Here is a 72,089-nt window from a genome sequence, read left to right on the forward strand (position 1 = left end):
ATGACAGAAACCGTGCAATTTAATTTCTTACCTAAGGCCACAACATTCAAAGTCAGATTCTCTAATTGTGCAGATATCTGTTTAGCAACCATGCAAATGGATTTGCACTACAAGGGCGAACTTGAAACGTGTGTGTGCATCAAACTGATAACATGAAACATATGAGAACAATCTCAACAGTTTGTATTCAGTTTTTACACTCTGGAAATCATTATAAGAAATGCTCCTGTGAGGTTATTCTGTGAAACTGTAAAGCGGCCTTTAGAAATACTTCATTATGTTTGTGAGGGAGTGTGTTTTACATCTTGATTTGTGTATGCAGACATAACTAGCAAAGACTTTTGAAACAGAATTTGTCTAATTCTACAGACTTTGCTTTTCTTGTGGAATGAATTCTGTAGGGAAAATCTAACTCTGTGAATCCTCTGTTTCTTTCATGGCTGTAACTAATTTTTACAGTCAATTCCATGGGAAGGGGATTTGCTTGAAAGTTTGGAGATACTGGGTATTAAGTCTTGAACCAAATACTGCCTGTATAGGCATTTTTTGTGTAGCTGCACAGCCGCTTGCCTCACTGAAAGAACCTTGATCAAAGTTTTTTAATGCTTGTTCACACTACTTTTTTGGTGCAATGCTTTGTATACTTAAACTATGGTATTCTGTCTGAAAAGAAGCAAATGACTGGGCCACATTACCATTCCAATTTGGCCAATGAGAAATAGGAAGGAGCACAGGGGGCCCCTTAAATTGTTAGGTCTTTCTTCTGCCTTTTGATAGAAACTCTGTGCAATGGTGGTACATTCTTGAATACTCATTTTATCTCTACTTTCATCTTGCTTTGATTCACCTAGCCAGCAGTAATTTAATTCAGGAGCCAATTTTGGCTTTATACAAAGAAAAATTTAAAAAATTATACGTGTTCGGTCCATAATAGAGAGCTGCTGGGCTGGATGTTGACTGTGCATTGCTGTTGCTTCAGTCTCACCAAGTCTATTGATTGCTTGCTGACTACTAATAGTCTGAAATGAAGAACGCTGAATTGCTTTTGTTTCCTTTACCGTTTCTTGGTATTGGAGCAGGAATGATTTATGAACCTCAGTCCCTAACACTCTAGAGGAAGTACGTGCAGAATAGTCTTTGTGTAGTTGTTGCTTTGGCCTCTGCTAAGGCCAAATGGCAATGTTGATGTGTAGTGGGTGACTCTATCAAGCCTCATCCTGCTAATGCATGACATGGGGTGAATCAAGCTAACAGTGGTATCACAGAAACTCTATATTTCTGGGTTTTTTTCTTTCTTAATTAAATATTTTACATAAACAACAAGCAAAATGATTAGAGGTGATAAAAATGAAGGCCTTTTGATTCAGTAAAATTTCAATGTAATTCATATCAAAAGATATGAAAATTAAGTTTCGAATGCAAACAATAAAATGCACCTTTCTTTCCAAACTTTAATAAGTTAAATAAACAGAGCAATTAGAATGAGGAGAAGATCTCAGTATCAGATTAAAAATCTGAAGTCTTAGTAAAAACAGAAGCTGTCGTTTTATCACTGTTGCCATCTTTTCAATAAGTAATTTAATATTTTAGCTTATTCCACCATCTAGTGGACGCTTGTTGAAAGATTCCAGCTCATTCTTCCAGGCATTCACTACTAAAGCTTAAAAATCTTGTAAGAAATGCCATAATGCCCGTATGATTTTCGCATAATGACAGCTTTAGACCTATGCTTTGAAAGCAGATTTTTAGAGAGACAATTTGCATTAACATAAAAGTGAAAAGAGGTTATAATGTCACTACATCACACAGATGTTTCTGAAAAACTGAGCCATTAGGATGTCCACCTGCCCCTTGGAAGCTAACGATCGACACCTGTTATTAGAAACTTTGATGGAAATGTTAAAAGTTTTAACTACCATGCTGAGAGCATATTGCATGTTCACAGTGGCACTTTGTAGGTTTATAATTCTTAGATTTACGTCATTCCTTGTCATGGATTCATGTACTGCACACACCACATCTAAAGAATGCCATTCTTCTGTTAGCAATCTATTTTACCCTTACTTTGTTTTCCAATAAGTTGAAATAGAGGAGTGACTATATATATAAATATATACATAATATAAATATTATATATATATATCACACTTATATATATTATATGTTTATATATAAATGTATAAAGTGTTTTGAAATGCCAAACCTTTGGACAGATTTCTGTGGAATTTACAATCACTTACTTCGTAGTTGTGTTTTTTGGAAAGCATTTTTACTCGCTGCAATGGGAAATTGAATGATAGAATATTGAGTTCTGCATGACTTGGGAGGGAATTAGGGAATTCTGCTGATGTATGGATGTATTTCTTGTGAGCTTACACGTGCACACTCCCCCACAAAGAAAAGATGAGTGTCTGGGATGTGATGCCTCTTCATCCTTTGGCTGGTAATCAAGAGAGGCTCCCAGCTCTGGCTGCAGTTACTGCCTTTCCTTTCCTCCTCCTTCCAGAGACAGACCTCCCTTTCCAAAAGGAAAAGTGGAATGAAACCAATAATCAGTGTTCTGGAAAATCTCTGCCACCAAAGCAGTTTGTCACTTTAGAATGTGGGCCAGTGTAGAGTAGTAACTGCTGCATGAATTTCATAGCAGAAGTTTCCCTGTGGTACCTCTTCACTGAGTCAGCCTGCTCTGAGGATGTCCTTTCCCTAGGCACCACTCTTGGCTACTATTTCTCTCTATGTGCAGCCCTTGCAGGAGTGTTATTCCCACCATCTCAGAGTATAAGCGCTAGGCTTGAGTTTGAAACAAGTCATTCACATGGGAGGAAGCAAGTCACTTTATGGCACTCATCTGTGTTCAAGAGGGGATTAAATTGTCATCGCAGACAGAGACACTTTGACTTCTGAAGACCCCTTTGAACTTAAGTCAGTAATTCATTAAAGGAAATGGAAGCCTTTATTAAATACTTTCATTTCCATTTCGCTAAACCCACAAATGAGCATGTGAGAGTCCATTCACAACTATGTGTGAGCAGCTCGTTCGCCTCTTGGCTCCATCCTTTGGCCTGTGCCCTGGCAATTTGCGCAGTGACGGTGGTGCACGAGCCTGTTATCGCTGTGGCAGGCTCCCCATAATAGTTTCTATAGTGATAACTTCAGGGCTCCATGGTAATGGACACAGGCAATTAATTTCCTGTCTATCCTTTTTCCTTGCGTAGTTTTACTAGAGCCAAACTAAATGTCGAGTAGGAAAATCTTCTGTTTTGTCCCCCTAGCCCAGAAGCAGTAGATAAGCATAAAATCTAAGCCAAACATTACATCTCTGGAGATTTCACATATGACTAATTACAATTTGGAAGTACGTATTCTTTTAATTAAGCACTATTTTTTAACAGAAAATAGTAAGGACTGCAGTTGCTGAGTACCCTTAGGATGTCAGGCTGTGAATTTCTACCCTAGAAGTTGATCTGATAAGAGGGCTTTTTTTTTTTAATTTCCTCCATGCAGTCTTTTGCAGGCTTTACTGGGGAAGAAAGTAATCTGGTGTCAGACATTTAGAAGGCTGGAGGATATTCCTGTAGTTGCACACCTCGCTAGTAATTTGTCCTATGGTGAATCATGAAGATTTGGCATGATAATGTCCTATACAGTAGCAATTTTTAGATTTTGCAGTGGGAAATCAAACCAGTCTGATGCTCAGCCAGATTTGTAGCTAAATTGTTATTCCTTGTGATAACTGCTATTGCTTCCTATTTGTCATTGCACCGGGCTTGCACATGCATCACTCTGACAGGTGCTCTTTACGGCAGTGTTTCTAGAACTAGGTCAAGGAGGTTGATGGGTAATTTGTGCCTGGAAGACCAGAAAGCATGATAATGGGAAGGGAGGTGATTTTGAGTGCTTCTGTCCAACAGTTCATTGATCTAGTGGTGTGGATTCTGATATGGTGTTTTCAGAGGCACAAGGCTGCCAGCTGCACGTACTATGCTTTTTGGAAAAAAAAATGGAAATAAAAAAACAAAAAACAAAAAACAACCTGTTTTGTGACTTGAAAATAATGAAATAATTTTCTTTTTGCTATGAATTTAAGCATTCATTATGGCTTCAATAAAACAGAGTTATCACAGAGTTCTTTGTAATAGTATTAATGAGCCTTGACAAGAAAATGCAATGTAAAGTTGGTCCGGATGGGTGGCTGATTTGCATGTAAGTGACAGTTACATGCAATAATAAGATAATCTTTCACTAGTAATTTTCAGTTAAATTACTAGCATTTATAAAATTAAAGTTTTAATTATGTAGTTGACTAAGTAGGAATCAGTCTGCAAAACCCTTCAGTTTAAAAGGATCAAATACAAAGAATGAAATTCTTTATCAGTGATTAGTTGGATCATTTGGGATGGCAGCGTATAGACTGACATTGCACTGTAAAAGCAATAAGAGCTATGGTAGCTTTAAAAGCATATCACTGCTTTTCAAAGACTGTCTTGCCTGTGGGCCTGCCCAGTGACCAGTTATGCTGGGTTTTTTTCCATAACACCTTTGTTTGCTGTCATCTTGGCCTTAATCCCACTGGAACCTCAGGTAAATATATTCGGCTTCCCTGAAACATCAGTAGTTGATCCCAAGCCCTCAGAGAACACAGTCATGGCATCCTGCAGGAAAATGATATGGACCTAAAAGAAGCTTTTATTTACGCGTTGTGCAGAAGAGTTGCCTTATTGTGCTTAGCTGTGGGAAAGTAAAAGAAGCAGAAACCCACTAAGTGTCCACTTCTCACAGGCCTGGCATCAGCACAGGCAGAGCTTAACTGTTTGCCAAAACCTCCTTTTCTGTTTGCCTCCTCAGAACATTGTATGAGCTGTGAACTAAAAATGTTACAGGTCAGAAGAGTCTCATATGTGGATCAATATCTGATGTTGTGGGATTAAAATACAGGATAATTCTTGGAGTAGAATTCACAAACTTGCACTTTGCTATCTGCAGCTGGCCTTTTGGTCTTGTTTTCTTTCATTGGCTATTACCAACATGAAGTAATTCGTTTACCAATCAAGTTGGGCAAGCTGCAGATGAATTTCTATATACAGAAATGATGTGATCAAAACCGTGCTATAAAGAAACATTTCTTTAAGATTTGTTTTGTCTTTCATACTGAATTTTTGCTCCTGGGGAAACTGTAGACAGAAGAAAAGCACAACATCCTCAGAGTCTCACAGCACATAGTAGCAGATTGCTTATTGGAGCAGAACTGTTATTTGTTCAGTTGTTGTCATGCGTTGTCCCTCTGTTGGGATCCTCAGAGTGAAGTGTGCTCCCCAGCTTCCTCACAACATGCCAGAAGGTGACAGGGTGTCTCCTGAAGTTGCATAGTCCTCTTTAGATCTCTTTGATACATGTTGCCCAAATGGCCTTTGCAAATCTTCTGCAGGCATGCCTCGTTCTACCCAGTACCTGGGTTTTAAAAACAGAAACCTGAAATCTATTAGGAAGTTCTCTTCCAGGTATTCAGGATGCCCCCTGTAACAACAGAGTGCTTTGTTGCCTGTTAGAATGATTATGCTCATTGTCATCACCTTACAGGGTTTAAGACTGAAAGTGTAGATTTATTCAAAATAGGGACTTGCAACAATATTACAGAAGATAAAATGCATTAACAGGCTAGGCTTAGACTCTCTGTGACTGCTTTCACATCTTAGTGTATCTCACTCACCTTCCTGAGGGTTAAACTTAGATTCCTCTCATATTTCTGGTGTTCAAAGTAGCTGTGCTTCCCTCTTCCAGGGAAAAGCAAAGAGGTGTCTGGAGCAAAAGTTATGATCCTTCTTCTAAGCTGCCCTGACCTGAAATGCTCCACTCTCTCTTATTTTCCACCTACAAAAGCTACCTCAGTCTTTCCTCCCTGTCTTCTCAAGAAGGAGTCATGTCCTTGCCCTGTCTTCTAAACGTCTTTGATTACTGTGTCCATTCAGGGCTGCTTAGCATATTCAGCTTTTATCAAAATAGCAGGTGTTACAGTGACAATGTCTGTCTTGTTCATGCTTCTGGTTGTGATTTTTTATTAGTGATGTACATGATTGAAAAAAAACAGTATGAAAAGCAATATCTCATATATATGTCCTGCTTTTCCCCAGAAATCTATTTTGCCAAGATTGGAGAGGGGGCAGTACCCTAAATACACTGGCATGAACTGAACTGGACCAGGTTCAGTTATTTCTGATTGCTAAATATGCAAAATTTGCAGCAGTGCCCTTCAGCAGGAGCTGTAATCACTGAAAGACAGATAGAGAATAATTGGCTAAATAATGTCATTTTTCCAGAAAATGATCTAAAGATTATTTTCTTTCACTCCTCTTTGTAAGTCAGTAATTCCTCTGTGGGAGGGAAATTCGTATTTCATAACTGGACTTATAGCAGACAGGCAAGATTTAGCATATCTGACACAGATTATATGGCCTTACCTATCATTCATTTCCAAGAAAGACATCATAAATTTGGAGAGAATCCAAAGGAAATCACGAATGATTTAAAGCCTCAAAAATATGATCTACAATATAGAAGTAATTTTGGTAATTAAAAGGGAGAAACCTGAAACAGACTTCAGAAATCTGGATAGCTGATTTTGCTTTGAATTTTAACACTAAACACTTGGACACTGCAGAGAACTTCCTCATAGAATAACTCTGGCAATAAGCTTTCCTGGGGAGATTGACTTCAATGCTGTAGAATTCTAAAAATATACTAATAGTGAGCCCAGGTAATGTGCTTTAGGGAAATGAAGTAATTAGGTGACCTCTCTAGGTCATCAAATTTTATTATTTTTTTTCCCCCTTGATTTCCTGTTTGGTATGAGCATTATTGTGGCACAGTTCATAATTTTTCACTGCACTTTCACTAAAACTATTTAGCTAAACATTTTTTTAATCTCTCTTTCAAAACTAATGATTAATATGAAGCTAAGATCTATCTCTTACAGTTTTCTTAGACTCAGCATTCTCATCTCTATGAGAACTGTCTGTCAGCTTTCTATGATTTCTGAGACTAGTTTTTGCTTTTCTCCATAATGGATGGCTTTTCTCTGGAAAAAAAAATATTTGTCCTTTCCAAATTCTGAAAGAAAAAAAAAAAAAAAATGATATCCTGAATTATTACATCTTCAGGTCAATTTTTACTGGAATGTAAAATCTTTCATGTGTTTAGAGACACTTTTGAAAAATTGAAAATTGTTATTCAAGACATTTCTTCTTCTTTCTGCAAGTATCATCTAGATGTATACACATGCATATATGTGTCAATGAAGTGTCAATACCATAAAAACATAATTTATTTGTATGCAGCTTCACTTTAGATGTTAGAATGTAATGAAACATTCAGGACTGTTGTAATTAGAAGTAATGAAGTGTTTGATTTTCAATATTAATATAAACTTTTTTTTATCTAATCACCAGGAGCTCAAGATTTATGATCATCTTACTAGCAGAGCTACTCTTCCTCCCCAGTAAAGCTTCAAGAATGAAATGAAGGGCATATTGTGAATAAGGTAAGCAAAATGAATGAATCTCTCTCAAACTCCAGTGATCAGAAACCGTTTTATTATATCAAAGACTTATAGTATAATGCGTGTCAGAACAGAACATAAATTCACTTGACATAGAATTATACTTTTTAATGAAAACAAGCTACAGATGGATGGAAATTTCTACTGAATGCTCTGTCAATCCTTTGCCATTCTGAGAACAGTTGGCAACAATAAATATGGAGAAAAAGTGAAGATCTTTCTACTCAATTTTACACATCATTTACTCTACCTGTACTGATTTCCTCTTAAAATGGACATTCTCCAATGTCACATGTGGTATTGTGGAAGGAAAAGTTACTCTGAAAGTTGCTGGAGCTGTTCAAAGTGAGCAGCTTTGTTTGTACTGGGCCCACTGAAATCACCACATTATTTTCTCTAATATGGCAAGGACATTGGTTTGGTTTGGTTTGTTATCATGAAAATCGACATTATTTAGTTTCTCCCATACTATTTATCACAGGATATGTGCAATTTCTCTGTTTGGTGATGCAACTTAAAAAGAGACTTAATTTTATTTACGTTTAATAGAGAGAGAGTTACTTCAGCAACAGAGTACTCATGACTAATATGGCCTACACTGTGCTGTGGTAGTGAAGTAGGAAGGCAAAATACATCTGCTATACTGAAAAGCCAGATCGTTTTTGATGGTATCAGGTACATTTTTTATGTCTACTAAATCTTGCTTTAGCAGGCAAAAAATCTTCAAACTCTCTCTGGCATACCTACTAATATGATAGCTACTAATATTAGTTCTGAGAGTGCTTAAGGCATGCTCCTAAATTTAATTCTCTATTAACAGTATAGCTCTTAATATTGTTCTGTAGGAAGAAAAGACAATAGTCTGGCTTTCGTATGTCAGCATTCTTTTCACAGCTGTAAAATTACGTTAAAAAAAAACAGACATTTCTGTGATTTTCGTACTGGAATTGTCTCCACTGTTTTAGAATCAGTAGTGTTATTTCTGACGATCAAAGTATTTTTGTGAAATCTATCTTTGGATACGTACTGTCTGCATTAATGATGTGTTTGAGCATGGTAGTACTTATGGAACTACTTGAAGCTTTTATAAAACGTTGTTTGTACTTCGACTCACTTAATGCAATTTTATCTTTTTAAAAGTGCCAGCGATATCAACTTCACATTTATGTCAGTATATGCTTCATGAAATTGTTGAATAGTCTTGTGACTCTGAACTTGAGATTAATCCTCTGCCATGTTTGCCTTTGTGTAAAGACAAATGGGTCAATAATTAATGAAAACAAAATAAAACTGCTACTGACAGGTTGGCTTTGAAAAGCAATCTTGGAGATAAATATAAACTTGAGTATATATCTCACCATTGATTCACATAGTTTTTGTTAATGTCAGAAGATATTTGCTTGAAGCCCTAGAGAATTTCTCAGGCCTTGGGATTTGTCAGGTTGGAAAATGAATTTACATATAACATTTGTTTAAAGCTTTGGAAATCTGAGAAAGATAATACATTCTGTTGAATCTGGTCTATTTTCTATTTGTGATTAAATTTTCATGTCTGTACTATATGCTTCGGGAGCAGGAGAAGGAAAGCAATTTTTTTTTTTTTTTTTTTTTTTGCATGTCCCTTTTTAAAATGATAATGCAATTACAATTTAGAAATAGATTAGAAAAAAAATAATTGATTGCTGAATTACTTTACCATTTAATGACCAGTGTATGCTAATAAATCATGACTTAGAATTTAATCACTTCAAAACACTTTGAACATTTTGGGAGTAGAACTGAGTTTAGATCCTCTATTTGACCAGATCAACTTTTTAGTAGCCAATGTGCCTTTTGACACAAACCTACCGTGGAGGATTTTTGCATTGTTACAATACTCAGTTATTTAATCTTTTCAGCATTTTCTTCCATTTTCCACCTCCTTTGTTTTTTGTCATCTTTTATCCATATGATTTTGCAGGTGAATAACTTTAAAAGCTGAAAATCTTACTCTTCTTGCTTTAGTAAGTTTAAAGTTATTGGTGTTGTGTTTTGGATAGTTCTGTTTTTCCTTTAAAAAAAAAGGGAGAAAATCATATGAAAATTTGATCATACAAATCTACTGAATTAATATACTGTGGATAGACTTCAATTCACAGATTATATTTACACATCATATTTACAGCATAGTGCTCCTGGGGAGAAGATACTGCATGATACCCATTAAATATTATACATCAATCTGTGTTTGTAATGTTTGTCAGCGTCAAGATTTTTTGCTTGATTCATGTTCCTAAGAAAGGAAAAATACAACTGAATTACAGTTTTCCCTTTCATATCAACTTCTACACTGGAATTTGAAGCAGCTTATTCAGTTTTATTAGTGCAGAATTCTCGATGTGCAATTCAACTGATGGAGTGAAACAGAAAATTCAAAGCGTGGTTATTTCTGTGACTTTACAAAAATCTACCATGAACTAGGAATGCATTAACCAAGCACTCAAATTTTGACTGCATTGTAATTTATGCCAATAGAAGGTCTGCATTAGCATCAGTGAGCTACTGCTAAGTGCTAAGGTCAGTTGTGCATTTCATACTTCAGCTGCAAAGGAGGAATTTTATTGCTTTTCATAGTCATGGTACAGTGGAAAAGGTGCTTTATGATGCCACAGACAATTAATTGAGGTACATTACCTAGAAACCAAAAAGGTCACACATGGAACATAATTGACACCTCATAACCCCTATTAATGATTACAGAAATGCAAATTAGTACTTTTCATTTTCCACTCAGTGGCATAACTCTTCTCTAGCTTTGAATTATGTTTCCACTTGCTTACAATCTTTACTCTATAAAATGTTCAATTTACTTTTTTAGAAAATAACTTCAGTCTACATTAAAAATTATATATTGTACAAATTGCACTATTCCTAAAAAGTCTATTAAGCTGCAATTAAATTTCTATGTAATAGGCACAAAGAACAAGAACTGATACAAATATATGAATAACACATTTCTTGATGCTTCAGTAATCCCCATTAAGGCTATGTGTACTTTGTTTCATGGGATTTCAGAGAAATGCTTGCTCTTACTTGTGAAGAGAAATTTGAAAACCCACCAGAATTTCACACATTGATGAAAAAAATATAGGTTTATTTAAAAAGCTTTTGTGACTCTGTTGTGGTTGTTCAGTACAAAAGGAAAAATCATAAAACAGAAAAATGTGAAGGCATCAGTTAAGCTTTCTGTCCAGTTTTGCACACCCACTCAAAGTTAGTCAGATCCTATTGATTTTACCGCAATGTTACAGCTTACTAGTACTTTCTGGTGCTTGTATTCTAATCTGCAGCATCATAGCATGACATCACTGAACCGTGAGTTCTCCATCCTTTGTAGTCTGTAACGTGTTTAATAATCAATATGATCAAAGGCATGTTCAGCAGAGTGTGAAAATTCTTTAAAATAGAACTATTTATTTTCTCTCTTGACAAAGATTCATCTGAAACCTCTGCAGATCCTCCGCAGCTTCCTCTGTTTGCTCAGTCAAAGACTGTGAAGGAGTAAGATAAGAGTCTTTTGTATTCACCTCTGAGCCAGGAACCATAGCTCCTTGCTATCCTGAGAAGCTTCCAGGTATGCTTGAATTTAGATGCCAGAACTTCTCAGAGTCTTAATATCTGCCATGCTTTACAAATCATGCTTTACAAATATGCACAGAAGACAGTGTTACACCAGCATTAAAAAAAAAAAAAAAAAAAAAAAAACACCAAAGGAAACAAAAAAACCTTCCAAGACCAATTAATGGAAAACCAGTTAATGGAGTCATAGGTTCTCAAGTATACCTAACTTTGAAATTAGTTCTGAATCCTTGGGAGCATGGACATGCAACACAGGTTTTTTGGTATGTATTTCAGTGAGGATGGTCATGCACTGCAGCGAGCTGCCCAGAGTGCCCATGTGGTCCCAACCCTCCTCCACAGGGAGACATCCAGAATCTGCACAGCAGCCAACTCCAGATTAACCCTTCTGTGAGCAGCACAGCAACTTCCAGAAGTCAATTTCCACCTCAGCAGATTTGTGATTCCCCTCTCCATGTTCCTGGATATCCTGAGTAGGAACACAAATACCATCTTCATTAGCATTTCTTTAATTGCTTATACAAACCCGTATCTGCCTCTAGATGATGTTAGCTAACAAGTTAAGGTTTCGTATGCCTGGGGCCATCTTTGTCTGCCTTGTGTTCTGGTGTCTTTCACAGAGAGAGTAGGTTTGGCTCCTGTTCTCTGGCATGTCTGTTCTCAGACATCATCTCACTGATGTCATCAGGCTGCAGCAGATCTTAATGTAGTCCCCAAGCACCTTCTTTATGGGCCTTGTAGGCTCTGCAGATGTAGTAAAACAAATGTAAAGACCGATGTGGCCTTTCTTGAACTTTCTCAATTTTTCCCAAGAGCATTTAAGGACTGATCATCCACATCCAGCTATCCCTGCTGATCTACACTATCAGTAATTAAAGGCTGTGCATTAGAGGCCCCCACAATTACTCAATTCAAAAAGACAAGAAGTTTTTCAGTACTGCTTATGCCAGTATCCTGAAGCACAATTTAATCTTTCCAAGCAGTGATTTGCTAGTCTCACACGTTGTATGTACTCCGTGGTCTACAGAGGCTTGTACCAAGTCTTCAGCAGTTTTGAGCTGATATGGGAACTCTGAGCCTGGGTGGTGGTGAGAACCAGCAGTGGTGATAAACTCCCTAATTGTTACTCTAAAGATAATCTTTAGCAGTATCTAACCTTTTCATTTATTTTTTTTCCATCTTGCAAAGACGGTTTATTCATTTGCTTTTTTCAGACAACTAGCATGTTAATTTATAAAGTCGTTTGATTGAAGATTTTTTACTAAGAATGTCTAAAGTGCAAGGTTGTGCTGGAATCCAAACAAGTTATTGTTTGGAATTAAAAGTTACATTTCTATTTAGCAGTTTAAGGCTGGTGGCCATCTTATAACAAAGGTTTTAGCTTTCCTTAGTAGCTTTCTGTCATCTTATAACACAATCTGAACACTGAAGATAAATGGTGAAGAGCCCTCACCTCAGTTGTTAGTAAATAGCGCAGAACACCACCATGGCTCATTTCCTATTTGATTCATTGTGATGGTTTTCTCCTTATTTAGAAGTCGTGAAAACATCTCCTTTAATCTCTTCCTTCTGTTTAAGACCATAAAGGCTGTATTGTTTCCATTGCACAATGTAATAGTGTAGTGGTGATTAAGGCAATTAAAAACTTTCCATAAAAGGATTAGAGTTGGTTGCAAAGTCCTGAAGTTCTGAATGTCTCCTGATACTCATCTTTATTTTTTTTTTCTTTTTGAAATGAAAGGCTACTGAAATGCAATGGATAATTCCCGCTCCTAATAAGCACAAAAAGAAAAAATAAATAAAAATCTAGCATGCTTAAAATCATAGCTCAGTGTCATAGTAATGCTTTTCCTATTAACGAATAAATGAAAAGTAATTTCATTACTAAATGTGCCAGAGATTTGGAGACAAAATGAATTTAGACCGTTGATATCTAGTATCAGTATCTAGTTGATATCATATCAGTATCTAGTTACTGGAAAACAGTCCTGATTAATTCATTTACACTAAAAATCGAATGTGTTAGGCATTTCAATATCCTGATTGGCATATCGTGGCTTTAATATGTTATCTTTCCAACTAAATGTCTTTCTTACCTTAGTGCTTTAAGTAAATGGTCACGCTTTTCCACCTCTGAATAGGAATCCACTGCAGAATTACCATGCACAGACAGTATTTCCCTTTTGCAAAAAGGGCCATATGCTTTTTTTTTTTTTTCAGTAATACAATTTCCTGCTGTTAAATCTGTTACTATTGAGACACGTAACAAGCTTTAAACTTCTTAAAAACATGGAAGTAATGGATGTGCTGTCAGCGATGTGATGTATCTTTGTTTCCTTCATTCGAAATTCTGTTTCAGACTTATTTTCAGGAAGTCAGTTTTCTAAATAATCCAAACCTGTTTCTCTTTTGTCCAAACGTAGTTTGTTTCTCCCTCTTTGTTTATGCTATCAAACAGTCTGCTGTTTGTGATATTTTTATCAAGTTGAAATGAAATTACCCATATTGTAATTCAATACCATATTTAAAAATTGATTTGCCTTATAAAAATAGCTTGGAGTGCTTATGCTGGCTAGACTGTGTGACTTTCTGAGATCTCACCTGTGGGAGGCTAAAAAACATTTGTCTGTACTCAATTACAAGAGTCTTGTGCTTGCCACTGAACAGAGATGGAATGCCAGGAGTTTGTAGGGAGTTTTAAAGATACAATGTTCAATGCAATACAAAATTTTCCCAAGATGAAATATGAACACATCCCAATGAGGTCATCCATTCACAAGGTTTACAGCACATATTAGATGAGTTCTTGCTTTTATTGCATAGTTCAGGTCATAGAATTCATTGTCTCAGTTTGAATGATTATTATTCTAGTATTGGTTAACTGAGGTTTAGAAGTCAAAAGGCATGTCATGCATTTGTGTTGGTTGGTTCTTCTCAAATAACTTGCTTGCTTGCTTATTCTTGTTTGATCCCTGTTTGTTTTCCACAGTAAGAGATTGCATTTTACATTCCGGTCCTTTAGTCAGTCACAATTTCAAATGCTTCTAATCTTAATTTAGGTGCTCACTTTTAAGATTTGGAGAGTCATTGTACTGGAAGATCTGATGCGAAACTGCATAAGGGGCATGTGCTGTAGTACTCAAATCCTTTCTTCCCCTACCTTTATGTTGATACAAAAAGTGGCATGATAGCTCAGTCACTCTTCAGTGTAAATATAAATTACATTACCATGAGCTGAAAGTCTGAAAGCCTTTTCTTACTCTATTTTTGAATTTGACTACGCCCACTGGTTTGGTCTATTGATACAGGTAAAAATGAGGGTAACTGGTGTTGTGAGAGGTAATGCACTTCTTTTAATTTCTAGTATGGCTGGCTGGCTTCCTGGCTGGAAACTGAAGGAAGGAACTTTCTGAAATCAAACAAAATATCAGAATACAAAGAAACTAATTAAAAAATATATATATCTGGAAAATGAGTATCTACTACATCTTTAGCATTTGAAAACTAAGAAGGAATAAATTAGTTACACACTCATGTCAATAGCTTATTTATAATTACCAAACAATATCCAAGCACATCTCTATACAATTCTGTTTATACCCCTACAACTGTCCTCCAATGAGATTTAGTGCTGAGACTCCTCTAGCACATCTTGAGTGCAACTAACACAAGCACTTTTAGAAATGGAGACAATAATTTCATTCCAGATTAACCTTTTATCTTTAAAACATCTTCTGTTGGTCAAAGTTGGATATAAGATTCTGTGGAATTCATAACGAATTCTTCACTTGCCCATCTGTTTACTTTAATGCCATTTTGTCAAACACTTTGAGATTATATGAACGTGTATTAGGTGTGGAAAGAAAAAAGGAGGTTGCCTATGACATTTCAAGGTTGTTTCCTTGGGAAGATTAAAATATATATGTCAATAAATTATGGGACTATAAACCTTTCAAGATGGTGGCAATTATTCAATCAGTTTCCAAACGATATCACTGAAATAAGTGCAGCAAAAGTTTACTTTCATCTCTAGCTACAGTGCGTTTATGACAAGAAGTAAACATGTGTAGTGAAACTCACATTATATCTGCTGCTTGAGGGCTGAACAAACTTGACAGTCCTAAGAGAATTATAAGTACTTTATGATGACAACCTAGTGAAGAAAAAAATGACTTGACTGTGAACAAAAGACAACAAATACAAGGCAGCTAGCAGACAAAGTATATGTAAAGTGAGATTCACAGAGGATGAGCCAGGTGCTTAAAAGTAAAGAGAATCTATCACTTTGGAGGTTTTGTTGAGGTTTGTTAGCTGAGTATCAGTTAAGGCCCTTAAATCTTTTGTTGCTAAATCAAGTAACAGCTTCTTAGTATTTAATAACCACAGTTTTTAACTTTCCTTATTTCTGCATGGCAAATAATTGAAATACGAATCTGTATAAATGTACAAACAATTTTTATATTTAAGATGCCAAATATAGAGGGAAACAAATTCCAAATGCCACATTGCTTTCTGTCCTCAGTCAGTTGGTAGAAAGTAAACAGGAAAAACATCTATAATGAATATTTTTGAATATTTTTCAACTGCTTCCACTCTGCTTCATCATCCTTTACTTCAGAGTAGTAAATCGTCAATTTAGATTTCATATTGTATTTTAAAGATGAAATGGATTTTGAGAGGTTCCTCGTTTTTTCTAATTTATTCCTTTGAGTTTTCTTTTTGCTTTTTTTTCCTACTCTTCAATGTCTGTTTTGGTGCCTGACCTATTCTCTCCAATCTTTCTCATTTTTGTAGAATATTGTTAATGAAGTGTGTACAATGTTTCTTGGGAAAAAATCAGGCCACAATGATTTCTCTTTATTTTTAAAGTGTGTTTGATTCCATCTACCAGCTGCAGGCCCCTTTTTCACAAAAGAATCTGATTACCAAGTGTGATTAAAATGAATTTTTCTATATATGGGGAACAATTTCTCCCAACTGTGAATCTGACAAGCACATGTTTTTCTGAGTATCAGTGTAATGCTTGAAGTTGTAAAGACACAATCATCACAAGACTTTTTGTTTACTATTGTTCAGTACAAACTGTGTAGAGTGAAAGAAACTAATGAGGTCTTTGATAATCAATTCTTATCAGAAATGTCTTGAACAGAATATGGTTTTTCAATTATCATCAGAAATTATACGCACACTCAGTGTTTTTGGGGTTTTTGTTGTTAGTGTTTAAATCTAAAAATGCTGATTTTATCTTTATTTTAAAAAAGATATAGATACATTTGAATGCCTGCAATGTAAACTATTCCCCCTTGGACGACTTTACTGACAACTGGCCTTTTATCTTGCACATTGTTATGTGAAGGTCCTATCACATAACTACTGAGCTAAATCTTTGACAGCAAGCTCAAAGGTAGGAAAGCCAGGCAGTTTGCATGTAGGGGCCCAGGGAATTTAAAGGCAGGATGTTTGTTTTTAGGTGAGAATAGAAGAGCAGATAATGGGTAGAATAGCCTAGCCATTCTCTAGAGAAATGATGCTTCCAAATTTTGGAAGAAGTTGGAAGGCTTCTGGTTGGTTGGTGATGAGAAGGAGGGAAAGACAGATCGTTGATGTAGCTGCTTGTGTATATTGGCTCTGCCTTCTATTAGGGCTGAGTTGGAGGATGTGCAGCTTGGGAAGCTAAGGCATCAAATCCACCTGGATTTGTGTCTCCTTTCATCTCTACTGTTTGTACCTCTGAAATCAAGCCTCCAAAATCAAGATCCTTTGTGTGGAGGGGAAGGGGGGGAGGTTTCTAAAAATGGACAAGCATACTTGGAAACTTTTGCAATATAATACTAGTATTTATTAGAATATTATTATGTTTATGGTGTTTTTACTTGCCTAGATAGAGTCAGAAATCCCTGAGCTCAGAATAATGCTGAGATAAGGACTGGTCAGTAATGAATAGTTATCCTTTCGATTTAAGGATGGCACAGTAAAGGGAAGTTTTTGAGTGCTGGTATACTTAAAGTTCCCAACTATAAAGAATTATATTTTCCTCATTAAAAATTTTTGTTGCATTTGGAGCTGTCTTGGGTACAATCATATGAAGCTGACTTTAAACTGAAAAACAATTCACAGGCCGCATTTTTTCATGTTCTACGTCCAGAACCTTTCTGAACTCCCATGAGCCTTCGCAACTGAAGTAGTGGTTTGCATGATTTGCGCTCAGCAAGCGAAACAAATGCAAAGCGAGCAAAACCACAGCTGTTGTCGGAATGTGCCACGCCGCGGGACAGGCACGAGAGTGGGCAGGGATCCTTCGGGAAGCTGCTTCGCTGTAACTTGGGTTTGAGAATTGCTCTTACGAGGTCAGCAGTGAGTGTGCGTGTGGTGGAAGTGCGGGGATGGAAAACAGCCTCTCTAAAAGCTGCAGCGGGCTCTCGGGAATGTGAAATAGGGAAGAGATTACTTAAATGCAACGGATAAACGCCACCACAAGGGAGCTTCGGACTCTCGGTAGGCGGCAGGGCCTGCTAAAGATTATCGCATCGCGCCATCTCCTGAGCAAGCCCTGCACTGCAGCCCAGTGAGCCGAACCGGGAGTCACGGGGCGGAGCTCCGCGCTCAGCGCGCCCTGGGCCTTCCCGTATCCGACCTGCTGGCACGGAAGGCTCGGGTTATGAGAGGGGCAGCGCTGTAAGTGCTCGTGTCTTCCTCACTGTGTGAGGAAAATGTAAGGCAACATGCAACAAGAAAACCCCTATGTAGAGAGTGAAGTGGGTGTCACCTTGTTGGGAAGATCCTACCTTACTGCACAGACTGTGGGAACGCTGCCGTGGGTCTGATGCAGTTTTGGATGTGGGCTATTTGGTCTCTATTTTCTGCATTTCTAAGGCATCTAACACCGATCAGCTGAGAATGTGGTTTAGAGATACTGTTTTATGCAGAAATTAAAAATTGTATATATTTTTTTCCCTATGATATTTTTCTTCATAATTTCTGCATTGCAAAATGCTTTCCTGGCTGCAGTATGTCACAGGGGTATTGCAATGCTTTTGTAATAATCTGTTTTGCAATTGAATAGAGAGATGTTTATGATGCTTTAAAGGTTAAAAATGATGTGGCCAGAGGGGAGCAGTTCTGTAAGTGTACATGAGGCGACCAAAACAAGAAAATATAAAAGGAATTTACCCCAGACAGTTTCAAGTACATAATAACTGCAGACAGTGCAGATAAGGGAATTGTAGAGTTCAGAAGAAAGGTAAATTTTCAGAAGAGAAGAGAAAACTTGGTTGAAGACCAGAACTTTTAGTGTGTTGTTTTGATAATATCTGTATATGTCATTCATACAGTTGTTGCGAAGGGTGCTTCATTCTCAAAGGGAGGAGCTTTAGTATTCCATCCAGCTACTGAGCTGCTTGGTTTGTTTGCTTGTTTAATTTTCTGTGTGCTTTGTACACCTGCAGTCTAACAAAGAAGAAAATATATTTACACTGAGACACATGCTTGAGGACATGTTCTTTAGTGGGTACCAGCTGTGCCTTTTGAAAAAGCTGCACGCAGCCCCCAGCCCACCAGCATTACTGGTCCCCTGTGCAGCCTGTCCCACTCCCTGGCCTCTCTCAGCAAAGGTTTCAGTCAGATTAAGCACCAGAAACTTCCTAACCTGGACCGTTTTTATGGGTTTGAGAGACTGCCTCCGCAGTAAATCAAGGAATGCTGCCTAATTGCTGCCAAGAGAAGGTCTGACCAAGGGCAAATGTAAGAAAATGGAAGAAATCTTCCTTGAAAGCCAAAATCCTTACACAGTTGATGACTTGCTTTTCTATTCAATCTCACACAGTCTTGTCAGAAATTATTCTAGTCTCCACATCCCATCCTGCAACTTTGCGATTTTCAGGATGCAGAAAAATTTGGGGCTAACTTTTATTTTCCTACCAATTCCTTTAAGTGGGGACATTTTCTGGACAGTGAGTTTGACCACAACAGATTCATTTCCTTGCAGAAACGGAAGGAATGTGGAAGTGCCTTCTGTTTAGACTTCAGGCTGAAATAAATGCAGGTATGTTTTCATATGTAGCTTTTCTACTATTATTAAAAAAAAAAAAAACAAAAAACAAAAAACAAAACTTCTGTGCTTAAAATGACTCACTCAGTAGTTCATTTCTGAATAATTCTCTGAGTTATCCTCCAGTTACTGCTTAGGTATTTTTCCTTCTTAGTCTTAAACAGCTGGCTCATGCAAATGTTGATGTTGTGAACTTAGTGCAGTCCTCCTCTCTACACTCCATAAACATGATTGTTAATGTACAAGAGGACAAAAATTTTTATTCCTCTGGCTTACATAGGACTGTGATGGAGAAAAAGAGGGCCTTGAGGATATGGCTATGAGAGAGGTGAATAATGCTTAATGACTGTGTTTGAACAATGCTGTGGAGTTGTGCTGAAAAGAGGGAAAGGTTCAATGTAGCATTTTGTTGTCAGCTTCCTTTGACAAGGGATGAAGTCAACAAAGATCTTAAAGATGAAAAGAATATAGCTTTACTGTGAAAAAAAGCAGTACTTCATCTTTGTAAGAGAAAGGGACAGTGAAAGGTTCTCTGTTCCAGTAAAATTCTCCCCTTCTCCTCTCTCCTGTAAAATGAGATAGGGAAGTAAGAGGTGAGGCTCACATACTGCCTGCAGTTATTCTTAGCATACTACCAATTAGAAATACTAAATCCACGGTGGCTATTGCAGAAGTTCAGTTTAATCCCTCCAGAAATTAATTCTAATCAATAAAATGAAATCTCCCTGTGGGAAGCTGTGCCTCAGCTGTCAGAGTAACTAGTAAGCAAAGATGTTAACAAAACTGTCACAGCTCCTCATGTTTGGAGAAGCAGAGGAAATGTGCAGGGATGACACCTCATCTCTAATGCTCCCTCTCACCTAATAATGTCTAGATGTCTCCAAATTCATTCCAGTTTGTTTTTCTTCTGTCTTCCTGTTAGGTTTCCAATTTCCTTTTGCTAGCTGTTAGCTTCCTTTCTCATGACTTTCCACTGCTGTACAAATATTGTGGAAGAAAACAAACTTTAGTACTAAAAGTGCTGCAGAACTGCTTTCTCTGGAAAGTTCATGGTCCTGTTTTATTGCCTTAATTCAAATATGTGTTCAAAGTTTATTTTTGTTTTCTACCACTTCCAATTTTAAGGTCATGATAATCCTTGTCATCATTTCTCATAAAATTGGCTATTCTACATTCACCTGTTGTGCACAAGTCTATGTGGAATCGTTAGTTACAAAATCCAAGTAGTCATACAATTTCTCAGGCTGCCTGTGGTAGTGGTGGCTAGTTTTTGACTTGGAGAAAGAAAGGAGAAAAATAACCAAAACAACAGCAATGCACAACAAAAGCCCCCAAACTTCTAACAATTAAATCTTGTGAAATTGAAGGTAAATTGTAATTTCTGTGGAGCAGATGCAGTGAGGAGAATTAAGCAAAATCATGTTCTCTTGGATCATGAAAAATGATACTTCTGTTTTCTATTATTGAGCTGTGCAATAAAAAGGCAAAGTTGTTAAAACATCATTAAATTTTCTTAGCAGAGAAAGTTAAGTTTATTTTTTTGTAGCATGCTTCATATAAACATAATTTTAATTAATATTTAAAGTTAAAAATGCTTTTGTCTTTTTATAAATATGCTTATGAGATTTCCTTTTTAGAAGGGTTCAATATGATAAATACTATATATTTGTTAAAATACCATATTGCTGAATTCTGAAAAGACATTCCATCAGGAAAGTTAGTCACGTAGTTATGTCTTCAGGGAGATTTCATGTCTGTTCTGAATTTTCTAATACTGACAAAAAGACAATATAACAAACACTAAAATAGGTACTGCCCAAATAGTGTGCTTTACAACATAGAATATCTTACATACATTCTTCTTCTAAAATACACTTACAGCATTTGAAATTATAAAAAATGAAATTACTGAAAAAAAATCAAAACTTCATTAAAAATTGGCACACAAAAAGAAAACGTCATGCATGTAAATATTTATCATCTCAAAACATGAACATGCTTGTATTAGTGGTATAGATTGTTGCACAGTGCATGTGATTTTCTACTGTACATGACAAAGCTGGTAATCTTCAGCTGAGATCAAGGATCGTCATATCAATATGATATAAAAATTTCATTTTGTAAGTTATATTCAGTGAATGCAATTATATGATATATATATATTTTTTTTTAATTTAGTGCATGGTGATTATTCCATGAATAGCCAAGTACGTTTAACATAATACTAACAGATGGTTAGTGGGCAAAGACAAATCCACCAATAACCTGACACACTGGTTGGAATTAAAATATCACATACAGATGCACTGTGAAAATGATTGGAAATTATATTAGTATTGTATTGGCAAATGAGATTTTCCAGTTGGCACGTACTTAAGAAAACAAAGATATGTTAGCCCTACTAGTTCTTCTACAATTCAGTTGAACATACTGCTAAAAATGGGTATTTTTTTCTCCTTACTATTGAATAGCAAAGATATTCTGTGCTTCTCTTTGATTTATTACAGAATTATTTTAAAGTTAATTTAGTAATCTAACTTCTGAATCTAGAATTGAAGTTTCTTCTGCAGAGAATATTGTTGCCAAATACATTTGAGGTCCACTATTTCCTTCTATACAGTTTTCTTTTGAAGCTATTTCTCTTTTATTCATTTTTGTTTACTTAAAATACAAAATCTCTTTTTATAAACATTACCACTAACATAAAAAAGAAAAAGGTTTATGAACTCTTATACATCCATTTATCACCTTACTACTGCATTTTATAAATAACAGATAAATTTCTGTAACAAACCTGAACCATTTAAACATATCATCTGATTTTTACATATTAGGCATTAAAAAATAATTCACTTTTTCAAAATTATCTGGATTTTGCAATGCAGGGAGACTCCAGTCTTGTGCTCTAGTATCATTATGGCCCAAGTTAATTATTCTCTATGATGAAGGACTTATGTTGTTTATGGGCTGTACTGCCTTCTAGAAATGTTTCTTCTCTGACTCGGTTTTCATGACACCCCACTCACAGATTGGTTTCACAGTATGCATAGACATCATGGCAACTTCACAACAACAACGCACGCTCCAGCCCTTCCAATATTGACAGGAACTTCCTTAAAAACAAAAGGAAAGTGAAAAAGACAAAACACTTTTAGTAGACTTTTATGGACAAGACTAGATACGTTACTTATAGATTAAAAGAAAAGCAATTTGTTTATTCACAGTGATGTACCACTCGAATAATAGATTTAACTAGAACTGTGAAAGCAGTCTGAGGTTTTTTAAAAAGTGTTTTTCAGCTGCTGAGGACTGTTGGGGAGTAGGTTGGTGATGTTGCTTTTAGTTAAATACTTGCGTATCCTTTTATCCAAAACCATGGACTGTGTAGCTACAAAAGAATGTTGACAGTTTTAATGCTTTCTTATGGTCTCCATGTTGATGGTGTTTAATGTGAAAAGTTGAAAGTGCCCTCCCAGTAGAGGGCATTGCCAACAAGGGCATTGCAGCTCTAATAATGTTTGGTAAAGAAGCACTCCCAGTTAAATAAATACTTTTTAATTAGCATTATTTCATCTTAACATATATCATTTTTCACAAAACCATTTTGCAATGTAATCATTTTCGCTTTTCTTATTCAGATAGGCCTTGCTGTTTTTAATTACCTCTGTCCACTCGTTATTTTGAGCATCATAAGACTCTACAGTATCCAGGTATGTGTGGCCATCATAGCCACCAACAGCATATAGTCTGTCCCCCAGAGGGCAAATTCCAACAGCATCCCGGGGTACGCTCAACGGAGCCACTGTTGTCCAAGTGTCTGTTTTAGGGTCATACCTGAAATGTTTTATGATCAAAATTAGGAAAGTACATTGCAGAAATACACTGATATTTCAGATTTTAAAAGCTGATGCTTACCTCTTTCCCCCTATATTAGAGTTTAGCTTATGTTATGAAATAGAATAGAAATCATGAGGAATAAGATTAAATTCTTTATTTAGCCACTAGAGGGATCTTCAAGCCCTTATTTTCACTTTGTGTGATAAAGCATACATTTCTAGCAGATTAACAAGCAGTGTGTTTTGAACATAGATGAAGCCTGAGGGAATGACACCACGGCAGCAATTGAGACAGAAAAGTTCATTTCAGTGCATTTTTTTCTTCCTCTGTAAAGATTTTTGTTTTCTGTTTTTTCTCATTGACATTTCCAGAAACGTTTCACTACAAAATAAATTAGTCTCACAAAGTTAATCTCATAACTCATAATCTTAAGCAAAGTTTTTATCAGGTTGGTCAATATGAGCCAAACTGTTGGAGGAAGAGACAATAGAAAAGTTTTTTTCCTAAGTTTTTTTAACTTAACTTAAAACATTTTAAGTTTTGTTCCTATGGCAAGTGAGAGATGTACCCCAAAGCTGGATTTTGGCACCTGAGAAATACAAATTCCCATGTTAAGTTCATCGTATTGTTGAGTTGTCTTAACCTCAGTCAGTTCCAATACGTATGAGAACAAGTTGAAATTTTCACGTGGTGGTTGTTTTGTTTGCACAGAATCATTGCAAATCGTTCTTATGCTCAAAAATATTATTCTACAAAGCATAATATGTTATACAAAGGTAATGTTCCAATTCTGAAGAGATTTCCCTTGCTGCATTTTTATATTTCCTGAAGTGTTTAGAAAATAAAAATGTCCTTACCTTTCTACGCAGTCGGAAAGTCGAGAACAGTGGTTGGAAGCAGGTGCATCATGACCTCCCACAGCATATAAAAACCCATTGTATGTTGCAACACCAACACCACCTCTTCTCTTTGACATCGAAGCACATAGACTCCACTTGTTTGTATGTGGATCAAAACATTCCATTGATTTTAAGCAGGAGCTCCCATCTCGTCCACCAACTGCATATAGTCTGGGATAATTACCCACAGGAAGACAAACAATTTCAGTCCTTTTAATAAGAATATTTTATTAACTTCATTCAGACCACTTTAAAATTCCCAGTATGCCTAATATTTGCTCTCTGACCACTTTGCTCTGGAACTTTCTCTGCACAATGGGGTTTTCATGTTGTATTTTCTTCATTTTATAATGTATCTTCAAGCAATCACGTAAGAAAATTAAGATTAAAAGTCTATATTATCTTCTCTAAATGTTAAACCATAGGTGAAATTTATGAGAAGTACTACTTATGTTTGTAACACAGTTGGAATATTTTCTTTGTCAGTCTTATGAAATATTTGACATTAAGCAATTTTCCTATACCATTAATATGTAGTGAAAACTTCAATGCGATCATTATGTTTAAAAAACTTATGACAAAAGTATATTAAGTATATTTTCCTCTGTGTTTGTATTTAAGAAAACGTTTAGGACAGAATTTACCTTACTGATACATCTCCTTATCTCTTCTGCATTAAAGGCACTTAGCAAACTACTGGAGATTCAAACTAGATCTTGTTGAAACAAAATATGACAACACAGAAAGGAGAATGGTGAAAATCCTCATTAAGAAGCATGTTGTGTCTCTTTGTCAATCAATTTTACAAAGTCTGAATCTCTTTTGTATTTCCAGCTAGCTTTGGTGCTGCTAGACTGTGATAGTATACAGAGTGGGTGTTCGGATGTCGACTGTGCCAGCTGTTCAGATCCTTTTCCCACTCTGGCCATTACTTACTACTATGAAAGAAAGGGTTTTTTAGTGCAACTAATTAGAGACCTAGGGAGCACCTCAGCTTGTCCAGAGCAAGTCACCCAAATCCAGTTAGTTGAATTTTGCTTAAGATGTACTTGTCTTTCTCCAGAGACTGGGATAAGTTTTAGACTGCTTTGATGTATGATTTCAAAAAGAACAATCTTGACTTCTAGAGCAATACAAAAATTTTAGTTCTATCTTCTAATGCTTGTGAGTTGAACACAGGCTTGAGTCCTGTTGTGCAGTTTGTTGCTTGGCCCATAAAAAAACTTGAGAATGGGATTTGTTTTCTTTCCATACCTTAGCCGTAGATACAGTCTACTTCTTTACACAGCTTTCACAGAGAGAGGAAATCACTGACTTTGCAAACAGATTGTTTTTTTTTTCCCTAGCATACCCAGAATCATCTAAAGATCTTTAAAAAATCTTGTCTCATTCCCTGAGGAGAAATCACATATTCCTTAATTGACTGATGTTTTCAGTAGACCTTTTATTGTTCAGAAATGTTGTCCCACTGAAACTATGTGTTTTCTGGTGGGATTGAATACAAGAAAATACAGCATGCCTTAGGGAAACAGAAAGAGGAGAAGCATTTTGCTCGGCTGGGCTGCAGCAGTAGCACTGAATGATGGATGTTTGAATTTGGCTTCCCCTGCTATGCCAGTGATTACATCACTGAGCTAACAGACGTGATTTAAGCCAGGCAGGAGACAGGGTATATCGGGAGTGATTGAGAACAGAGTCGGGATTGGGCTGGATTTCCTCTCTGAAAAAGTAGTTTCCTGCACATCTCTGTGAAATGCACCCACAGGAATTTCTAGTGAAGCTTATGTTGAGAGCATTTCCTTTGGGATAAAACAGGGACTTGGACAGACAGTTCTACTCCTCTCAGATTTTTGAATAAATGTTTAAAATCTTCTCATGTTCTATTGCAAAATCTTGGGTTTTGTATATGAAGAAGATTTATATTTGCAAATATCTGACATCTTTATTTTTACTCTATATTCTTCTCTTTCATAAATCACTGGAATTTAAGAAGTGAGCAGGAAAGCCATTGATAAGGTTTCAGGATAAACACAAATTTCTGCATGCAACTTTTCTGGGCCCCTACAAACTGCACTAATAGGCTGTCTACCTCAGATTGGAATAAAAGGGAGTATTGGCTCAATCTACACTTCTCAGTGTAACCTGATGTTTTCTGCCAGGCTTTCCTATTTCTTTGCTGAAGAGGGGGAAGTTATTTCAAATGGTGCTCCTTAGATATACTGATTTCAAAATGCAAACATAAATTTGGATTTTTTTTTTTTAAGGTATTTGATCAATAGTCCAGGTAAAATTCTGATTTTCAAATTGCCTTAAGTTGAAAAACGTTTAAAACATGTCTGCAGTTTAGAAAATAGTTTAATACATAATAGAGGAAAAGCTTTTCTTTCTTATTTTTGTGCATTACATTTTCTCTTTGTTTTCTTGTGGTGATTAATTACTATAAAATTGAAAATATAATAAACTGCATTTCCACGGAAGGAAGTAAGTGAAAAAGCAGAGAGTTTTTCCTGTTGACATACTTGCTATTTAATGCTGCAACCCCTACAGTGCTTCGGGGGGTGGACATGCTAGCAACATAATTCCATTGCCGGGCTTGAGGGTCCCATCTTTCTACGGTGTTCAGGTAACTCCAGCCATCATGGCCACCAACAGCATACATTGGTCCTTCCAGCATTGCTACTCCTTAAAGAATAGAATTAGGGACAGATTACTCTATCTAGTAATTTCAGTGACTTATAAAGTATTAACTTCTTGCTTTAATTGCTTGTATACAGATAAGCAATTTCAGCTGGTATTAAGCTATCTAAAAGCTGGCTTGTCATTAAGAAGAATAAACAATGATAAACAAAATATTTTGTACACAGTATCTTTCAGAATAAGCATTATCTTTTGCCTAAAGATCGGAAGAAAGCTGCTTTAGTTTTGATGTTTTCGTATTGGAATTTTTCTCCCAGTTCTGTTGACCTTGTTCTGAATCAAATCTGCACCCCTACATGAGAAACAATGCTATTCTTTAAAAAAAAAAAAAAAAAAAAATTGAGCCAGACAATGAAAAAATTGTCCAGAGCAACCAACTACCTGTCCCTTCTTCTGAGCCAGCTGAAGCTCTGTAGTCCCACCAGCATGAAGCCAAACTGGATGGCAGCTGGCTGGCCTCATTGCCTGTACTGTACTGTAACGTTCTGGTGCCTGGTGAGTGGAAATAAGAGCTGGCTTGTCTGTGCTGTCCTTGAGGCACAGGAGAGTGAACTTGGCTGTCTGTTCAAAGCTCTCTGTGAACACATCCTGTGTTATTTACTATCCTCAGCAAGAGATGCCTCTCCCCTTTAGGGGAGCTGTTCCTGTCAGTGATCTTTGCTCCCTTTTAGGTAAGGCAAGATGTTGGAATTTGGCTGCTTAAAAGTTTTCTAAATCCAGCTTTTCAGGTCTAAATATACATGGCCTATATTTTTTGCAAATGTGCTTAACTCTCCACAAAATCACATTGAAACTAATGGGACCTGTAAGTGTAAGGCAGTTTTGCAAATTGGGCTGATACACAGACAGAAGCCTAACTCTGGGCACTCAAGGCTTCACTACTGCAACTTATTTGTTGGCTAGAATCATGTCCCTGCATAGCGACTTCATTCTGTGTTGCCTTCTTGTCCTTTACTTCTTACTATTATTTGTTTTTAGAAGCCATATTCTCTCCCACAGTCTCAATGTTAAACTTGTTTTTTATTGTTGCAGAAGTATACTCTAGATTTTTTATTAATTCACATGAATACTAGGATTACTGTAAAAGCCACAGATGTCAGACTATGGTTGTATACTCTAAAACTTGTAATTTCAACATTAAAATTAGTGAAGTTGTACTAATTTTGTAACAACAATGTTTTCTTCAACATGAGTAACTCTCTGATCTGATTTTCAGAGGTGTTAGGTACCTATGAGCTTAAGTCATTATTTTCAAAAGCTGAAAATCATGTTGTTTCTGTATTGGAAACATACCCCTTGACAGCTATATTGGATGAGGAGTTGATTTCTGGAATTTTATAAAAACAAAATTAACCCTGGAAGACCACTATAATTTAGACAAATGCTAATAGATACCACTTTCATAAAGTTATGGCAATGGGCAAGTTTGCCTTTTAAAAATATCTTCTGCAAATATGGCTGCATTTTAGTAAAGGCTTAAAAAAATTGTCAGAATGAATCTATTTGTGATCCAAAGTATTTTCAAATGCAGCATCTCTTACCTAGGCCATGTCTGTGCGTTGACATAGGAGGCATGATAGTCCAGACTTTGGTGATAGGGTTGAAACATTCAACAATATTGGAGGTTTTCAGACCATCTCTTCCTCCCACAATGTAGAGTTTGTTGTCAATTACTGCAACTCCAAACTGTAATCGTCTGCCGTTCATGGTACCAATTTGTATCCAGCTATTAGTCCTAAGGTCATACTTCTCAATTGTAGTGGTGCCTATTAGAAACAGTAGTATGATACAATATGAGACAGCCTTGAACTGCTCACTATCCAGCAGTCAGTAGTTGATCCACTTTGATACATTATTAAATTGTAAGAGACTGAAATTCTGTACTTTGACCTTTCCTACATCTTCCTGAGAGCTTCAGTTACAAGAGTAAACGTAGTGGGACAGCTGTATTAATTGCATGCATACACAATTATCAAACAGATGGGAATAAAACATTGATAGGAAGGTGCAGTGAATTATAGCTATAAGCTATAGCTTATAAGCTTATAAGCTATAGCTATAGAATTATAGCTAATTTTTTAGCACTAAACAATTATAGATAAGTTAAATCTGTCACTCAGTTAAGTAGTATTAGGGTAGTTGGTTTATTTGTTCTTAATTCTTTCTGCATATACTTGTTAACCATGTTTTTGCCTAAATTAGTAGTGCTCCATAAAACTAAAAGTATATCTGTAAATCTGTCTGCCTTGGTTTTCTTGGTGCAGTGGAGGCTGGCAGAAGGCTGAAGTCTGAGTGCACGTTTGCCTCAGCTTCTCTGAGGTTCACCTGTGCAGCCTTGCAGTAACTGCTTGTCTGCTGTAATATGTAAGTTGCATTTTCAGTTTTTTCAGGTCACTGAACTTCTGGTCATGGTTTTAGTGAAACTATTCATAAGGCCCCAGTTCCCTGCCATTCAAAACTGACACTTTTCCATCTGCTGGCTCCTGTCAGTCACACTCAGCTGCTGTAATTGCCCCCGTGAGAGCTGATTTAGCACAGGGGGAAACGGCTGAGCACTGCTGAGGCAGGAAGAGGCAATTGCCAGTTGCACATGCAGCACGCTCTGGAGCTCAACCTCAGCTCAACTGAAGGCAACCAGATGAGAAAAACAGAGCTGATTTCCTGTCTGCTCCTTGACTGAGATTTGTAATAAGAGGACTTGTATTTTGAGAATAACAATAGGCAGTTTGTGGATAAATGGTTTGTGACTGCAAAACAAGCATGCATTAATGCAGAAAAGATAGTTTGCTTTAGAGATGTTTTCCTTAGCAAAATCTGCTGAAGTTCAGCTGCTATACTCAACAAGTATTGTGAAACAAGAGCTTAGTGATATATTTGTTTGTTTCCCTCTATGTGCCTTTCCAGATACACAGATCAGGGAAGAAGCTACCTGATCCATCTGCTGTAAAAGAAATTTAATTCTGAGGAACTCTCAGAGCAAACTCTGTTTGCTCTTCTTTGCTTTGATTCTGTCTCATTTATTTTATGCTAATATGTGAGTGCCCCAAAGTTCTCAGCTTCAAAAGAAGTATCTCACATTCTAAAAAGAAAAAAAGAAAAAAATGGGAAAAATATATTAAGGTGTACAGTGTGTTCATACCCTGTAGGCTGTAATTTTTACAGAGGCTTGAAAGTAGGCTTCAAAAGTTAATATAGTTTAGGCACATTCACATTTTTTTTAAATATTAGTCTGAAAGTGGCTCTTTGATCTTCTCTTGATCATTTGAAGTTGAGATTTGACTTCATATACCACCTGAGATAAGCACAAAGCCAAACCTGGCACTCTCTGAGAGTTCTTGTTTTCTTTATCACAGAAAGCACATTCTAGCCAGAGGTTCAGTTCTCCCCTTCTCAGAGATGTTCTTCCAGTGCCTCAGAGTCTCTTAGGTTCTGTTTCCTTTATCTTACAGTCCAGCTAAAGCTGAAGGTATGAGTCAGAGATATAGAGGACAGCAGGGAGGAGAGGAAGTGCTGTTCTTCTAACCATCAAAAGGCAAAAGTTCAAAGAGCTGGCTTTACTCCAAGGTAATAAGTAGAAGAGGCACCAACAGGAAATGAAGATGTTGACTGAAATAGCCCATTCTTTGTATAATCTTTACTGAAAAAAAACTATTATAAAATTTTATTCCAATTTTTAATAGTTTAGGGGTAATTTTGAGTTCTTGGTTATTTTATGTCATTCATAAATAACAAGTATTGCTAATTAAATTTCACTAGTTGCTATGGCTTAACTTCCTTTTTCTAAATTGTCCTGAGAATGAATGTTCTCTTCGTGTTATGATTGCAGTGAACACACAGTTTGCATTGAAATTGATTGCAGAGGGTAGTAAGGTAGCACTGCATAGGAAACCTTAGTCATCAGCAACTTTTTCCAAACCATGAAATGGATTAACTTCTCTGTGATTCTATTAATAGTGAATTTGCACAGCTAAAGGTTATGCTGTTCAGCAAGTCACTAGACTTTAAGCTAATTGCAGTTTTTTGGCACCGAGCAGTGGAGTCCTGTAGAAAGTAATTTAATATACTTCCCGCTAAATGGAATAGTGTAATTTGTAAAGCTGTAAAATGGTTGCAGTTATGAAAATCAAATAATAAAAACTGGAGTATATCTATAACATTTAGTTTTCACCTATAAAACTGAAGAAAATTCTACATGTGATCCTGAAAAAACAGCAGGGTTCTAAAATAACATTAAGTATTTCTTGAAATATTTTGAATATTAGTTTTTTCTGGTTTGTAAAGTCAAACTTTGCACAAATTCTTATAATTAAGATCGCTCTGTGAATCTTGTCTGAACTTATGGCTGTATGTATGTTATTTAGAAACAGGATTCTTGCAAGAAGGAAGAATATCTAACATACGGGATTGATTTCTGCGATTTTCTCCTGCTTTTCCATCCTTAAATTGCTGTTTTTCTAACAAACTTTTCAATAACTGTCATATATTCTCTGCATGTCTCTAATACAATTACTCAATACAAATAAATATTTCAGCTTACCTTTAGTGGCATCCATACCTCCTACAGCATAAAGTGCACCCACTGTAGACTTCCTAGGCTTTGTTCGAGGGCTCTGCATCATCGACCGTCTTTCTGGTAGGAGATGGTACTTCATAGCCTCCATGAGAAGTTTCTGGCATTCTAGGTCGTCTGCAAACATTGGACTATTTTCTAGATCGGCTAGTAACTAAGAAATGAAAAGTGATGATCTTATGTGTATCTAAATCATTAAAAGTTGGATGCACTTCAGTTAGTAAAGTCTATGTAGCTACAGAGATTGGTGAAAGTGCTATCTAGGAAAGAAATGTACTTTTGAGATACCACGAGACTGGTACATTTATAAAGATCATTGTGAGCACAATAATTACATTTATGTTTTTTTTCTATCTTACATTCTATCTTACTATTACAAATAATAATCATACCTATTATGGAGTTAGCAAAAAAAAAACCCAAAAACTTCCACATCAGGAAACAACAAATCAGAAGCAGAAAGCAGTACTTCTCTACAGGTGTTGTTTTGTTTTCACTTTATGGTTAAGGCCCCTGTTAGCCCTTCACTTCCATACCTGAGGGGGAAGTAGAGGCAGTCTGATATAAGATAGAAGCATCCCCAGATCTTGTTGCCGGTTTTGCAAATCATGTCTCACCCACATCATTAATGCCTGGAATATAACTTCCTCATCTGGAACATTGATGTCATCACTAGACAGGAGTTTTGCAATCTCATTAGCAGGAAGTAAAAGAAATTCCTGGTTTTTAATAACTTCTGTGAAATGTTCCTAAAAGGAAAAAATAGATTTCAATGCACTCATGATTTTCACACCTTGAATTAACCTTTTCTTAGGTAATATATTCTTTGCATATACTGTAGTTCTGTTTTGTTCTAGGGTGTAGGGAAATAAAATACATATTCTATAAGTCAAGGAACCCCCTTCTACCATTTGAGAGAGACTGGTTTCTCTTTGAAGCTTTGCTCTTGTAGAGCAGAAGACCAATGATCAATTTCACCACTACCATGCTTATGGCTGCAGTTGGCAGGATTCCTGTTGGTATGTCCTGGCAGGATTTGCTACTGGCAGTTTTCACCATCAGTGTGATCTTAACATGCAGCTTAATAGGGAGTCAATTTGAAGATAAATGGTGTATGTTATGAATGCTAGGTGGGTATTCAAATTAACTGTATAGCTTGCGTTACAAGCGGATTTCCAAGCTTTAAACTCTATTAGATTTGCAGTTCTTTACCATCTGGTGCTGACTGTATGTCTCTACTCTGCAGCAGAAAATGGAGGGAAATTAAACTCACTTTTCTGACAGTACTTCGGGGGCAAATGGAAACTGGGCAGATCTTGAGAAAGTGGTCTAATAGCGTAATCTAGTGCTACAATAAAACAACTAACCCCAGGCATGATCACAAATATGAAATCGTTTGAACCTTTCAAAGAATTATTTTCCATAAAAGTATTACATTGTACAGGCCAGTACAACAATACTAGAATTGATATTGAAATATTTTATGTTTGCTTATGCTAATTCCAGAGAAATGTTTTGTTAGCTGTTTTTTGAAGTTATGTGCAGAGAAATGCATGTTGCATTTTACCCATATTTGGACTACTAGTTTCCATTTATGTACCTGGAAGAAATATATTCTATGTAGAGATCAGAAATAGGACAAATGAAGAGATTTTAGTTACTGATGTTTGTATTATTTATTTTCAGTAGTCTCTTAGCTTTCTGTAACTCTTTACAAGAGAACTCTACTGAGTATGTAAGTATGGAAGTATTAGTGGTTAGAGGATATGCTAACTTTTCTGTGCTATGTGCATCCTGCTTTAATATTTTGTGACATTCAGAGAATAGGAACAGGAAGGCCAGTCCACATTTAGTTACAAATATAGTACAAGATGTTTATCAGGACAAGGTCTATCTGCATGTAAAGATACTAGGCAGGAAACTGTTAATACTTTGCATCAATGACTGAAGTAGATGAAGGGAAAAGCTTCCTTTGTGTCTGTCTTTGTTGAATGGATGTGGGTTTATAGCTTATCTTCTGTAAGTGTTTAAATGTTACTAGTTCATTTGGATGATCTCTGTATTTACAGTACATCTTTATGGTCTTTTCCCTGAGGTACGCATTTTCAAGTGGTTGAGGCTGGCCTGACACAAAACAGAATGTTTTATTTATCCTCTTCCACAATGGTTTGTGTGCATGCATTGGGACAATCTCTGTTCTCCAATGTCTTTTGAAAATCAGCTCAGAAATCTGGCCTGTGAATAAAAATGGTTACAGTTGAGGCCCATGTGGCTGGGACTTGTGAGACAAAAGAGGTAGCAGAGGGGGGAATTTCCTGTTTTCAGCTGAGGATATAATGGTATGGAGCGGCAAGGACAATGCTGTTATGTAGGGCTTGAGTGATCCTTCTAGTTTCAGTGTCCTTTTTCAAACTTTAAAATATAAAAGAAATCTAGATTGCTGCTGAACAAACCATTCATTAGTATGACAGGAAGGAGCACAACCAGTGCCCTCAATCTGCACATGCCACTCTCATTTACTTCATCATGTGGAAGTGTGTGGTCTCTTCCTGGAATGCTCTTAGCATTATGAAGCCTCTAAACTGGTTTTGACATACTGTGCTAATATTTCAAGCATAAAGCTGCCATGTGTCTCCTAACAAGGAGTTCTTTTTATATCCATTTAGCTGTAGCGGTTGCTATTCTTTTTGTGTTTAAAGATGCTATAGCACATCTTGATGCCCTGAATATTTATCCCTTGATTTGGTTTCACAGCCAGCTATCTTGCTTCTCTGTTTCCACACTGAATATTCATTTCTCACTTTCAGCCGGAGGAGGATTATGCTTCAGTCAGAGATGTGCTTCTTTTTAGCATTCCAAATCTTTCTCATACATTCTTTATTTTGGATTTTGTTGTGTACGTGCCTCACCTTAAAATCAGCTTTGGAATTTTCTTGGTGTTGAATCTACAACATGTGAATGAGCCATTACTATTTTTCCTCTTGACGTTGTCCATGTTAAGGCCCTGTTACTTTTTTTTTTTTTTTTTTTTTAAGAAATACATGCCAATCATACGAATTTAAGTTCAGTAAGTATATCCTTCTCCAAGACAAAATTCTGAAATAGGAAGCCTAACTGAATATTTGGTTTTCTATGCACACTCTTCTCTCCTTCCAATGCTTCTGTAACAGTCACAGATCTGAAATTTCACTTTGGAGTCTGAGCTAGGCAGAGATGTCCCCAGGTCAGGGACTTTGCCAGGGCAGGAAAAGCACAGCCACTGCATCAGACTCAGAAAGCTTGCTCTGCTTCACCAAAGCCCATGTGTTTTCTGGGAAGAGTATTCACACTTGATGTTAACATTCTAATTGTAAAAGAGGTAGATTCTTTAACTTACCATAGTATATGTGTGTGCCACCTTCAGGAGCTCTGTGCAGCCCTGAGCATCTCCAAAGGAGCGGATCCCCAGGCAGTTGGAAGGATGAAGCTGCTTCATGAGGAAGTTGCAGCATACCTCAATGACCTGGGATAGCTGGAGAAGACAAGCTGCAGCTAGCAAACTTTCTATAGTGTCTTCCTTTAACTCTAGAATACCTGTGCAGTTTGCATGTAGGGAAAAAATACAAGTTTTCGGTCATTTTCTTTATAACTTTATTAACTTGAAATCTTCCCACTCCCTACTTTTTTTGTTCTTGCAAAAAAAAAAATTGAAAAGTGGCCTGTGATTCACAGGTTCATTTTCCTTTAATGTTGAAGGAGTCTTTAAACACATCTTAAGAGACTTAAAGGATTTGGTGGATTTTGAATAAAATTACTGGAACATTTTTACTGACACTCTAACACTATCAGATCTGATTTTACTTGAAAAAAGAAATAAAGACAAAGAGGGGATTAGACAAAAACCTTTCCCAAAATTCACATGTGGGTTCCTGAAAAATGTATCATAAATTTGTATTACACATGAGAATTTCAGTATCAATAGCTAGGAAATGCTAACAGTAAATGCTTGCAGGAAACTTGATTTCCTCATTTATCTATGAAATGATTATGTGATTGTGGGATTTTTTTTATGTTCATAAACAGACTGGAAGGTGTTTATTTAATTAGATTTTTCATTCTTATGCTTAGTAGATACTTTGATTCCCTAGCTGATATCCAGCATTAAAATGCTATTCTGAAAGAGGTGAAATTTAATTAGGTGGTATGATTTTTAGATACACGTGGATAATAAGCAGCCCACCACCACTTCTTTGCATTCATTCTAATCTATTTCTTTGGGTGATTTATGTTTATTTAGTGCCTTATGCATGTTATGCAGCATTCCCTCCTGCCCGTGTTTATCTTCTTGTTTGTACCCACAAGCACATAAAGGGTCTATTTTGTGTATAGAAACTTCTGTTTCCAGTCTGGATTGCAGATGGCTTATCTTTCTTGAGATTTGTCTCTTTACACAACAGTCAAGATTGATGAAGTGCCTGACCTAGCAAGTGAAGTCTTCTGTTTTTGACATTTAAGATAATACCGTTATATTAATTACATTTGAGTCTTTGTTTTAATTTAATCTATTGCTATTCTAACCCATTTTTAAATTACGAGTACTATACAAATACTGATATGTACCTATAGTATGTCTTCCAGCCTCCCTGTCCTGATATGTAAATTGTGCCATTCTATTCTCATAAGCTAGCTAGAAATGTCCTGTGCGGGACATCATTTGAGAAGGAAAAACTGAATGTTACTGGTGATAGGTGCAAACTGAGGAGGTGGATCAGTTTATCAGCAAATATTCGTAAATTCAGAAAGCTGTTTTCCTGTTTGGTGTAGTGTTAGTACTTTGTGGAGAACCAGTTTTCTCCTTTCAAGAGCTGAGCATGTTTTGCCACAGAACTTCATAGGTTGGAAGAAGAAAAGGCTTTGCATTTTAGTTTTCTGGCTGGGGTGGCTGCCATCTTCCTGAGTAGCTTGCTAATCACAGAATATACAAACATCCAGAATCAACTGCACAGGTTTGAATGATGTGGATATTTCTGATTGTGATATATAGTACGCAGCAGTTACGTTCTGTGTCACTTTTTACCCTGCTTGGTATAGCGCTTGTAAAAGTGATTTCACCGTTCTCTGAGTTGGTCTTCTTGGCTGCTTGGTTCAACCCTTTGAGGTCCAACAATATAGGGTTAAATTCTAAAAACTGAGAGAAAGAAAGCAGGAGATATATATCTACATAGTATATGTGGGTGATGGAGGACTTACCTGTGTAGGCATAACGCACCAGAGCCTTCAGCGCATCCGGGTCCACTCCCTCCATCTTGATCTCCTCCTGTTTTGCTTCACGTACATCATTAGTGAACATTGCAGCAAAATAATCAGACACTGCACTGAGAACCAACCTTGAAATAGAAGCATTTTAGGAGGACTGCAAATTACTTCGTAATATACATAACAAGCATGAAGTTCAGTAATACTGTGTAGTAAATTGTGTGTGTTTTAGAAACATTCTCTTACAATAGAATTTGAATCATACAGTACTGAGCAGTAAATTTAAAAGGGTAATTAGTAACCTACTTCTGCAGTGACTGATCATTTACAGCCAGGCAGGGTAGGCATACATTTCCCTAGCATTTGAAAATGTCAGGCTCTGAAGCCATGTAAACCCAAGTGGGGCAGATACCTGTGAGCTGGAATCTTCTGGTCTCCAACTATGAGAAGAACATCGCACAGCTGTTTCTGCTGCAGATAATTTTCCATTTTGCGGAAAGTTTGCTCTGCGTGGTTTGTAGAGTGGAAGTACTCCTCAGAGCCATTGGTGTTCATACCAAGCAATGAGCTGCTGGTCGTAGACAGCCTGTGATGAAAGAGCATGAAATTAGTAGATTCTATTACCTTTACAATTTGAATGCAAATAACAGACTAATTCCTTGCCTTTTCAAGGAAATGTGTGTTATAAAAATATATTCTTCCCACTACAAAACTCTTTTAGATGTCCCACTTATAAATACTCATAAAACCTATCTATATGATTATTTTTTCCTTACTGCCTTCTAGTATGGTTCATGTTGCAGATTGAAATATTATTGATACTTTCTTAGAAAAGCTTTTTTTTCACCTGTTTCTTGTAAGATAGCAGTGCATTTCTTAATAAGCATCTTTATCACAAATGCTACAATCTGCAGCACTATTGTACTTATTCTAGACTTTTATAGATAATGGTTTCTCAGTTTATAATATCATTTTATTTACAATATCTCAGCGTATTATATCATATACTGTTAAAACCTAAAGCACCTGGTTGTTTTGTTTTTTTTCCAATTCCAAGGGCAGCAGAAGCTTGTCTTTGACACTGTCAGTGCATATCCAGAATCACAGCAGAGATGAAATCTCGTTATGAAATTAACCAGAGTGTTAGATTATGCTCACAGTTGAACATTTAGTTTAGAAAATACAGAAATAAAAAGAAGTGAATCAGTAGGATAATCAAAAAATATAAGTAAATTAGATCATTTATTTTCGAAGATTGTGCATAAGTAAATACTTAAATGGAATTCAGGGGGAACAATTAAAAATTATATGTAATCTGGAATTGTGACAGAGTAGAGTTTTTTGTTCCCTTTACGTTATAGAAAAGTTATGGAACATCAGTTTTCAGATTGATATGGAGCAAAATCAGAGTTGTTATGACTGCTATATCTCTAGGTTTCTCTAGGCCTTTTTTTTCCGTCTTAAAATCCATCAGTATGAAAATCTTCAGATTTTTGTGTCAGATTTGCAGATGTCCCCCAGTCCACTTACCAACATGACATCTTTGAGGTACTGGTATTTCAAAAGCCCTCATATCCAACTGCATGTGATACCTTTTTAGTGCACTGAGAACTAAGGCCCAAATCTGCCAGACTCACCGGATGTATATTGTTGGTGGTCTGCACAAACACATTATTTCTGGTGTAACTGAGCTGTGTCACTCCTGAATTGTGTGTCACCTGAGGAACTAATGCATTTCAAACCCTCAGATGTGCACAAATGCGTGCATATTTCTCTCTGGGTAAACTCAGATTCTGTTACTATTTACAAACATATTAAAACATGCCAAAGCAATGCAATGAACTCTAGCTTTCTTTTGAAACTTTGCTACAATGTCAAGTGCATTTTCTTTTTTTTTTTCTTTTAAGAAAAAGGGGCAAATCAAGTTCACCTATAACATGTATCCTTTGTAGTTTGCAGCTTACAAAAATTAATTTGTCTCAGTTTAATGACTATACTTTTTTTTTACTTTTTGTTTGTTTTGCTTCAGTGCTTCATTGAAACTGAAAAAGCTGAAAAATTAGATTATATGCTCATTAGTTTTGCATCAACTACTTGATGCCAACTCCATACTCTGTAACATTCTTGTTTTGCTATTTATCTCTTAAGCTTTCTTTCATACTTCAAACATTTGATTTCCAAGCATATTTTGCTTCAGACTCATTATATCAATTTTAAGTACTGTACTTTAATGTATTACACTGCTCTTATCCTTAATGTGTCAGAGTTCAGCCAGAGTAATATTCATTCATCCCTACTGCAGATGCACGGTACCAGTTTCTTGAAATTAGCAATTTCCAATAGAGTGTTTGCATTTGTGAGAAAGGCAGTCATTTTCAAGCAGTAAAGATTTAAAAAAGAGACTTATAGTCAAATCATTTTACTCAGTTCTGGGTCCTTTTTTTTTTCCTTATATGCCCTAGAGTGACCTTTAATTGCAGCAGAAATAACACAACCCTATAATTATTTAAAAAAAAATAAGATAAGATCTTCAGAGATTGAAGAGTACTAGAAGGAAAACAAACAAACAACAAAAAAAACTGGCTAACTTTGTAAATATAATTCTGTAGTTTTCCGTGATTTCTGTAATTTTCAGCAGCTGATTCAAAATAGTAAGTATAGTATTATATGGAGGGGATAAGTTAAATTCTGAGATATTTCTCTATTTCTTTCTGTGTATGACTATTACTGATATGCAGATAACTCAAATATAGAGCTTAAAAATTTAAATCTAGGGAGGAAAAAAGCAGTGAACTTTAAGAAGACAGAGGTTAAAGTACATTGAAGAAGGAAGTTGGGAAAAATATCAGTAAGTCTGATGTTAAAATAAAATCAGGGGTGCTGCAGACTGCACTACAGAGATAGGCAAGCTAGCTACAGATGTATTAACTTGAAGTATCTACCTGTCTTGTCTTGTTCCATGAGAAGACAACACATTAAGAGATCTCATAGTTCATGTAAACCTACTCAGAAGCATGTAATGGATGAAGAACTACTAGTTTTCTATAAAATGTGTATGAGTTTGGACAAAAAAAATCTGAAATATATTAAATAATAAGATTTCCAGAGGTACATTAGCCTTTTGATGGCCAAGTAATTAGTTTTCAATTAGTCAAAAGGGAAAATTACTGAAAACCTGTTCTGAAGAATCAGAAACCTGAGTAGCTTATTGCCACCTTTGTGATAGTGCTGACTAGGATGCTGAGATGTATTAACACCATTAGCACTAGTTTAAAGAACTTAAGATCTCAGATTAGCCTGAAGAGAGCAAAGGTAAATCTATACTTAAATGATTTCAAAGTTGCTGAGCTGCACAAATTTCATCTTAGGTAGAGAGCCAAGTGAAATAATTTCAGAATTTTCCCATAAGGACTTGTAAAGGATAGTGAAAACATGGTACTTTTGTTTAAAAAAAAAAAGAAAGAAAGAAACACAAAATATTTGAGCAGACCTTCTAAACTGGAAACCTGAAAAAGTAATCAAACAGTGTTAAGTATCTAAATGACAACAAGGAGATAAATTCCAGCCAGCATGGCTGTTCAGAACAAATCATGTCATAGCAATTTTTTTTTTTTCTTTTATGACAAGATAAGAAAGCTTACTGGGAGAAAAGAATTAGATGTCAGAAGTCATCTTGACTTTTGGATGACTTCTGACAGTATTTCACATGACGTTTTCAAAACCAAGATAGGATGGCATGTCTTAAGTGTAATAAATAGATAGCAACAACTTGTATAGGTACTTAACATTTTTCTAAGCCAGAAGATGTTCTCAATGAACTGCAGTTGAATTCTGCATCTTATGCTGCTCCGTATTTTCATTACAGACAGGTATACAATAGAAATAGGGTATAATCATCACACCATTAAGTGATAGCAAATTGACAAATTTGGGGAACAGAACTGAAATGGAAAGTGTTATCTTTGTCTTCAACTTTTTTGACCTTTGGGCAAATTTGTATTTTTCAAAGACCTGCTCATACTTGCATGTGAGTAATTACCTGAACAAACTACAGGATAAGAAGACAGAAGGTAACAGCTAGATAGTAATGAATCCCAAAAAAGCTCTTTCTTGGAGGTGATGATGTGGAGGGAAAATTTAATCTTTCCTTTGGTTTGGGGAATGGAAGTGGCAAGTTTTGTGGTTCATTCCAGGCCTGTTCTCTACAATTCTTTAAATTGCTGAATTATATAATATATAATATAATATATATATATATAATATATATAATATATATATTATATATATATAAAGACTGGATGTTGTGTTGAGGGACATGGTTTAGTGGGAGCTATCGGTAATAGGTGAACGGTTGGACTGGATGATCTTTTAGGTCTTTTCCAACCTTGGTGATTTTATGATTCTATATTAAAATCATTTTCTGTCTTCATAAAGTGCTCTTCATTAATCAACACAGCACTCTTCATTAATCAGTTTATAAATGATAAATTCACTTTTCATCTTTATTTAATTATAACATGATAAAACATAAATGCCATTTAATTGCCATGTCCTTTTTAAACTAAGTATGATCACAGAATCACAGAATCACAGAATTGTAAGGGCTGGAGCCTCTTTAATTCTGCCTGTGGCCAAAAAAAAAAAAAAAAAAAAGAAAAACCCTTAATGATTAGGAAGCCTAGAAGCATAATATTGCATGAAAACCAGATAATGAAATGCATATTTTGATCTGTTGTTCTTGATAAGGCTATTATTTATATTTTTGTAGTGACCACTCTTGTGTTGGATATTTGTTGAAAGCACCTAAGTATTTTTCTTTTAATACTTGTGAAGTCCAGTTCAACCATCAGTTCAGTCATTGCTGTTACTTACAGGTTGTTATTTTGGTCCTCTGAGCTGTAGGTCACCCCATCCATAACAGCAAACCAGATAGCAGTTAGAGACATTGCTAGGAGACATTAGGCATCTTAAGCCTTTATCACAGCTGAGAACATCCATGTGACTTCGACTCTGAGGTTTATTGGATGTGCTTTAGCAGTGACAAGATGTCAGACAAAACTGCAACTTCATCAATTCAGTTTGTTTGTACAGCAATATTTACAAAGCAACTCATCGTTTTTTTTCCTTCTGATTTGTTTGTGCTTATTCGAGAAAGCTATAGTCAGCCCCCACATAGGCAGATTCTCCCCCATGCAGCTGCTTGAGTTCTGACCCTCTGTTGGAAGGTGTCTGGAGCTGGAAGTTGAAAGATGCTACCTCCTTAAGCCAAATTGTAGGGCCCCTAAATCAGTTGGCTGAGATATGAAGAAAAATATTTCTATTAGAAAGCGACTTCTAAACACAGCATAAAATAATTATAAAGTTTATGCACTTGTATTAATTGCTTGCTGACAACATGCAATCAGTAGTTGTCCTAACCTCTACCTTAATATTCAATATTTCCTAATAGTTCTACTGTAGTTGTCTCCTTTCTTAGATGTTGCTGGTAAATATAACATCTAAATATTGTGCAAAAAGTTGTGGATCAAAAATTATGATCTTAAAGTGTATGGAACATTAGCATGCAATGGAATAACAAAGTAACTGTAGCAAAGGAAGAAGTAAACAACTGAAATGTACAATTACTGAGGTGAATAGAGAGATTGCTGACTTCCACTGAAAGTTCACACTGGCAATCCCTTTAGAAATTGGAGATCTGAATAACAGCCTATCTTTAATAAGTTCTTTTTGCAATTTTTCACAGAAACTTGCCACCTTTTTCAGTTGGCAGTAGTTAAGATAATTTTATGATTCATAATGAAATGAATTGAGACTAGGTTATTTCAATTATCCTGTGAATTGGAAGCATGCTTTTGGTGGGATAATTCCACTGGAGAGCACCTCAGCACTTTGCAGGCCTTTATGATGGTGTCAGCTGTGTCCCCAGCATCATTTCACATTACAAAGAGGCTCGATCCAAATAGTCTTCCCACGAAGCTCCTTTTTCCTTTAGAAATTGTATATTTATTTTTTTAATGGTGGATGTTAGTTGTAAAATTATTTTCCTGTCTCACTGCAGTGCTGATTGTTCTTAGCATATATACTGCCTCAGACTATCTTATGCTTCTGGGAAGACAATTTGTTGAAAGCTTTATGCATTCCTTTATTGGCATCTTGTGTCTTCAGTGGAGATTTATGTTTGCAATTTGTTCTATACAGATAAGTAAGAAATGGAGGTATTTGTGTGTACACAGTAAATAGTTTTCAGAATTTTGTACTGTGTAAAAGCACAATAAGATCTGATTCGTATCTTCTTTGGTTGGACAGCAACATTCTGTGAATTATTTTTAACTGCTCAAGGGAAACATTTAAAAATTTCACTAATAAATGCTTGTTTGAGAGTCAGCATGTATAACAATTTGTTCTTGACTTTTGGGGCTCAGTTTTGAAAATTGTTCAGTAACTTTTTTGCAGAACTGTTCAGAAACTTTAAGAGACACTAAAATGAGGCATCAACTGGCCTCCCATTCTGTTATGTCAGCAGGACAAGCTGGGAAGGCTGTGGATGGGGCTGTTGCCTTCTGTGGATTTGTACTTCATGCCCCAGGCTGCCTTCCCAGTGGGACGCTGCAGGAGTGCAGTCCCTTGGGAGAGCCACAGCCCTGCGTGCAATACTTGTTGGCTGAATGTGGGAGTTTCTAGTGATCCAGTGCACATGGTTCAAATCACTGAAAGGACTGTAGGAACAAAATTCAGCAGCTATTTCTTCAGATTCTCAGTGGCCATACAGTGTAAATAGAGACTTTTATCATGGTGATATGTTAGTGTTAACATTTGCAATGTAGTAGGGATTTTCAAATTAAATAATGGCTTTCCTCCTCATTCAGAATAATCTGAATATGAAATTTTACTATAAATTTTATAACGACATGAGATGAATTCATAAAAATTGGGACTCCGCTAATATCTAATCAGTCTGGAGAGTGCACTAGATGTACATCCCTGAGTGTTTTATTATAATAGATATCTGTCTATCTGTATTTAATGATGAAGTGTCTCAGACAAATCATTTAAATTAATGCTATCTCAAATCATCGTTCAGAATGATCCTCCAAAAGAATTAACACTGTTCATTTCCACTGTGTAACGGAGAGTAATAACTAAGTAAAATGTTTCAGTAAAAAATATACAAGTATATATGTTGCCATATAAAATCTCACCTGTGTTCTGATTTTAAACAAAATATTTTAGTTAATGTGTTTTTCCTAAGACAGATAAGAAAGTTGTTGCTCATAAAAATTTAGCGTGTAAGAAAAAATATAAATTATATGGAATGTTTTGTTGCCTTAATCAATGCACACTCAAAGACTCCAATAAGAGTTCTGAAATCATCACTGCAATAACATGATTTCTAACTCAATATTTACATTATAAGATTATGTTGGTGAAAATTAAAACTCTTTGAAGGAGAAATTCAGTGAGGTTGCTTACTCCTTGCTCAACTTTCATGTAGCTGGTGATAATACGTTTAGGTAATTTAATAGCATCTCCCTAAAGAACTAAAAGACATTATCTCAAGTTGTCAAAATGTGCAAAATGAAAAATAGTGACTAGATGCTGGATGTGGCATTTTTAGTTAGAGGACAAAAAACAAAAACAAGCTAAGGTCAACAAATTTTGCTTAAACCCAACCATGATTACTGCTAGATGAAACTAATTAGTTCCATGATTCTTACTTCATTAAGCGTGCTTCAGAGAGACTTCTGATGAGAGACCATGCGGAGGAGAAGGCCTGCTTATGTGCTCAATTCAGTTTTGAATTCATTGTAACTCTAAGTGAACAGTGTAAGGAAGCATTAATTTAAACAGCTAACCAGTAATTGAGATGCATATTGAATTCCTCTGAAGAGGAAGTCAGAGGCACATCTGGCACATCTATGGCATCTCGTGGGAGCTTCATACTGAGCAACTTTATTGGCATAGTGTAGCACCAAGCCAAACTAAATTTATTTTATAGATGAGTCTGCCATCCTTAAGTGAATGAAAAAACAAATGAGGACAAAAAATTAGTGCTGACTTACAACCTTGTTCCTTTCTGTGCTTTTCTCACTGCTTCATTGTGTTCTGATTGAACAGTCTGGCTCCTTCATGGCTGTAACTTCACAGGAACCTGTCTTAAAATTGCCTATAAATCCAGTATGACAAGATTTATCAAGAGACTGAGTTGGCTGTACTGCCAGGTGATTTTACTAGGTCAAGTATCTCAGAGAGAGAGATCAAAAGTCTGTCCTAAGCCATGGTACTTGAATGTAGAATAGTGGGGTTTCTTTGTAAGTAATCACATAGAAAGGAATTTCTGTCCTTGCATGTAGTTTTCTGTAAACTAGCTAGATAGACTGGTAGTAATCTTCAGTAATGTCCTCTGTGAGAGTTAAAATTGTGACTCAGAACAAGCATTTCAATCTTTAAATGTTTATAACAAGTATTATGCTAACTGATATGTAGGTATGGTTGATTTAAAGCTCTTCATGCAGTCTTAGTTCAGTGGTTACATATGTTTTGAATTACAGGTTATGACTCAGAGAAGCAGCACAGAATTATTAGGTGTATTGGACAAATTAGAGGATTTTCTTTAGAAAGCTCTAGTGTGATGTCTAAAATAACTGCTGGTTTTATTGCATCAATTAAATTACTTGGTAACAAGAATCAATTTCTACCTCTTTCCTAACCAGTCTAAACCAAGTTTGGTGGTATTAAGATTTATACAAATGATTGACGTGTATTAAGGTCACTTAGAGCCCAAAACTTCAGTCACACACAAGCTCTAGGTCACTGGAAGAACAGTAACTCAGGCCAAAACAAAACAAGGATTCAAAACTCAGAAGGGAGCACTGTAGGTATGGATTTGTATTTTTGCTTCTTTCCTTCTAAAGCACCATGCAAATTTCTCTTATTGTTGACTCCCTGTATCACCTCTCTATCTGACCACCTGGTCAGGAGGAGAAAGACATTTGCCTGGACCTTAGATGTTTGTCCAGGTGCTTTGCCTTAGTTTGGGACTGTATTTGTGTAGTTAATGCACACCCTGGAACAAGTGCTTATGGAAGTGATCTGAGCTCTCCTGCCTGCACAACAGAGAGGCAGGTGAGTCCTTGGTCATGGCAGACTGCAACTGCTTTCTAGGCTATCACCTAACTGAGGTCTAAAGAGGTAAAGGGAGCATGCCCAATACTGTTGAAGTAAATCCTGCTTGGCTGCAGCAATAAAGCAGATTATATGATGTGTTTTGGCAAGTCAAATCTGACCAGGGGTCAGAAGGGTGGGTCAGAAATGGCATCACCAGACTTACTCCCTGTGTTTTCCCTATGTATATGGTACAGGCAAATCCTTTGCCTACATAGCTTGCTATCTGTATGTGAACTCAAATGGATCTCAACTGAAGGTGATATTTCAACAAACATCCTGTTTGGAAACAGAGGTTTCTGGTTACAAAGCTTTTTCTTTAACACAGTGGTCATGGAAGAACTGGGGAAAAAAAAAAAACTAACTCCCACCAAAAACGCAGAATGTGACTAAGATTAAATTACTGAGATATTTTTGTCTGCGTGTGTGTGTATGTGCTTCTCTATTTCTTCACATTCTGAAATGGTGTGACAAGGAGACACAGAGCTTTCCTGGGCATCTGTGCTAAATGAACACCGTAGAAGAGGTTTCCCTGGCAACGCAAACCATATGTAATAGCTCAAAATAGCTTTTCTCCAGCTCCTAGGATTTCTTAGTGGTTTGCTTATGATTTCCATTTAAATCAAGGTATGTTTTCACTGTTCAAAAAGGTTCATTTTCCCAACTTCTATTAAAATGAACAGGCTTTGAAAATGCTTGTCTTGCAAGAGTGCCTCCCTTCCTCTTCTAATTAATGAGGTAAATTCAAGCATAGCAAATGGTGACAGCGGCTCTCCACTTTGTCAAATGTATTCCTTTTGTGTTTGCTGTTCAAAACACTTTATTATAACTGTGCTGGTGGTCACTATCACTGGTTGAAACAGAAAACTTCAAGTAGTAGTCTGACTTTTGTGATATTATAATCATGGGAGCTATATACATTATGTGGTATTATCGTGAGAAATACTAGTATAATGCATCAGTTGTAATGTACACATTTAAAGTTTGCATGTTACTAGCAGGCTTTAGGAAAATTGTGGTGCTTAAAAACACTAAGCAGTTCTTATTGTGTTCATAAGAAAATAGGTATCCAAGGTTATCTTTAATATGAACAAGCAGTGGTACCAAGAGCCTAAATTGTTTCTCTGCATTTATATAAGAAACACGTAGCAAATCTGAGATAGAATCAGTGGATGTTAATTTTGAGTTCCTAACACAGCTACTCGTGAAGTCATACATTTTACAAGTTAGAGGCAGTCTTGGAGAGCTTGTATTTGGTTAAATCAATTGCTAGTACTTGGGAAAGATTCTTGTCCAACAATTTTCAAAATATGCGTAGCAGAACCAAAGAAAGATTGAGGAATCGTTCTTTTCCAATGAACATTTATTTAGCCTAAGTATGTTTTAGCTGATAAAATAATGAAGAAAACAATTGACAGTGTTCTGTTTTGTTCTGTTTCATTTCTAAGTAAGGTATCCTTCTATATCTGTGCCCTTTTTCTTGACAAAATGCTTTTAAAGCAAAGCCATTTAAATACTGTATCATATATTCTAACTTCACGTGAATATAGTATCTACAAGGTCCTCTACATGCTTTTAGTTATCTTTCTGCTTGTGAGCAGTAGACAAAATTTTAGTGAATTATCCTGATTCATCATATAAAATGAAAACAGTTTCTAGAATGAAGTATAAGATGATTTATGGTAGTAATTAGTGGATAAGCAGAATTGTTGGAAAGACCCAGGCCATGAGTTCTTGTTCTATCTATTTTAATTAGCTTTGAATTGAATTTTGACTATTAAGCATTTTCTTGGGAAAGGGGAAGGAGGAGCATTGGGAGATTTGTCAGAGCTGAGTGGTGGAGTCTGAGTATAGAGTCACTGATGTGGGGCCTGATTACACACAGGAAGAAACTTTTACAGTTCTGATTTAGAGATTTTTGAGTTTAGTTCCTATACTCCCTTTAGCTCATTCTGTAAATCTGTACTTCAGCATTTCTGTATTTATTTATCTTGCATACCTACAGACATTATATACAAGACATATTCTTTATTATATCACCTGATGTAGTTATTCTTAAAATATAGTATCATTATTTTCTTCTAGCTGAATGAATTAGTATGCAGTGGGCTAACTCTAGCTGATTTACTGCAACAAATCTCTTTCTTTCTTTAACTGTGAAAGATTTAGTAATGTTCCTTATGGCAGTATTGCAAATATATTTTGTGTGTGTGTGTCTGAGTTGTTTACTTTGAACTATGAACATAAATTGTTCATTTCTTTTACATTTCTGTCTGTAATTTTCAAATCAAGCAAACTCTCCCCCTTTTCCAATAATGCTTCAATAATCATACAATTGATTTCATATACTATTGATTTTGCAGTTGCACATGTTTATTATGTCTGTGGAACATGCTCTGCATTGGTCACATGTGTTTAATCATCTTAACTTTTTCTGGAGACATTAGGCAGAGACTTTAAGAACAGTAATAAGTCTTTAAGAAGTAATTTAGCAGCTGTCTTTGCTGAGAGCACACTGCATGGAGAAGAAATGAGAAGATAATTGAATCATAAAGAAATTGGTTTGAAATTGATAGAATTGTCATAGTTTCTTAAATTACTATTAAATGGTATTTTTTTCCTTGTCTCTAATAATTCATCTTTGAAAGCTGTGCATGTTAAGTGTAAGCCTGTGTGTCAAGCTCCTCCAAAGATGTTGCAGTAGAAGGAGAAAATAGGCATAAAATCTGCTGAGGAAGCTTTTGAGGCATTGATTCTCATTTCTGTACCAAGGGATCCTATATGAGGCAATAGCATTTGTTTAGTCCAAATGACTTCAGTAGTCACTGTTCATTACATTCTCACATTGCCTGAAAAGCCCTGTCCTTCCTTGCAGTTTAACAACTTCAAAGAAAAGGGTAAATGTGCATTTTGATTTCAGTTTTGCATGAGATGCCACTTACTAGAACTTCACAAATTTTCTACTTTTAGCAAACAGCAGATGTCACAAGAAAATTTTCTCAGTACTCTCACCTATTTTTAAAAACAGCTGTGAGACAGTTACAGTAAAATACTATCAAAACTCAGCTCCACTAATTATCTATGCCTTTTCTCAGTTCATAAGTAAAACTGAAGTAATATTTGGCACCAGCAGATGCAGCATCTCACTGTTGCCAACGGGCTGTTCTTCCAACATTATTGCCACAAATGCTCAGCTGCAAACCTTTCTTCCACTGCATTAAAATGTTGAAATGCCACATAGACTATATATCCATCACTTCTGAGAGGAGATTGGCTACAATATCTTAAACAATCCATTTTCAGTGTTCCAAGCTTCAAATTTGTATTTTGACCTTTATTTAAAGCTTATCTTTAGCAGACAATTACTTTCTGCTTTTCCCTGAGGTTGTAATGAAGCATTTTGGCTGTCCATAGCAGACTGACATAAAATCATCTTTTTAATGTATATTGCATATAAGTCAACATATAAAGTATTAAAGAAACTGCAAAATTCTCCATAAAACAAAAATATTTTCTTAGCTTCTATTTAGGATCAGAATTAAGTAATATTACACTGGAGACATTATCTGATAAAAATAAGATGATTTGTTGGAAGTACTATATTTAGGGACAAAGAACTGCAAAAATGTACAGATGGTTAGGGAACGCGTCTTGGTGCAGGGCTCACATGAATCACAAGCTCAGCAGCTGCTCAGCCTGGAGAAGAGGAGGCTGAGGGGAGGCCTCATGGCGACCTACAGATCCTCACAGGGCAGCACTGAGCTCTGCTTGCTGGTGACAGCAACAGGACCCAAAGGAACAACATAGAGCTGCATCAGGGGAGGGTCAGGTTGGGGGTCAGAAAAAGGTTCTGCACCAGAGGGCAGCGAGCATGGCTCCAAGCTACCAGAGCTCAAGGAGCTCTTGGACAGTGCTCTCAGACATTAGTTTTTAGATTCTGGGTGGTCCTGTGTGGGGCCAGGAGCTTAACTCATTGGTCTTTGTGGGTCTCTTCCCAAATTGGGATATTCTATGATTCTGTGTTCTGTTGAATGTCTTTTGGGCTACTGCAACAAATAAAAGGGTATTTTTTATTTCAAGTATCTTTTATTTCACTGTACTTTGAGCCAAGGCTATTATCTGCTAATGGAAATAAGAATTTTAGGGAAATCTCTGATATAGAGGATAATATGTGCAATAATCTTGTATGTATATATCAGTGATAGTATGGGAAATTGTTAGTTATTTCCATATTGTTGGCAAAGAAAAAAAGATGATGTGAATTTTCATGTCTTACACAAAAGGAACTGTCAAAATAATTGATCGTAAATAGTAACTACAGAAAATTGCTTCTGTTAAGAAGGTACTCCTCCTGAGTATCTGAGTACACCCATCAGCACCAGCTGCTTGGATTATGACATCAAAAGAGTGTAGTAAAATTAATTAATTTTGTCTCATATGGAAGATTAGAGAGCATATATCTTTACCAAAACTGAAGTTTGTCAACCAAGTGGATTTGTGAGGTTTTTCAGCTGTACAATTATAAGTGCATAAAAGAAAAATGTTGAATGGATGCTAGATTCATTATTGAAATCCCACTGCCTTGGGTTACTAGGAGGAATAGAGGTACTTTGCCAGCTTACATGGTCTTCAATAGTATACTTACAGAACCATAACATACCTTCCAGCATAAATTGATGTGGCAGCATAGCATAATGTAAATACATAATAGGTATACTTCTTGCACTATAAGATCAGTACAGTCATGTCTGTGAGTCCAAAATTAATCAAGCAAAGTAATCAAGGTAATTTAATATCATGGATTCTTCCTATTAGGAGGTATGAATGCCTTTTCAGTTTCTTTGCACAAGTGCTTTTCCATATCTTGCACGTGAAAACAAAGTTTTTGTTGATCATCAAACAAAGTCTAACAGTGAAATCTTGGGATTTTCTATGATATATCTGGTCAACTTCCAGACCATTCTCTTTGAAAGAAATAGGATTTCTTCAAGGAATTTTGATATCCCTGGAAAAAGTTGAACTTTATCATGTTCCAGATAGTTAAAAGAAATGTGAAATTATCAACAGACTAGGTAAAGTATACAATAGGCACATGCCTTCTGAACTAGAAGCAATTCACAGCTTATTTACCATACATTGTTTCAAAGCTCACTTAAGCTCCTGCTTCCTTTAAGCCAAACCTGAAATATTTGATGTTGTTTAGTCTTTATTTGCATGTCTGTGTTCTGCAGGTTTAGCCTTATGACTATCCCATTAATCCCATAGTATCTTATAGCAAAAAATACAGTGTACAAATAAACGGAAGAAGTTGGCATCCATTCAGGTTTTAACTGGTTTCTCTGTTTTTCACATGTGTAAAGGTCCTCATTCAAGGAGTCAGTTGGTGAGAATCAGACCAGGCAAATAAAATCCATATCTTTCCAGAACTACAGGTGCAAACTTTGTAAGGATCTTTTAGTAGGTCAAGGAGCGTCATTTAAAATGCTTCCAGAATATTTTTGATACCTTTTAAGTGTGTTCTTCTAGCAGCAAGACAGTCCCCAAGCACACTGGGAAGTTTATCCTAACCATGAGTCAATAAGCAATTTATTTATCTGTTATGCACATAGCATTTATTGGTTGGTCACATCTCAATTGGGTATTGTTACTGAAAAAATACTGTGTTCTCATCCCTTAAATTCTCATTGTCAGTCATTTGTCAAGGGCTAGTATTCAGGAAGGAGCCTGTAGGTCAGAAAGGTTTTGGACTACTTATTTTGTATTGGGTACAGGAGCACCAAAAAGGTTGAAGAAAACAGGATTAAGTGTATTCATGGTAGAATATTCAAAATGGAATAGTTCTTTGGAACTTTATTTACCTTTTTTCCTCAGTAAACAACCCATATTTCATCAGACTCACAGATCCTGCCTAATTAGTGAAGTCAATAAGTTCTGAGGTTTCTGGAGAAAGATGTCTCAATTTATTTTGAAGAAATAAGGAATATTCTTCTAATGTTTCCTCAGCTTTTTTTGGTAGAAAGAATTAAGTTGCTAGTAGAAATTGCATATATCCTGTTTAAGATTTAAGCATTGCCCTGATTTCCTAACCTTTCCCACTATTTTGAATGTCCAAGTGACAAGTAGTAGTATGTTCAACTTGTCATGCTGTAGAGTCCAGCTAAAAATGGAACTTCTGCAGGCAGAGGTAAAATGATTGGATTAGAGTCAATGCTCAATGCTCACAAGACAAAATTCCTTTTACAGAATAAAAGGACAATTTGTATGAAGTTGTTTTTAGTATCCTCAGGTATGAATGTGAAAGAGCACATGGAGGCAATAATTACATGGTTCATTCTTCATTGACTTTAGTAGTGTAAGAAGATGCAGTTAGGGAACTTCCAAATGCCTGATTTTCTACCCAAGTGATTAGCATATTAATTCTTGTGTGTCGTGTGTTAGATGCTACAGAAGAAGAGAAAGACAGATTATTTGCTTAGCTGTTTCTCCTGATATATACTGAAGAAATTGGATCTATGTTATAGCATCTTTAAGAATATATTCTAATTCCTTGAAATAAAATTTTAATTAGAGTGAAACACATAGTGGCATTTGACTTTCTAAACAAAGTCTTATAAAGTCAGCACTTTAAGGTGTTTAAGAATTCCTTTATCCTACAATGTGCTTTTACTGATAACTTTACAGAAAACACACATGACTATACCAATGGGTTATGATACACATTCCCAAAATTCTTCTAAAATCTGAAAACTTGAACAACTCAACAGAACGTAAATTTGAATGAATATGAAGGAACAACATTTCATGAGGTCTTGGCATAAAGTTTTTATATAGCTGGAGAAAATGTCACATCTCATTTTAGAAGACAGTGCCTCAGTACCTTCCAAACTGAATTCATTATGCTTTTTTTTTAACTTTCTTCATCAGACAACAGTCTTATCTTGATTATTCACCCTTCTTTATATTTTTCAAACTAAAATTACTTTCTTTTTAAGATGTGCCTGTGTTTGCTTCCCCCTCTCCACCCCAGGAAATATGTAATGTTATTTGAAGTAAGTTATGCCAACAAACTAGTACATGAATGAGCACACAAAACTATCCTACCTCACTGATTTTATTTTGTAATGATTTTACATAGCATCCATTAAGACTGTTTTCAGAATGACATTTTGAAAGGCATTTTTTCTGTTCAGTCTGCAAATGTTCCCTATACCAGATGTACAACTTGAAAAACAGCAACTCCTAAAAATACACAAACTGTCAGATTTGTTTTACTGAGAGAAACTATAACTTCAGTTAAGATGGATTTCTATTTAAGTACAGTATAAATATCTGAAATTATTCCCAAAGACTTGATGGCAGTCTTATCTAATGGTACAAATAATTGCATTGTAAATGCATAATTTGAGTCAAAGTAGGGATAAAGGAGAAGTAAATTTGTTGCTGTAGGAGCTATTACTGCTGACATCAGTTCTGAAAACATCATCAATCTAAATGGTATGTTTAACCAAATAACTTGTGCTTCTGTTTTCTTCTGCCTATGAACATCTTAAAAATAGCTCTTCCTTTGTTCTTAGACCTTTAAGGTGGCATAGCTGTAATATCTTTTAACCTGACCTTATAGAAAATATTTGTCCGTTAGTGTGCTAAACAAGCTGTGAAGGTAACGTTATTTCAAAGAAACCTTCAAAAAAGCAAGTAATGATGCTTCCTTTCCACTTAGTTCAAGGTTAATTATGCTTGTCAAGAAGGCACTAATAAAAGGCAGTGAGGAATTTGACAAACTGATGGCAACCACACAGACTGCGCATCTCCAGCAGTTCTCATTTGTCAAAGTTGCACCCATTGATAAAGTCAGAATGAGGACAGCATTTCAGAAAGCTCATTTCTTCATTGTCTTTACACATAATAAGTCAAGACAAAGAATTAGTATGTCATAAACTGTAATAGGAAAAATTTGACAAGCTGGTGGATTTTTTTTAATTTTTTTTTTTTGAGGTTCTGAAATGACATATCAAACCTCTACATTTCACAATCCTTCAATTCACTTCTTAATGTGAATGCATTTCTATTTGTATGAGTGTGGGTGTGCACATACATAAAGTGAGATTAACGCAGTAAAGAATTCTGCTTAAGAAAAAAGACAGTTTTAGGGAATAACTTGGATAGAAGTACTGCTTTTGAAGTTCAGACTTTAAAACTCCTACCTCTCTGCAGATTCATCTGAATTTTCCTCTGTGATCATCTGCAACTCCTGTGGGGTTTTACTTGAATCTTCCTTGACGCAGTTTTCCTCTGTGTTTGCTTTGGGAATATCTTCATTTGATCGAAGCTGTTCTATGAGGTTTTGTTGATGCCAGGTTTGAATCGATCGGTGGTGCGCTGGAGTTGGACCGGGCACAGGCGCCAATATATTGTGGTGGACAGGACTGCTGTTTTTCTTCAGCCCATTTCTGTCCCGAGAGTGGTTCTTCAACCTGTTCTGCACCGGTGTCCCTCTGTGCTCATATCCTTCCTGCTGGTGGCAGCCCCCCGTGCCTGCGGAGCTCTGCGAGGGGTGGCTGAACCACCTCCAGCGGAGCCTCAGGATCTGCTTCACATCAAACTCTTTCTTTCCAGATACTGACATTGTTTCAGGAAAAAAAAAAAAAAGAAAAGAAAAAAAAAAAAAAAACGACAAAAGCCTATTCTTCTGGAAAGGAAATGGATTCTTTGTTATCTCTTGTGTTTCAACTCCTCTTCTTAAGAAAAGACAACAAAAGAACAAATACCGGTAGCTCGCTCTCTCTCCTGATTAATATACTGCAAGCTCTTAGAGCCGATGCTAAGCTGCTGCTAACTGTATAGGTGGGAATCCATACTGACAGGATGATGAGGTCAGACCTTAAACAAGTAAATCAGCTTAGCACAGGAAAGCAGCAACCATAACAGTACCCAGCTGCTAGGCTTACACACAGCACTATAGCACAGCTCCCTAATATATAACCTAGCCTCACATGATCCTGAGGGATCCTAAGCTGCAACTTAAGATGCTGAAGAGCACATACAAATAAAGTGACAAGACTTTCTATCTAACAGCATTTTCCATTGCTAACCAGCATTGCTGCATTTCAGAGAAGATTTATGTATAATTCTTTTACAGTCTCCTTGCACAGATTTTTTGTGACGATTCACTGTGAAACTATCCTGCAGTTCATGTGTTTCCTTAAGAGGTTTCCATTTGTTTGTCTTGCTGTGTAAAATTCCTACAAATGGCCTCAGTGTGGTAGCACTTACCTAAAGGAAAGAGGCAGCATTTCAGTATGCTGTGCAGAGCTATGTATTCTCTCACCTATAGATAGATTTCTTGTCATGATTACAGGGGTATGAGAACAGAGAGAGGGAGCTCATAAAATCAGAGATGTGCTCCCTGAATGACTGTATCTGTGGAAAACACAGCTTCCTGGCTAAGTGCCTGTGTAAACACCCCTTGCCATCCTCTTCTTAATTTCACACAGACAATGAAAGGAGTGTGATTATTTTTTTTTAAAGCATCTTTATTTTGATAATGTACAGCGCAGCATGTTTTCAGCAAATTTATTAGATGGCATATTCTCATCCTTTCATCAAGAGACAGGGCTGTGAGAACTGCCCTGCCCTGTGTTATTTCAAAACACACGGAGCCTGTGTGTTTTGAAATAATGTACATGCACTGTTTTTGCAATTCAAAATAAATAAATAAATTGGATTTTTTTTTTTGTTACATTCTCCACAGTGTGCTGTTAATGATGTATGTATCTGTAAGCAGTATGCAGAAACAAAAAACTGTAAAGCAGTCAGTAAGACTGGATTCAGAATTAAAGGAGGGTACCTTTCTCCATTACATTTTACATCTCTTTTTCAGACCTCCTTTTGACTTCTGTTGTGATGTTTTGTCTATCTCCTAAACTCCACTGATGGAGTTTTGAACCTTCAAACACTGAAATCAGCCTTCTCTTTTTTGGCTGCATGTAGTGCAAACAGTGAAATGTGAAGTAGAGTTTTGTAAAGAATCAGCAAATTGAGATAATAGAACTAAGAAACATCAGCTCTTATGCTGGGCTGCCAAGTTCCTATCCTATTCCTGAGATTCAAGCAAATGATATCAAATGATACGCAGTCTCATGAAATGGACGGAAAAATTCCAGGGCAAAAGAGGAATTGTAAAATAGTTGGAGAAAATAATGCTGTTTAGATGCATAGAGGGATAGAAATGACTTTATACAAACGAAATTATGAGAAAAAGTTGGCCATAAAAGGCAAGAAAGGAAAAGCTGAGAAGAGAGGACATTTGAGAGACCTACCTGATACATCTATACAGAATCATAGAATCGTTTGTGTTGGAGGGGACCCTTAAAGGCCACCTATTCCAACTCCCTTGCAATGAACAGGGACACCTACAACTCTATCAAATTGCTCAGAGCCCAGTCCAGGCTGACCTTGCTTGTCTCCAAGACAGGGCTTCCACCATCTCTCTGGACAGTCTGTTCCAGAGCTTCACCACCCTTAATGTAAAAAGTTTTTTTCCATATATCCAGTCTAAACATTGAGGCTAAACTATTACATCAGAATGAACTTGTAATTCTGACAAGAGGGCAGATGTTTGTGGCAGACAGAGCAAAGAAAATTTGGTTGCTAGTAAGAGTCCTTTCTCATATGAAAGAATAATGTACTCCTACTTGTGAGAGTTAAAATAGAGGCCCTTGCTAGCCTTGGCATAAATGCTTCCAGTGCTGACCCCACTTCTCTGCTATGGGTTACTGCTCTCACAGCAGCTGCCAGAACTCACTTGTGTGCCTGAGCTGCTGAAGTTAAACGTACCACGTGAACGTGCAGTGAAGGAGGGCCAGTTTGTGCTTGGACATGAGCCTCTGGGTCTCAGCAGGTCTGGTGCCACTGTTATTTCTGGCACTGTGATTTGCACACGTGCAAAGACTGCCACTTCATCATACGTGGGCATCCCAAACTATGCCATCCTCTACTGAAGTAATACTCTGTGTAACAATTCTTCACTAATACAAACTGTATTCTTGAGTAATGTGTACTTAAGAATAATATGAAAGAAGGACATCTGTGTTAGAATATCAGGCTGTAAGTGTTGTTAATGGAACACAGTTTTAAAAAACTTCATTTTCAGTTTTTCAGGAATGGATAGAAATAAGAAAACTTGTTCGACTTCTTAATAGTTATATTAAGAAGAAAGTATATAAAGGCCTGATTGTTCATTTAATAAGCGGTTTCAATTTAAGCTTGCTGAGAATGCAGACAAATAAAGAAGGCGCTCCCTAATTTCAGGGATTTTAAAGAATTTGTAGGGAGTGAATGGAAAAACAAAAATGCTGGCCATTGGGGAAGAAAGACTGTTATGTTTTCAGAAGTCAGAGTAAGGTGTTTTCTCGCTTTAACTTTATAACAGCCTGAAATTTTCCTGGAGGCATACAAGTTATGTTTAAGGCTGTGGGTTTTTGGGTTCTTTTTTTGTTGATTTTGATGGTTTTTTTTGTTGTTGTTGTTGTTTTTTGGCATTACATCTATTTAATACTGGATTTAATATTGCTTAGCCTTTCAATTTTAGCCTATGTGCTTATGAATGTTCTACTGTTCACTTTTATAAAAGTAATAATACTTAATGGTATCTGTATATATTCCTTAGGATTGCATCTACATTGGCATGCCTTGCAATCCAAGATCTATTTTAAGGAGACAGTTTCTCTGTACCATGTTAATAAGATAATTTATGATAAAATCTTGTAAAGGTGAAGAGAAAGCACCGTTTCTTGCTAACTTAATCAGGCTATTGAGCCAACCCAAGCAGCTCCAATATTTCCACTTAGCAACAGCTCTGATACATTGAATCCGTCATTTCTCATCATCTCACAAAGCTTCTGTTGGTTTCTTTTCATTAAATCCTTTTGCAGATGTCATCATAAGCCTATTACTTGGACTTGACTTGAGAATGGGGAAACAGAACTTCAGTTTGTAAATAACTCTGTTTCCTACTAACTCAGCACACGTTTTGGCAGATGTAAAGCGTATCTAGCTAAAATTGACTGCAGATTTCCTGAAGACTGTTTTGCTCAAAAATTCAGCCTGAGTCAGCATGGAATATGTTTCAGGTAGGGCAGATTATTCTTCAAACAGCTTGTTACCGTGCTGGCTAAAACTTCAATATGCTGTAATAGAGCAGTATAAGTGATTTAATAATCTAAAATTTCAGGCCTGAAATGGTTAGAAATAGGTTTGCTGTTTTCTAGAAACAGCAGAAGTACTAGGAAAAATGCACTCTGTATTTTAGAAATTTTCCCTTTTCCTATGTTAACTCTGAGCAGCATGCAGATGTCACACCCTCTCAAAATACATGCAGAGTTGAATCCTAATGTATTTACAAGTCGAGAAATGGCCTGTTTATTTTATTTTTTTTAACTTCTGTGATTTTTTACTTATTCTCTAAGTATTCCTCTAGTTCATTCTTCTCTCTCTGCCCGTTATCTTTTGCAAGAGTATCTTCTGTAGAGTTTGAAGAAAGGAAAGCCTTTCTGTTGTAAGAAAACAGACCTTGAATGGGTCGTTAGCAAGATGTATGCATGAAATAATTTCTTTGTCCTATTGCTGAAACCTTAATCTAGAAATAGGCAGCTGAGATCTAAATAGTTTGTCTTCATTACTGCTCGTGTAAAAAACCTGGTCAAACTATTGGAGTTTTATGCTGTAGAAATACAACCTGTTGTCCTATCATCAATGTCCGTATTACTGAGAGATGACCACCTTTTAGACAGTAGCATTTTCAGTTTAGAAAAGCAGTTATTCCAAATAGAAACTGTAGCAAATGCAAGTATTTGCATCATTTGTGATGTAGGTAGCTCCGATTTATTTCCATGGAAACAACAAAAGACACAAAGAGCACAATAAAACTGTTAGATAGATAAAATTCTCAGTTACAACTAGTTTTCAACATAGTCACAACCATTAGTTATGTTTTTTTTTGCCAGCAATGAACAAGAGCCACACTCATAGAAATCTGTACCAGTGAAGCTGAACAACTGTAGCTGTCACCACTGCTGAAACACACCACCCACCACCTCACTATGTTCACGTCCACTTTTCAGTGTTGATGAATGCCAATGGATGCAATTTTTTTCCACATAGAGGAGTTCAATTCCACACTTCATATGCACCTCCACATAAGAAGCCATTTTGTCAAACTGTCCCCCTGCTCCGTCTGTAATATGACAGCAGAATGTAATGGAGTACTGGTGGGAAGGTTCAGCCTCTACTGTTGCCATATCACCAACATCCACCTCTGATGTCATGAGCTAGCATAATAAAACAGGAGTTGTTACTTTCAGAGCAGCCACTGTAAATACCGTCAGCTTAGTTCCACATTTCTTTCTATAGAACCTTTTATTTTACTAATAATCTGTATCAAAAATGAAGGAATTGTGAAAATGTGGTGTTCAAAACTGTGGAGGTATTCAAAGCAACACCATACTGTTTATGCAAGCCTATCAGATTGTGAAACAGGAAGCATAGACTTATCTTTTTCTACCAAACTGTCATAGCATAATTCAGGTTGGAAGAGACCTCAGAATCTCTCTAGTCCAAATTCCTGTCCTAAGACAACAACATCAGAATTCTTCTGGGAAACCTGTTCTAATGTTTGAGCATCCTAATAGTGAAAATGTATTCCTTTTAATTGGTCAAACTTTTCTTGTTTTATTTTATGCTGACTTCCTGTTTTCCTTCCTCCTGTCATGGTCTGTGAAGAGCGTGGCTCAGATTTCTTGATCTTGTAGTTGCTGGGTGATGCTGAACAAGCCCTGTTCCCCTCAGGCAATCCACTGGGCAAGCTCTTCAGCCCCCAGCCATCTTGGTGACCCTCTGCTGGACTCACTCCAGTCTATAGCTGTCTTGTACTGGTTTTGGAGGGAGGATCTTAAGTAATAGAATGGTTAACAGAACTTTTAATTGCTGTTATTCTGCATAACATCTATATCAAAACAGGCACTAATTCTCCAAAATTGCAAAAAGAATCATGATACCATCTTCAAGTAGAAAATACTTCAATTTTTTGTTTATTCACTAACAACTTTTATTTACCAACCAATTATTATCATCAGATACTAAAGAGTACAGAAAGGATCTGGCATACCCTCCAAAAAAACTAGTATTTAGATTTGACACTTGTCAGTATAAGTCTTTATCATATGTCATCTCAAAGCTTTGACAGAATAAGGACTTATGCCCAAGGTCAATCTTTCCTGGTAAGTTTTTGAATGTGACTCTTGTTCACTGTCTCTTATAAAGTATTAAATGCTGTCTTTAATTTTAAGAGAGGGAGGCCCTTGAGGCAGTTGCATCTCAGTGCAGTGTAGAATGTAATAATTCTTAGCTACTTTTACTGTTCAATCCCACAAATGGCTTCTGAGATTCAGGAAGGGCACTATATGCTTCAGGAAAAGATCCTCAGAATGTGGCTCTGCATGTCCTCCAAATCACTAACAGAGGTTTTAGAGTTCTTTGAATATTGATGGAAAAATTACCTGCCGTTGGGCAGATTGTCATAGTTTTATTATTTTTGGTTATTGGTATTTCACATCATAACACCATGTAGTGCACTGGGAGTTACAGAGTTAATGCTCTTTCATTTCAGGCATCTGTCCCAGGAAAGAACTACATACCCCAGAGGACTTTGCATTTAGAGAGGGGATATAAGCTTTCGTGGATCACCCGACCTGCCCTTTTTCAGCTCTCTCATCCCCACTTCTTGACCCGAGTGCGCATCTCACCTCAGCATTATGGTGAGGCCTTTCCACCTTTCGGACACACTCTCATAAATCAAATAATTGATTTATTAGTTTCAATTCTAATTATATTGTATTATAGTGTATTATCTTGCATTCTGATACCGTATTTAGTAAATTAGTTTAGTAAATTAGAGTTGCTGTTGTTTTTAATTATTTTGGGGTCTTCTGTTTCGGCTTTCCATAGGCTCAGATTTGCAAATTCCTCTGCCCCACTAGTCATGGAACCAGGCCAGACCAGCCTGTAAACCATTGGCACAGGTGTTTGAGTGGTTTGAGGCAGTTACTTCAATTCTTTCTTAAGGATTTATCTAACTTCCAGTACACATTTTGGTTCAACCACAGGCACATATTCAGGTTCAGACAAACTGTCCTGCTTCATCTATGGATGTGAAAATAGGCATTTTTGTATACTGTCTGTTTTTGTTTTTGTTTTGTTTTGTTATGTTTTGTAGCATTGTGTCTATCTACCTTTTTCCTTTCTTCATTTTCTCTTCCATTTGTCATCAGTTTTCTTATCAACTTTCCTCGACTTCTGATCTGTCCTTTGTGTTGCCATAACAGTGCAAGTGACATAATACTTTAAATATCTTATGATTACAAATATTGCTGTGAAAGCTCATCTGAAAAGGTGCTTTTAACCAATATCTTTCACAGCAAACTATTTCACGGCATCCTACCACCAGGCATCCTTCTGATCCTGTCACCTGCAAGAGCACATATTAGCTCAGTTTTTACTTTGTCAAAAAAGCCATACAGTATCACATCACAATCTTATTGTTGCTCAGCCTAGCTCCAGCTGTTGTCAGCTGCCAAGACGCCTTGAGGCTGCTCTTTTACTTTCTGATGCTAGCCCAGAATATAAAAACACGTAAATGTGGCTTTAATCTACCCATATCCTAACTTTCTCATACAAACAAATTTGGTTCTGTCGGTTTTCCTTTTTTTTTTTTAGAATAGAGAACACAGCATCAATCTTTGGGAATACTAGAAATGTTTAGTATTTTCATATTTTCTGTGGAAAACACGTTAATTTTGTATATATAAGTACTGTGCAATTATATGAAAACTGGAGAACAGAGTAAAATACAGAATGTTTTACCTTCATACATATTCATTAATAATCATAAAAGGTAGTAAACAACACAGTGATCAGATTTGCAAGTGATAACATAATGCAGGGAGAGGAATGACATTCCCAAGGGAAGGAAGAAATAAATACAGTTGAAAAGAGAAAGAGCAAATGACACCTAACAGAACATTAAACCTTACTATTTAGCATGAAAGATGGTTGAAAAATGAAGCTACAGAATAGGACAGAGAGAGCAACATCTCTTGTTTTAGTATTAATTCTTCCAGAACTTTATCAATAGTCTTATTAGGTCCAGTCTCTTATCTCTTAATCTTGAATGTGAATTTCACTGTGATTTTTGCCATCCCAAAAATCAGTGACTTATCTGAGAACATTTCTTGTAGGTGTACCAACCCACGTTGCTATGTTAGGATCTTTAGACAAGCAGTCCGTAGGATAAAAACTTTAATTCTATTTTACCCTTCCAGCTCAGCTTTGGACATTTGACTGAGATGCAGGTAGTCCATAATGTATGCCCGGAAGAAAGAAGCCCTCCAGCACTGTGTCAGTTAGCAGGAGTTTCTGGTATTTCTGTGATTGTGTCAGATGGCATTATTTCCAGAAAAGACCCTTGATGAACCATAGAAATAAATGCAGAGCAGAAATATCTGTTACTGATGAGATACGTGCATACAGATGAGCTTTGGAAATGGAAGTTAGCCCTCTTTTTCTCTTTGATTAAAGTTGATACTTCCAGTTGTATACGTTAGTTGTAAGAATTCTTGAGATAGCAAAGAGAGAGCTGTTGCAGTGTATTAAATCATTTTGCAAATACATTACCAGTGAGATGTTCTTAGAAAAAAAATTAAGCTCAGCAAGCCTCCTGAAATTAAACTTCTGCTGAAATTAATTGGCAATATCCAACTGGTATAATTTAGCATGTCACAACTGTAAATTCAGACAGCCACTGTTGGTTTGTTATTACCAGTTTAAAAGGCTGTTTACATCAAATTGTTTTCAGGTCTCAATTTTAACATTGAGGATCATGAGGTAATTGTACTCTGCTTTGGGCCATATTTCATGGTACTTGATACAGTTGGAGTGACAATGTTTGGCCCTTTGGCTTACTGAGTTTCCTGAATTAAGTTATCAGTAGTACCTCTCTTTAGTGAGTAGTTGATGGCTTTAATACGTTCTTGATACAGCCAACATTTAAGATTACATTATGACTATCACTTACTAGCACAACTTAAATGCAAAATAAATTAACTTTAAATAACAAAGTCTATAGTTGTGCTAGCATTAATGTGGAATTAATGAACAGAGGAAAAATATACCTACTGAATTCTATTGCTTTAAAATACAAGATTCAACTAAGCACTGAAACAAACAGTAAAGTCTGGTGTGTAATTGCCTCTAGATCATTGATAGTGGTTGATTTTTTTTAAATGCTTTATTTCATAATGTTATGGTTCATGTTAATGAGAATGTCATGTGAGAAACCAGTGAGAAAAGAAAAGCTATTTGACTGTTTTCTTAATAAATTCTTCTTGCTGATCACGTTAGGTGTTTCATTCCTTCTGAAATTGCTTTCTGTATGCTGGAATATACCTCATTGTTTTTCTGCCTGACACAAACCTAATCATTCTGGCTTGGAGACCTCTCTCTTAGGTACTAACAGTTATATGTTGTAGAAGAGGCATTTCTGTACTGCGGGGGTATATAGTCTTCCTGAAAATAATACATATTTTATCTTTTTAAGGACAATGCAAATAATTTATATATTAGGATCTTTAATCACATAGTCTTCACAGATTTTGTAGAGTGCAAGAAGCGTAATAAAAATGTGAAGATTACTCTGTTTTTTTTTTTCTTATTGCAGTATAACAATTTTCTTTCTGCAATGATCTGCAGTTGTCTTCTTACCTACCTCTAATGTGGAGAATTTTTTATCTGAAGTATTTTATTTCTGTCCATACTTTGAATAATGCTGCACAGAACTGTTGATATTACATTTTCAGTTTTCTTTTATTTTTTAGGGTTTTTTTTTTACATCATTACATGCTTCTGATACATTAGCTGTGCTCAGAAACTTCTAATTTACTTTTAAGTTTGTAAATGTATATGTTCTATATTGACTAAATTATGTGAATGTATGTATTGCACTAACTCAGAACTTAATGTCTTAATGATTCAGGGTAATGCACTGCATATCATCTCTTCATTCTGAATATTCTTCCTTTAAAAACGAAAGTGAGGAATATTATACTCTGCCCATCTTATAAAATTGAGGATGCCAGAAACAGTCAGCTACTGGGGAAAACATTTGGAGATATTCCCAGATTTGTATTTTATGTTTATTCAGATGAATTTTTAGTGACCCATAGAATATAATCATTCACGGGAACATCTGCCTGCTTCAAAATGATTCCCGGAAGACTGGGTTTTTACAATATAAAAGCATAAAACACACATTTATTTCTTCAAAATAGAACAATTTGATACATAGCTGCAATTTGTTTTTAAGCAGAGGAAAAGGAGAGAAAGAATTAAGAAATTATTCTTCAGTATAATTTTTATCTAACATGAATTACTTGAACATCCTATCATTAGGTATAAATGAATCATCACCCTTAGTGCTATTAACTAAGACAATCACAAGTTTAATTCCAAGAGCTGTTAATCTGGTAGAGACGTGGACAAAATCACAGGTGCTTTTTTTCTGGTTCTTGAAGAAAATGCAGAATCCAAACTGCACCATAAGTACTTGGTCTCTACTGCAGTAGATCTTAGCATTCAGTGGACGGACTTTTTTGGACTTAGCCATTGATTCTCAGATTGTCAGTCACAGTCAAGGAATCTTGTTGCAATCTCCTTCATTCACTGACTTTGATCTATACTGAGTAACATGAGCTACTCTGCAACACAGCAATTACTTTTAATTGAATTTTTCTAAATCACAGCATCACCTAAGATGATATTAGTACTTGCTACCATTTGCACTTACCTCCATTTGCAGTTACCTCCAGAACACTTCAGGTACATTAATCTGAAAAAATGTTTCCCAGACTTGCTAACATGCACAGATGAGCTTTCTGGTGTTCAGAGAATTTTTACTGGTTACCTGTAAGAAACCGCCTGGTCATCACAGACATTTTTACAAGGAATTGCCCTTTTGTTTTCCTGTGACTGTTATATGCCAAATAAATAAATAAATAAGTTTATTTACTGAGATATTTTCAAAATAAGTAGTGAATGTAATAACTGCTTTAATGGGCTATTTCCAGAATTTAGGGAAATCTGCTCATTATGGTATCTTTATGCAGCATCTGTGGAACTCTGAAATCATCCTATTAACATATTTTTTAAAAATATAATGTAGTTTAAGGAATTAAATAATGAATATAAATTACTTATTAAATGGAGAGAACAGGGCAATACCAGTAGGTCTACCCTAGTCTCTTCAAATTTTTTTTGGTATTCAGCAGCAGCAGCTGATACTCAATCCAGCCCAGGATTTGTGAATTAGCACTTAGCAGCCATGGAGAGCTTTGCAGTGTAGGACACATCCCAGCTGAGCCTGCCACGAGAAATATGGGTTTGAACAACAGAATTCAGACTTTTCAAACTTTTGGACACTATTTGCACAGCACCTGAAGCTATCACCACTCAAACGGGACCTGCTCAGTGGGAATGAAGCACGCTAAGATTGCTGCACAGACTTTCCCAGAGGAGTGTCAAGTTCTGGGATTGAAATAATTTCAGCCCATAGACTAAAAATACATTAAGAAAAAAGGAATAAAAAAGAAGTATCAAGTTCTTTGCTGGAGCCTGTTTAAAATAATCTGTCAGCAGTGTAAAAGGAGGTACAATGAAGCAGAGCCACATTCTCAGTACGTAATGAGATCTCTGAAATAGGAAAACCACAGGCAACTAATTCAGGTCAGTGCAGAATTGTCCTCACTTTATGTTCTTTTTAGCAAGTTTTAAATTGAAATAGAGCATCTTTTTCCCTGTAAGAGGAACAGCATTGAAGTAACATTGTCTAATAGCAGGCTAGTTTTCTTTAACTGCAGACTAAACTTTTTGTGCATGCACAGTTATGCTGTTATTTCTATAGAGAATATGGTACTAAATTCCCTGCTTCCATACAATGATTAGTCTTGCCCCATTTTTTTTTAACTCAAGGCAGTTTTATTTTTATATAAGTTATTTTTTTAACTTCTCTATGCTCCTGATTTTTCCCAAGGACAGTTTTGATGTTTTTCCTAAATTATTTACCTCTAGGCTGAATGTTCATTTCCCACCTCTTCTTTTTAGCAGAGGAATGTGAACACAATTATGTGGGAAGTCCTATGTTGTGTTATATATCTACAGAGTTCCATTAATAGCCTAGCTAATACAAATTGTCTCTATTGAAATTGAACTATGTCCTGAACCACTTGTTTTTAAAGAATATGAAATCTTCAGAAAAGTCCTTAGTCAAAAAAAGGTATCATCCACCATTACAGTCATAAAGTTTGGTCTATTCCTTTTCTGTCTTGTCAATAAAAACTATTAGGTTTCAGTGGTTTCTCCTCAATCCATAAATTTTGCCAGGCATCTGTTATTTCTTAATTATATTGCATGGAATGCCTTTTTGCAGGTGTTGCATAGTAAGTTGAAAAGACAGGGATGCACAGTTACAGGTGTTTATTTGTGCTACTGAAGTTACAGAGTGACAATCCTGTAATTTACATTCTGTTTGAATTAATGTATTGGTCTTTTTGCTTCTATGCGGTTGTGAAAATATCACTGGGTAAAGACAGATGAGTTACCATGTATTCAACTATAGATTATATTTTTGTCTGTTTCATCAGCCATATAAGAAAAGTTAATAAGATTTTTCCTCTTGCTTTTAAGTGGCTGGAATGGATGACTTTTTCAGTTATCAGTTTCTCATTTTTTTGCTTGTATAGCTGCAAAATCAGCTCTACAAGTTTGTGCAGCTACAGATAAGATGTAATTAAATTCCTGGTAAACAAAAGCAGTCTGCCTAAAAACTGAGATCTCTGTGTTAGATTCTGCTGACTAAGAAAAAGAATAGTTCATAATTGAAGATAATCAGCACCATCAAGGTCTTCAGAATAATTTAAACATGGTTTTTCATTCCAAATATCACAGTATTTGTCTAAAAACTACAGTGATAATATGTACTGGGTATTTTTTCATTGTATTAGATCTTAGACTCAAGAACTTCTCCAGAAATCTTTTCAGAACAGTAATATGTTATTATATTTGCTATGCAGCTTTATGCTCTCTGTGGCTCTTCTCTCAGTAAATAAGTAGATTACCTCATTAATTAGTTTGGCCTGAGCATTGTCCATGTCCATATATATGTATCATCCAAGTAAGAATTACTTTAGGGTAGATACTGTATCAGCTATGCCAAAAATGTGTTCATGTTCCCCAGCCGCATTTATATGCCAAACACAATCCTTCCCCCTTCTGTTTAACTAGATAAACAATATCAGAAGGTTATACCGCTTAATAGAAAAAAAAACTCAAAAGAAAATGATGTGATATTTCTTTTTGACCAGTAGGATCAGTTTAATTGTGGCATTGGGTAGCATGACTTTATTGTAAAACATTTGGGGCAGGCAGAGGATATTTGGTTTTCTGAAAAATAATGCAGTGGACCAGAACAGCTTAGTGCAACTGGTAGACTACTTAAATTTTACTTCTAAAATATGGCACTCCAATAATTTGACATTGCTTCTGTGAATACTATGGCTTTTTGTATTTCAGAAAATATTATTGTCAGTAATATTGGGTAAATGTCACCCCTTATAAAAACAAATATTCAGTTGTTTTGTAATCAAATGGAAGACTGATATGCAAGCTTGTCAGGCTAAACATATACTTTCATGGATGGCTGATGCCAATAGGAAACAGTTCTGTAAACAGAATTAGTTTTAGCTGTTGAAGAGGAGAAGTTCCCAAGTTTGGTGTGCTTCCATCAAATATTCGGATAATACAGGTAGATAACTGACTACTTTAAGGGTACCTGTTGTATACTGAGCTGTTTTTCACTGTTACATGATCCAAAAAGGACCATGAAGTAGATACTAGTTATTTAGTATCTCCAAAGATGGAAGATACTCGTGTCTTTCAGCAAATGTGCATTTCTGCAGTGCTGACATAAGTCTGTAAAAAATAAATTCAAAAAACCCATACCCATTAACAGGATGCCATAAAGTTATACATTGTCAGTGAGACGTTGGCAGATGGTTGCATCACAGTACAGATTTCTAAAATGCCAAAATTTTATTTCTGGTATAGAATAGAATTGAGTTTATTTTGCCTTGAAAAGCTATGGAGGGAACTGCTAACATTTTTACTGATCTCCTTGTTTGAAATTAATTTTTAAAATGACACCGCAAGGGCATTTTTCCTTGAACTCCAGAAGAGACAGAGCAATGCATTTATTTTCCTTTCAGTCCATGTTATTTGTACAATAAGCCACCTAGAATACTTCACCAAGATACTTCTGTAAAATGTTCTGTGAGGCAATCTGATTTATTTTCTGTGTATGAATCGGACAGACCTGTTGTTCTTTGCAATTTTTTGTCCCTTCTAATCGCTCTTGCAGCAAACAGCCCTAAATGATGTAGAACAGTTGGTGAAAGCTTTGTATACAAGTGCATGAAATTGTTAAAGGCAATTTCCTCATGCTTCATAAGATTTTACAGTTCAAGCTGTGACTAAATTGAATTTATTTGTAACCCATTAAGTAATGTTGATATAGCGATGCTGTAGTGAAACACCAGTGATAGACAACCGTCATGTTCTGAAAGAGAAGAAAAATAGGCAAGAGCAGAATTCCAAATCCAGAATCCATTTATTTTTGCTTTTGACATACTTTCTGGATGAAGTTGAGCACACTCTTTGTGGACTTCTCATCACATTCATTTTCATTTGTGCCTTTCTTTCCAGAGAATGGAAACTGCTTCCTTTATTTACCAGAGTTAGAATGCTCCTTTGTGCTGCAGGTTTCTGAGCCTGAGGAGCAGTGTGAAGGTGCTACACAGGCATTTCATTTCTGGCACAAAAAAGCAAGATGTGCAAGGCAGAACATCTGTATTGAAATTCTGGCCTGCTGATGCCTTGCCAGTTGATGTATTGATTACTGCATTTGCTTGACCGTGATCAGTTTGAGAAAATCCATAGGCATATCCATCATCAAGAGGGATTTTAAAGATCATGAAGATTGTTCTTATAGAAAGTGCCAGTGATTGTTAAACTGCATCTCTTATTTTTAGCTGCTTCCAATTTTGGGCCCTTTTTGAAGACAAAAAGAGATTGACATTCTGAAGGAAAAAAACCCTTATGTACTTTAGCTCCTGTCATTCTTCCTCTGATGTGGTTTTGGAGTTGTTGCATTTTGTTGAGGGCCTTTGTGTTTTGGTTTGGTTTGATTTTTTCATTGCAGTGTAGTTTAAATATTCATTATCTGTTTGAAAACTTAGAGCTGGGAGATGGAAACCCAAATTTAAATGCTATAACAGTTGGAATACAATGCTAAAATTATGCCATCGAGTGAAAACTTATCCTTAATAATCTTAAAACATTGCTGTCTTACCTTTTATGTTAATAAGATGTATTTGATAGATCTAGAATTTTTTCACACTACTCCAAGTCCCATAAAATTAAGGACAACATTTGTACAGAGCCCTGAGAAATGAGTTATTTGGAATTTTCTATTTTGAGTGCTGCTAAAGTTCAGGGAGGACTACATGGGGCAGTGAATAAAGGTGCTTTGAAAAGCTGCAGCATGAGAACCATTTTTAACTCTGCTCCTTGCCAAAGAAATGGCCCTTATATCTTCTGCATGCTTGAATAGAGTATATAAATATGGCATGCCTGAATTTCAGCCATAGTTGAGCTGTAACATCTAAATATCAGAGGAGTCAATACCATGGTGAGAAGAGCTGAGGCGATAATGCTGGAAGAGAGCAACAAAGAACAGCCTGCTTCTATATGGGCTGGGTTTGTTTGAGAGGAAGATGATCGAATGTTTGCTTGTTTTAGTAAGAGAGATTTTGGAAAAGACCTTGGTCTGAGTTCAGCTTTTAAGCTGGAGCCCCAGAGTTTGGCAGAGGTGGCAGTGTTGCCATGGCAACCCATCCTCCAGCCCCGCGGAACCCAACCTCCCGCCAGTTCATCCAGCACTGAGAGCTGAAGGCAGCCTGGGAGGGTATTATTGGCTATTCTGGCCTGAAACAGTTCAGCAGGCCCTTCCAAAAATAGCTGTTGATGTGCTCGAGTCACAGCCCGTCAGCTAGAAAGGGGGGAAAATGGTTTCCTTCGCAAAGCTGAATGAACGCCCTATTTCTTGACAGCACATTGCCATCTTTTCGGTTGCACTATTGAATGTTTTGCAGTAAGTGGAGGTGGCTTGCAGGCATTTTAAATTAGAAGGATGATTATGCATTTTGTTTCAGAATAGCCTCCAAGTTTAGGATGCTGTCATCTTCCTTTCTCCTGCACTGCAAGCAGGGATCTGGAGGAGGTGGAGAAGTGCCGTCAGCACAGTGCGATCAAGGTGAATCCAGTTACAATGGGTTTGTCCTCCAACAAAGCACTGGGGGCCTTCAGGTCACACTAAGAGGAGGTCTTGAGGTGAAGTTCAGAGAAAACAGACTAATCTACAGCCTGTGTGTCCCAATCTCCTTATGACTCACAGAACCACCATCTCATTACCCAAACAGAGTGGGTACTCTGTTCAGCACTGAGAAGCAATAGCAGGATCACTGCAGCATGAAGCCACCTTGGCCCCAAGGTAGCACGGTGCTGCTGCCTTGGCAGCCTGTTAGCTTCACTTTTTCCTGCAGCATCACTCAGGGCTGTGCCCGTATCTCAGTGCCCTGCTGTGATGGAGATGCACTGACAGCTCATGGCAGCTTCAGCTGCTTATTGGCCGTCCCTTCACTACTGCTTTGTATTACATTTGTATAAACTGGCAGCTGGTTTCAGTGGAGCACCCTCAGTCCGTACCATTTTTAACTTGTACAGTCAGATGGGGTCCTGGGCAGCCCGATCTAGTGGTTGGCAACCCTGCCCATGGTGTGGGGATTGAAATTAGATAATCTTTAAGGGCCCCTCCAGCTTAAGCCATTCTTTGATGATCCTATGAGTTCTCAGTATCACGTATTATTCCTTAGGACGTTGTTTTTTTTTCTACAAACTAGTACTGTGCTTGTCACCAAAACAGCCCTGAAAAACCCAGAATGATTTCAGGACTTCAGGACTTTCACATCCTCAGTTTTCAGAACTCAAGGACCATTTTTGTTACAGTACATTTGTTTGCTCTGGAAATGTTTGTATCTATTTTGGAATTCCACTTTGCAGAGTTGAGGGTGTAGCATTGTTTAGCCCCAATACCTTACTGCTCTCTGTTTCTCATCTCTGTATGATTGCTTTCTAAACTGTTTCTTTGTTTTAAATTGCTTGCACTGTGATGTACTTGTCAAAATGTGCTCAGAAAATAAGCCCCAGCTGGAAATGCATGTCAAGTAGTACAAAACTGACAGTCTCATTCAAATTACTGATAACTCATAGGATTTGCCACAAGCATCAAAGCTTCCAATAAAACTTCTTGCTGACAGCAGAAAAAACAAAACAAAACAAAACAAAAACAAAAATAAAAATAAAAAAAAACAACCACTTAGCTTGGATGGTTTTGTTCTTTTTCCACTCAGTACTACAGAATAAACAAGATTCAACTCATATTTACACAAGTTCTTTTGTTATCCAGCTCATGATCTAGTTTATACTGCACTGTTAAATAAAATATCTCACCAGATCTTAAGCTTTTTATAGTTTGTTTGTAACAGAAGATTAAAGAAGGAGTTAATTCTGTTACTTTAACTGTATGACTTTTTTATTCAGCATTTATCAAGCCTAAATATTTCCTCAATATGTGTATATATATTAAAGTAACTGTGTGTGATCTATGTGTGGGGGAGTGATTTTGAGAGGTTATCTTTTGAACCCAGGGGAAGATTAATGTAAAATTCAGGGAGTGCTATGTTATGTATTTGAGTCTGAAGCAGAAGAGGTCTCAAGCATGTGGATTACTGCTAGGATTTCTGGTCAGTTACAGGTACAGCTTACAAGAAATTGAAGGCGAACATTGGCTTCTGATGCAAAGGTGCTGCAGTAGTAGCAAGGGTAGGAAATATCACTGCATTCCACACTTTAAAACACTCTCTATGCTTTTAAACACAGCTGAATTCCATTCTTAAATTATTTCTGTTGGTTGGAAGCTAAAAATCTTATTAGTGAGCACTCATTATCAAAACTGTAATAGTTTCTCTGAGTTATTGATGAGCAGATGTGTTTAATGCAGTCTTAGCTTTTTACCTTTCATTCTGCAGGAAACACAAAACATAAAAATGAAGTTTATTTTTTTCTCCTGAAATTGTGCTCTGGTATCATGAAGATAGAATTTTAAGTGTTACTCATACCTTAGATGATTGAAACAGTGCTAAGCAAGGGAATTTATAGGTCACCTTTGTCCTTGCAAGATTTTCTGTTTGCTGC

General features: G+C 36.3%; 1 protein-coding gene across 1 annotated transcript; it reads right to left on the reverse strand.

Annotated features, from left to right (window-relative positions):
- Positions 1–20,449: 20,449 nt before the first annotated feature.
- Positions 20,450–55,044, reverse strand: KLHL4 (kelch like family member 4). The gene is made up of 11 exons (XM_003208363.5): positions 53,822–55,044; positions 36,868–37,041; positions 36,450–36,586; positions 34,597–34,793; positions 31,757–31,969; positions 31,188–31,374; positions 28,192–28,416; positions 26,473–26,635; positions 23,912–24,124; positions 22,880–23,051; positions 20,450–22,330 (listed from the first exon to the last, which is right to left on the reverse strand). Exons 1-11 carry the CDS (start codon positions 54,241–54,243, stop codon positions 22,271–22,273), a joined length of 2,163 nt encoding a protein of 720 aa, XP_003208411.2. The 5' UTR covers positions 54,244–55,044; the 3' UTR covers positions 20,450–22,270.
- Positions 55,045–72,089: the final 17,045 nt, after the last annotated feature.

The sequence above is a fragment of the Meleagris gallopavo genome, chromosome 9 (assembly GCF_905368555.1).
Source record: "Meleagris gallopavo chromosome 9, MGAL_WU_HG_1.1, whole genome shotgun sequence".
In the NCBI taxonomy this organism is placed as follows: Eukaryota; Metazoa; Chordata; class Aves; order Galliformes; family Phasianidae; genus Meleagris; species Meleagris gallopavo.

Coding starts and splice junctions, on each gene's coding strand:
- KLHL4 (XM_003208363.5), bottom strand. CDS start 54,243: ATGTCAGTATCTGGAAAGAAAGAGTTTGATGTGAAGCAGATCCTGAGG. Junction 31,375..31,756: donor TGCCTCTACTTCCCCCTCAG/GTATGGAAGTGA, acceptor TTCATTTCTTAG/TTACTAGCCGATCTAGAAAA. Junction 24,125..26,472: donor GTTGCAGCATTAAATAGCAA/GTATGTCAACAG, acceptor TAATTATCCCAG/ACTATATGCAGTTGGTGGAC.